The sequence below is a fragment of the Ceratotherium simum genome, chromosome 33 (genome assembly GCF_057802395.1).
Source record: "Ceratotherium simum simum isolate JZ-2026a chromosome 33, ASM5780239v1, whole genome shotgun sequence".
NCBI classification, from domain to species: domain Eukaryota; kingdom Metazoa; phylum Chordata; class Mammalia; order Perissodactyla; family Rhinocerotidae; genus Ceratotherium; species Ceratotherium simum.
The window spans coordinates 25,575,049-25,647,137 of record NC_141932.1 but is presented as its reverse complement, the minus strand read 5'-3'; the positions used below and the strand labels follow the sequence as shown (position 1 = coordinate 25,647,137).

Here is a 72,089-nt window from a genome sequence, read left to right as displayed (position 1 = left end):
GAGGAACACAGCCAGATGGATGAACGGGTAGGTGATAGCTGGTTGGGACGGGAGCAGGGTGGAGGACGGGGAGAAGCTTGCTTTAAAACGTTGCCTATGAAGAACAGTGCATTCACTGTCTTATCCTGGGCGTGTGGTATGCAATTTGGAGATGCCTCCTAGCTACCTACTCTTCCAAGGCAAACCCTGCACTATTCAGCCTGAGGCTTGCGACACATCACTGGAACACATGACAGAGAGAGGGCATGCTAGCCAAGGGTGGAAGAGAGGGTGGCAAAGGGCAGAGCCCAGAGGCCCTTCCCCAGTCCTTTTTGGATTCCCGCACCTGGTTGTGGGTGTTTGGCACCAGATGTTTCCCTGTGCTGTGTGGGCACTGCTCAGGACTGGAGATGCTCGTGCCAGCAGAACTGGGACCGCTGGGGCATGGGGTCTGCAGCTTCCTCAGCGCCTGGCCCAGGGGCGGTAGCTGTGGCAATCTGTGCCTCTGGGTCAGCTAGCCCCTTCTCCTGGAGTCACAGGGAGGCAGAGCCTGCTCAGAGCCAAGCCCTGGAGCAACCTAGATCTTGATGGCATGGAGGCCTGGCTTACTCGAGATCAGTGTAAGAGAGAGGGACAGAGAAGACGGGGTTGGGCTCTGTTTCCTGTGGATGCTGGAGGCCCAGGACAGAGAGGACGGGCTTGGGCTCTGTTTCCTGTGGATGCTGGTGCACCCAGGAGGCCCAGAATGGCTGCAGTGGGGCATGTGCTAAGGTGGCGAAGGAGTGGCCAGGCAGCTCAGGGCACAAAGTACCCCAGCCCCTTTCTTTCAGGCAGCCACCACAGACCACACCAGTTCACCCTCATAGCCTGCCCTGCCTCCACGCTGGTAGGTCAGGTTTGGGGACACCTTCTTTACAAGGGCACTGTCTATCACCTCTCCAAGTCCTGGAGCAAGACAAGCCTTCTTTGTGGCCAAGCATCACCAGCTGGGCTGTGAAGATTTCTGAGGTGGGGACAGAGTGCCCTGACCCGCCCAGATGTTGCACTCCACAATACCCTTTCTAGGCAGCAGGTTCTCTTCACTTCTTCTTACAAATTACGAACAGCATTTAACCCTTAGAACCTTCCTCAGGTCGCCCACATGGTGGTGGAGAGCCCAGGATTTGAACCCAGTCTGTCTAATTCCAGAGCTTATGCATTAACCACCTGACTCTGGCGCCCCATCATCATGCAGGCATCATGAATGACCATTTTAACGTTCCTTGGGGTACTTAGCACCATGGCACACCTACAATGAGCACATGCATTGCCTACTAGAAGGTCTGGATTGGTTCAACTCATAAGGCACCCACAGGCCACACTGGGCTCCAGTATCCTCAGAAGACATAGGACAGAGATCAGCACTGGCCAGCATCAGCATAACCCCATCAGGCATTTGTCTTTTAACTGAGCCTTGCAGCAAACCACACGGCTGTCTGTGAGCTGTTTTCTCCCAGGTGCAAGGACACAAGATGCACAGCAACTAGATGCAGAATCCACTCTGGTTTAAAAGCCCTATGTCCCAAGGCATAATCTCTTGTAATAACTCCATAGCCCTGCTTTGCCTTGGGACAAAGGAAATTCATTCCAATTCCTACTTTACTGAGAGATTTTTTTCAAAGGGATGTTAAATTTTGTCAATTATTTTCCCCACAGCTTTGAGATATTCATATGGCTTTTCTCCTTTATTTTCTTAATATGGTAAATTACATTGATTGATTTTAAATATTAAACCAACCTTGCATCCCTGCTACAAATGCAATTTGGTCATTTTAGATCGTCTTTTTATATTTGGTTGGATTTGATTTCCTAAAATGTTGTTAAAGATTTTCATATCTATGTTCATTAATCTGCATGTTTCTATATTATTATGTTTTAGTATTAGGGTAATGTTACTCTCGTAGAATGAATTAGGAAAAGCTGCCTCCTTCTCTATTTTCTGAGAGTTTGTGTAACACTGGTAAAGTATTTTCCTTATATGTTTGATGAAATTCACCAGGAAAATTGTTTGGACCTGTAATTTTCTTCCTGGAAAGCTGTTTATAATCAATTGTTATCCTTTTAAGTCTTCCAGATCTGTAGCAATGTCCCCCCTTTTCCCTGATATTGGTAATTTGGATTTTCTCTTTTTATTTCTTGGTCAAGCTTAGTAGACACTTATCAATTTTATTAGTCTTTTAGAAATCCATTTTTAGCTTTGTTAATTCTCTCTACTGCATATTTTCTATTTCTACTCATATTTGTTATTTCTTTATTTCTACTTTGGATTTAACTTGCTTTCTCTTCCTCTATGTTTAGGATGGAAAATTAAATAATTGTTTTTGGTTCTTTCTTATTTTTTAATGTAAACACTTAAAGCTGCAACATTCCTTTAAGCGCTGCTTTAACCATATACCACAAATTTTGCTTTGCTGTCTTTTAATTATCATTCAGTTCAAATTATTTTCTAATTTTTTCCTTGTTATTTCTTCTTTGACCTTTTGGTTATATAAAAGTATGTTTTGCTTTATTCCTAAATATTTGAGGACTTCCTAGATATCTTAGTTATTGATTTCTACTTTAATTCCATTGTGTTCAGAGAAAACACTCTGTATGTGTTCAATCTTTTGAAATTTGTTGAGCCCTATTTTTTGACCCCAGTATACACCTATCTTCATGACCATTCCATGTTCACTTGAAAAAGAATGTGTGTTCAGCTAATGTTAAATATAGTGTTTTACAAATACCATTAAGTCAAGATAAATCTTTTATTCTCTTGGTTTTGTTTTGTTTAGTTTTTTCAGGAAGATTAGCCCTGAGCTAACATCTGTTGCCAATCCTCCTCTTTTTTGCTGAGGAAGATTGGCCCTGGGCTAACATCCATGCCCATCTTCCTCTACTTTATATGGAATGCTGCCACAGCATGGCTTGATAAGCGGTGCATAGATCTGCACCCAGGATCCAAAGCCACGAACCCCAGGCCACCGAAGCAAAGCATGCGAACTCAACTGCTAAGCCACCGGGCTGGCCCCTCTTCTCTTGTTTTTTGTCTACTTGTTCTAACAATTAGTGAGAAAGATGTGTTAACATCTTTAATCATTATTGTAATTTATGTATTATCTTTTAGGTTGGTCAATTTTTGCCTTATGTATTTTGAAGTTCTGCTATTAAGTACATAAACATTTAAGATATTTATGTCTTCCCAATGAAGGGTCCTTAAGAAAAGTGTGTAAACTACTGCTGTAAAATAAATTCATTCTTATGTGCATCAGAATGCATGGACAAAAACTTTCATAGCAGCAACATTGTGATTACTGGTAACTGAAAGCAAAACAAAGATGTACTAGTAGTAGGATGGATAGATCAGTGGAAATGGATGATACGCAGCTACATGCAATAACATGGGAGAATCTTACAAACATTTATTTTGAAGATGGTATAAGACCAAAGAGAGCACATAATCTATGATTCCATTCATATAAATATAGTAACAGCCACAATCAAACTATATTTTTGGGACTCATACACAATAGGAAAAACAATATAAAAAGTCAGATAATACTGACTTTAAAAATCAGAATGTGAGATTCCTCTTGGTGTTGGGGGAGGAGCACATTGTGACTGGGATGGAGCACTCAGGACAACGGGCATCACTATTGTTCTTTGCATTGCCTTCAGTGGTAGTTACATAGGTATCAACTTTAGAAAGATTCAGTAAAATCTAAATAAATATTTCCAAATTTCCTATATTTATGCCATAATTCACAATGTTATGGGCTGAAATGTGTTTCCCCAAAATTCATACATTGAAGTCCTAACCCCTAGTACCTCAGAATGTGACTGTATTTGGAGATAGGGCTTTTAAAAAGATAATTAAGGTAAAATGAGGTCATTTGGGTGGACCTAATCCAAAATGACTGGTGTCCTTATAAGAAGAAGAGATTAAGACACAGACAACAGAGACTGAGGGACAACCATATGAGGACACAGTGACAAGGGGGCCACCTATAAGCCAAGGAGAGAGGCCTCAGAAAAAACCAAACCTGCCAACACCTTCATCTCGGACCTCTAGCCCCAAAAACCGTGAGAAAATAAATTTCTGTTGTTTAAACAGAATCTATCGGTACCAATCTATGGTACTTTGTTATGGCAGCCCTTTGTTATGGCAGACTAATACCCACACTAAGAGTTCTTTAAGGGAAAAATTAGGATAAATAAATATGTGTGTTCTTACATTAACTGCAACCACTGTATGAAAACAAACAAAACGTGTGAATTTTAACACAGCTAAAAAAATACCTGACTTATTGCCTGGAAAACAGGAAATAAGAAAAAGAATTATGTAAATGTAACACTTAAAAAAGAAAGACTGGATGTTAGGCTTAAGTCCCAGGTTTCTTCCAAATGAGATCTCTGTCATCAGGGACAGGAGTGAGATGTAAACACAAGTCAGTATTAATTTCTCACAGACCCAGCATGTGAGCCCCCAGTGAATATCAGGTGAAGCAGAAAGAAAGATAAATGTATAAAATTAAATGAAATAAAATAAAAACTATCCCCAAAACTATTCATTTCATTTCAAAAGCCAGGGATAATCAGTATTATTTGGAAGCAAACTATTATGATTAAGAACATCGTCTGGAACTCAGACAAACCATAATTTGAGTCAAATTGTGCTACATAATGGCGGCTGGCATCTAGAACCTGTAATAGTAAGTTTTCTCATGTTCTAAATTGACACCAGGATACTCACTTATTAGCTGAGTTGTGTGAATAAATTGTTATTAAATTCATATAAGTAAAATAATTCCAGACCTACTATTAAGAAAATATAAAATCTGCTATAGAACCTATAGATAGATATATAGATATAGATAGAAGAGAACTATAGTAAGCTAAATTTTGGAACCCATTATCATTTGCACTCTGGTGTTACTGTCATGAATATCTTACGTTATGTGGCAATTGAGACTTTGCATATGTAAGTAAAGTTACTAATCAGTTGACCTTCAAATAAAGAGATTATCCTGGATTATCGGAGTGGGCCTATTCTAATCTCATGAGCTCTTTTTTTTTTTTTAAAGATTTTATTTATTTTATTTTTTCCCCCCAAAGCCCCAGTGGATAGTTGTATGTCGTAGCTGCACATCCTTCTAGTTGCTGTATGCGGGACTCGGCCTCAGGATGAACGGAGAAGTGGTGCCTCGATGCACACCCGGGATCCGAACCCGGGCCGCCAGCATCGCAGTGCGCGCACTTAACCGCCAAGCCACAGGGCCGGCCCCTCATGAGCTCTTAAAAGCAGATAACTTTCTTTGGCTGGTAGTAAAAGAGGAAGTAAGAGTGATTCTAAGCCTGAGAGAAGCACTCAACCTGTGTTGCTGGCTTGAAGATCAAGGAGGTCATGTGGAAACCATGAGCAGCCAATGAATACCACAAAAAAAAAAAAAAAAAACAGTGATCCTAGAAAACAGCCCAGGGTCCCAGATGAAAACTACAGCCCTGACCACTACTATGATTTTGCCCTTGCAAGACCCTACGCAGAAGACACCGTTGAGCCCTCAAACTTCTGATCTACACAGACTGTGAGATAATAAATATGTGCTGTTTTAAGCCACTAAATTTGTGGTAATTTTTTTTTACAGCAGTGATAGAAAACAAATAGAGGGACAGACGTGCAAGAAAAGGAAAGAATTGAGACAGAAGAATTTAGAGCGAGTCAGCAAGTGCTCACCGCTCTATGAGGTAGTTCTGACTGTCTGAGATGAGGTGGGATCAGTGTGGATAAGGAAACTGCTTTGTTTTTTGTGGTTTCATTGATTGACTATATACAGTACGTGTAACCAGGTTAAGGTATAATTTATACATGATGCCTCATCATAAAGTTATTCAGGTGTTACTTGGGTCAGGTACAGCAACTACAGATAGCAGAGAATCTATACCATAGCTATTTGACATTAAAAACAGTTTTGCTTTCAGCCCATATTTTCTGGCTACTGTATGGGTTTTATACTTTGCTGCAAACTTCTGTACCTATCACTGAACACTGGGACCTTTGTCCTGGGAAGGGTATTCCCAGTACTTGGGACTTTCAGAGCTAAAACCAAGACAGTGGAGTCAAACCAGGGTGCTTGGTTACCCTAGACACCTTATTGCATCTACACAAGGGGAGCACGTGTCCAAATCTCCTCTCTTAAGTCACTGTCTTATTTTGGATTTTAGGCCAGTTATTTGCTCTGCACACTTAGCCCTCTGATGGGTTGAAAAAAAAGAGTCATGAATTTGATGTTAACCAAGCTCTTTTTGGAGGACATACGTTCCTTCCAACTCTCTACATTGTGGAGTAGAAGCCAGAATCTGCAGTCTTTTGTTGTCCGAAAGTTATATTCTCCTACAGATATACAATCAAATTCCTCTTCGATACAATAAAAGGACATATTTTTTCTGACTGGATAGGGAAAATGCTGATTGCCATGTTTCATTATTTTTAATTTTTGCTTCATATTATTATGAACCCATTTTTACTTTTATTGTAGGTTAATTTTGTTTTGCTAAATTATCCCAAGGCAAAAACTATGAAACAATGTTGATTCCAAAAAGTTTGTCTTCCAAATGTTCCCTTCATTATGTTCAATATGTTCCCTCTCTTCCTCACTGTATAAACTTTTAATTTTATTTGTTTTTGAAATGTTTTCTTTTTATGTAAGGACACACAAAAACATATAGTTCTCTGCTTCCTTAGAAAAGAAGTTCCAACATGGAGAAACTATGCTGGAGTGTATAAATGCCTCTCCCCACCCGCCAGGCCCCCTCCTCTTCTTTTCCTTTTACAATGGCTTGAATTTTTTTTTCTTTTATAATGGCTTGAAGTCATTGTACTGAGCAGTATATTGTGTGGGTGAGGCTCTGTTTATTCAGCAAATTCCCTATTGTTGAACATTTAGTTGTTTCTGGTTTATTTTACTTTAGAAAGATTACTTCAACGAATAAGCTTTTGCCTGTTTAGGGACAATGTTAATTTAAATTGGAAACGTAAGTTCAGTTAAGTGTTAAAGGAATCAGGAAGATGTTAGTATGTATATTTTGATTTTCCTCCAGGTTTCAATGAGTGTAATTAAAACCCATATTCCCTAGATATTGACATGATGGGTTTGACCGACTTGGAAATGTGGATTATATTCCTCACTTGGATGGAAGCTAGAATATTGAGAAAATCCACTCTCCTTGTTCTTTATGAGTTTGCTCACTAGACACAACCTCAGACCCACAGACCATATTCTTAACCAACTGGTCTTGGCTTTTCTCCAAAGGGATCCTTCAGACAATGACATCTTTGGGATTGTAATATTTCCTAGTTGATAATGGATATCAACTTGTCTTCTATTACAGAATGGGATGGGAGTTTTTCCTAAGAAGGGAGGAATATGGACCCATTCTCAAAGAATTGTAGTTGTGTATTTTGACTGATCTGGCAGCTTCTTGAGGGATTGGCACAGGAGTTTGCCTTTGTTTTGGCTGCCTTGGAATTTTCTCAGGGATGGAGTAGCCACCCAAGACAACATTTGCCAAAAACAATTAAAAGCATATACTAGCCACAGCTGTCAGGGACAAGAGATAATAGACATTGCAAGCAGTAGACAGACCAAAATGTCTAGGGAGGAAGAAGCTGGGGAAGGAGATATACGGAGGAATAAAGGCTTTGAAAAGCTCCCACATATACCAGGGAATCTAGAAGGCCATGTACATTCCCAGGGCAAATGCATACTTAGAAAAGACCTGAAAAGACCCCAAGCTTTCACCTTTGGATGATCTTTAGGCTCCATGCAAACAGGAGATGAAGGCTAAGGCAGAAATTTAAATGGCCTGGCTAAGCAGCAAAGAAGTGGCCCGATTCAGAGCAAATTGGTAAAGCATAGGAGAGTATATTTTTGTTTTTGGCTCCAGGCATTTAAGTAAATCCCTATCAAATAACTATCTTACCTTTAAGCTAATTAAACAGAGACTTCCATGACCACACATGATAAATAATACATTTTATTAAAAATAATTTAGAAAAGTCACTAAACAGCAACAACAAACCACAGGCAGGCAGAGAATCTGATTTCGAGAGGTACCACATTGTAACATTTAAAATGTCCCATTTATCAACAAAAAGATACAAGGAATGCAAAAATCAAACAAGTATGGCCCATTCCCAGGAAAAAAGAAATACACAGAAACTGTCCCCGAAGAAGACCAAACATTAGACTACTAAACAAAGATTTCAAATCAACTGTTTGAAATACGCTCAAAGTGCTAAAGGAAACCATGGGCTAGGAATGTAAGGAAACCAGGAGAAAGATGTCTTACCAAACATAAAACATCAATAAGTAGATAGAAATTATAAAAAGGAAACAAATAGAAATTCAAAAGTAAAAAAGTGCAATAACTGAAATGAAAACTTCACCACAGAGGTTCAACAGTAGATTTGATCAGACAGAAGAAATGATCAGTGAACTTGAAGATAGGTCGATTGACATTAAACAGTCTGAGAAGAAGAAAGTAGAAGGAATGAAGAAAAATGAACAGAGCCTAGAGGACTTGTGGGACAACATGAAGCATACCAACATACACATAATGGGAGTCCTAGGGGAAGAAAAGAGAGAGTGAGAAAGGGGCCAAATTTTATTTGAAGAAAAATGGCTAAAAATTCCCCAAACTTGATGAAAGACAGGAATATGTATATCAAGAAGCTCAACAAAATTTCAAGTAGGATAAACTCAAAAGGATCCATACCAAATAACATTATAATCAAATTGTCATAAACCCAAGCAAAGAGAGAATGTTGAGAGCACCAAGGGAGAAGTGATTCATCATGTAAAAGGGATCCTTAATAAGACTAACAGCCAATTCTCATCAGAAATCATGGATGCCATCAGGCAGTAGAATGACATGTTTACATTGTTGAAAGAAAAGAAATCAATCCGTAATCAGCCAATTGATTTTGACTGTTGATAACACTAGCAATTAACAACCCATAAAGGAAATTAAGAGAAAAATTCCATTTACAAAACCAACAAGAAGAATAAAATACTTGGAAATAAATTTAATCAAGAATGTGTAAGACTTGTCTACTGAAAGAAACCAAAGAAGACCTAAATAAATGGAAAGGCTTCTATGTTCTTGTGACAATATTGTCAAGATGGCAGTACTCCCTAAATTAATCTACAGATTCAACTATCAAAATCCCTGTCAAAATCCCAGCTGGCTTCTTTGCAGAATTGACAAGCTGATTTTCAAATCATATGGAAATTCAAGGGACCAAGAACAGCCGAAAAATCTTTTAAAAGAAGAACAAAGTTGGAGGACTCACACTTCCTGATTGTGAAACTTACTACAAATCTACAGTAATTGAAATAGTGTGGTAGTGGCATAAGGAGAGTCCAGGAATGAACCCATACATCAAGATCAACTGATTTTTGACAAGAGTACCAAGACCCTTCCATGGGGAAAGAATAATCTCTTCAACAAATGGTGCTAGGACAACTGGATATCTACATGAGAAATACAAAGTTGGAACCTTACCTCACTCCATATAAAATTTTTAACTCAAGGTGATGCAAAAACCTAATATATAAGGTAAAAATATAAAACTCTTAGAAGGAAACATAGAGGTAAATCTTCAACCTTGGACCTGGCAAATTAGTTATGGTTTTGACTTGCATTTCCCTAATACATTTTGTAAGCATTTTTAGTATGTTCTGGATACTGGACCCTTACAGATAAATTATTTTACAAATATTTTCTCCCATTCTTTTGGTTGTCTTTTCTATTTCTTGATAGTGCCCTTTGATGCACAAAAGTTTTTAATTTTGATAAAGCCAAATTTATTTTTTTTCTCTTGTTGCTTGTGTTTTTGGTGCCATATCTAAGAAAATAGATAAATTTGGCTTGTAAATCATATATCTAATAAGGGTCCAGTATCCAAAAAATGTAAAATATGCTTATAATTCAATAACAAAAGTACACACAACCAAATTTTTTAAAATGAGCAAAAGGTTTTACTAGGCCTTTCTCCAAAGAAGATATACAAGACACAAAAGGCCACATATTGTGTGATTCCATTCGTATGAAATATCTAGTATAGGAAAATCCATAGAGACAGACTGGAATATTCGTTGCCAGGGGCTGAAGGGGAAGTGAGGCTGGTGGTGGAGGGAGTGGTAGGAAGAAATGTAGAATGACTGCTTAATGGGTATTGGGTTTCCCTTTAGGATGATGAAAATATCTGAAGCTAGATGGTTGACTGATTGTGAACATATTAAATGCCACTTAGTTGTATACTTTAATAGAGTTAAAATGATTAATTTTGTTATGTCTATTTTACCACAAAAAAAATATATTCTATGTAATATATAAATTCTTAATATCAGGCTGACCTTCTAAAAATCAGCAGGCATAATTAGGGGAACATTACACAACCAGATGAGGCCTGTGACTCAGCTCCTGATCTGGGGTAAATTGAGTGAACGATAGGCTTGTGAATTTCACAACTTCTACACATCAAATTCCCACTCGTTCAAAAGATCCAAAGTAGAAAAATGATACATGAATGCAGATAAATTTTTATATTAGCATTGCTTGAGCATAAAATAATTGAAAGCTTTTTAAATATATGACTTAACTTTGGAAAATAACTAAAATATTATTTTATTAACAAAATGGAGTAATTCACTGGTATCAAAATCATAACTAAGGTAATAATCAAATTGGAGAGTGCTTAGTTTATTAGGTAAGGCAAAATTAAATTACAGATATTTGACCCTTTTTGACCTAAAGGAATGGCAATTTCATATGGTTCAATCTAAAATGTGAAAAAAGTGGTATGCTATACCATTATTTCAATTAAAAAGGTGATGTGTTTTTATGTGTTTGTGAAGAAAAGCAGGATGGGAATTAGCAAAATGCCTGATATTTGGTTCAGTTTTAGTTGGAATTTTTTCTTACAAAAAAAATATGTTTCTTTTGTATGTATCGTATCCATTTTAAAAGATATATTTATTACCTAACTGCTATTTAGAAAGGTTAACATTCCAATTTGAAATAAGGTCAGAGAGCAAAGTCCACAGCTGAGAGTGTTGAAAGCATAGGAGGAATAATAAAATGACTCTCTGATGACTAAATTGGTGGATTGTCCTATAAACTGGCAAAATGCTCCCCAATCCCATTTTCTCTCTGTGGACACTCAGGAGGACAGCACATCCCAGCCTCTCTTAACTGAACTTGGAACCATGTAGCGAGTTGTGACCAGTGGAATATGGACAGAAGTGATGATGCAACTTCATCTTCACTATGTTTTCTCTTTCATGCTCCTTCTGAGGTTGCCTCCTTGACCTCAGTGGTTTCTGTTTTCACACTTCCACATGATTTAGTGCTCCCTTGGGGTACGTAGTTTCAGGCACATGGACTGATGGTGTCTTGATGAGAATGGCACCTGGTGACCCCAAGCTGCTGAACTGTCTGGGCTGCATCATGGTCACACATTTGCACCTGTGTCTGACCTCCTAAAGGCCAGCGAGAAGGAAAGGGCAGGAGTGATGTCCTGGTTCCTGAGAATTAGAGATAAATAACGACGTCAGCTTATCTCACAAACTTGAAGCTATTTCAGCTCCCCTATCTACTCAGGCATGAGGGCACTTAGTCCTGATCTTCCCAAGTGTTGCATCATGTGTTCTGGTAAGAATGTGTCCTTTGAGTAATAAGTATACCTGCAGTTTATGAAACCCTCCTACTGAGCTGGTTAAAATAAATACGTAAATGAGCCAACTGGTCCAAAAGTGTATTTTTATGCAAAAATTTTAATCATTACCTATGAGGCTACTTGTTGACACAGTGAGTCGTCGTATTTTATGTTTCATCAAATATAGCCAATGACTGTGCAAAAAAGCATCTCTGACTTACCCTCCCACATCAGTATATTTGAAAGCCTTATGATCATGTTGTCAACAATAATAATAATAATGGCTCTACGTATTTAACACTATATGCCAGGTCCTATGTTAATCACTTTTTATGTCATTTCCCATGAGGTAGGTAGTACTATTTTCCCAGTTTAGTCACTGCACTTTTAATTACAGCCAGTTGAATACTTTGAGACAACATCAAAATACCCTTGAAGGCTTGTTAAAGCACACAGTGCTGGGCTTTAACTGACCCCACCCCACCCGACACCCCCCAACCCACTCCTGCCACTCCCTCCCCACCATGTTTCCAAATCACTAGGCCTGGGTGGGGCCCAGAAAACTTGCATTTCCAAATTTACAGGTAATCCTGATGCTGCTGGTCCTGAGATCACAATTTGGGAACCACTGAATTAGAGGACCATTTAGTGGTATTCTTACTGGATACATACCCAGGTCCTTTACCCGCCACACAAGAGGGGCCAAATAAAGACTGGAATGCCAGGCTTATGGCAAGGAAAGAGTTTTTATTTCCGGTGACGTCATCTGGGAGACGGGAGCTCTCAAATTTGTCCCGTCTCCCCGAAAGATGGGAGGCAAGGGGTTTTAAAGGTTGTGAGGAACATATCTGTTTGTAGGGAGGGGGAGCCCGAGGCCTTGGTGGTCAGCGCTTTCCCACCAGCCTGCACTTGGCCCTGTGAGGCTGCTTGGAGAGAGGAGGAGGGCAAGATAAGGGAATTGCAGGTGAGTGTCCTTCAACCTTCTCCATCTCCGTAGTGGGTGGTGGATTCTGGCACCACGAAGCCGAGGAGTTGAGGTCTGAGAAGCTTTAGCTTCTTGATATCAGTTTCCCTGTAACAAACCTGAAGAACTAGTAATTAGACAAAACTTCAGTGTGAGCCCAGCTTGAGCCCACCTGGGCTTCTAACAATTAGTAACTTCTCTCTGCCTTGTGAAGTTCAGGGAGACAAAAAAAAACAATAGTTAAGTATGAATGTAACTTAGAGAAGCAGGGAAAGAGGATGAGTGCTTTTGGTTTTAACCCCATATACTCTGGGTTTAATGTAGGGGAACTGAGATCAGGGCCAGTATCAATTCCCCCCCTATTTATGTTCATTCCTCAATCTGGAGGGATTCGGGGTGACAACAGATCTAGCTACTTCCTGCTGAATTGGGGGGTAGGTCCAGGTTAGAGAAATGAGACTGTTTGGCACTCATTTGGAAATATTTTTTTGTTCTCAGTTTCAGGTTGACATTTTGTATTATTAGAACTTTTGTACCTTGTTTAACAGTTTGGAATAACATCTAAAGCCATATTAAGTATTTGACCAAAAGGATAAGAAGTATAGACAACCCAAATTTTAACAGTCTCTTAAAAATAGACTTAATCCCTTGGGGTGGTATTACACAAAGGCCCTAGAGAGAAGTGTCACCTTTATTATTCATTTTATATCTTTTTTTCCCCAGGCCCAGAAAGCTCAATCAACTCGCCCAGGCCCACACTGCCTGGAAAGAGACGGTTCAGAAGAGACGACCACCCTAACCACATCAGGACTTGTGGACCCAAGTCACAGGGTCACCCAAACCATAGAAAAATCTTCCTTGAAGAGGAAGAGAAGCCCTGCCCTCTTCTGGGTAACCTGGAAGCTTCTAAAGCTTCTCCAGGTGCAGCTCATCTATTTCCATGGAAAACGAGACGGTCACCAGATGCAGCGCAAAAACTACATTACCCAGAAGGCCCCGTTCCGGGAAGGCGGACAGCGGAAGAGGCGGGACTTTCGGCGTCGCCTTCCTAGGGCGTCATGGAGGGGGGGGAGGTCTGTCAACTTCAGCCGTAGGATCCGCGTTGGGGGTGCGGGCTGCTTCCCAGTTGGCCCTTCGGAGAAGGATGTGAGGGGGCTGGGGCCCTCCTCCGCGCCTTTCTACAGGCCGTGAACTTCCTGTGACGGAGGTGTCCAGCAGGGCACGCTGGGGGCGCACTTTCCGGGGCCTGTGTCCCTGAATTCCGGTAAACGGAGCCCAGAGCCTCGTACGCATTGTATAGTGAGGAGTCTGAGGCTTGCTCGCAGTGAGATCCTCAGCCCGAGATCACATACCCTAGCCCCTCAACCCCAGGGCAGGCCGGGGGTGTGGGGTCGCCTGAGATTGGACCCTCCCTGGTCGCCGGCCTCCTCCGCGCTGCTCCACAGGGTTCCATGGCGGCGACGGCGCCGGTGGACACGGCTCGGATGCCCGGAGAGGCCCCCAACCTCTCACCCCCTCGGACTTCCAACCCCGACTTCCTGATATACAGGATGAAGGTGTCCCCGGACTCGGCTCCTTCCGCTCTCCCTACCTACCCTTGCTGGGGTCACTTGCGGCCTACGGTCCAGAATCCAGGCCAGAGCTTTTGTGGTTTGGTCACCAATGGGATGTGGTGTCTAAAGCGTTGCTGTCCCAGGAACCAGGATGTGCAATTACTTGGAAGTGAGACAGTTTAAAGTTCAAAGAAACAAGGCTCTCTTACATCTGTTGGAAATAGAGAACCGAAAGGCAGGCATCATCCCTAGAAAAGGAGACTGAGGAATTGCACCACTAATTCGAGGTAGTGGAAGCCATGGAAGGTTAGAACAGAAAACGGGCGTGATCTGAATCAGGTCTTAACAGGCTCCCTTAACTGACTGGCGGTCAAGGAGGAGACGAGGACACCAGGTCAGGGGCTTCTAAACTGTCTAGGAGTGTTGGTGGTGGCTGGACCCGACAGGGATGGCTGTGTAGGTGGGAGAAGTGGTTAGATTCTGGATCTATTGTAATATGACCCAACTAGATTTTGTAATATGAAAGCTGAGCAAGAGAAAGGGAGGAATTAGGGATGCCACTGAGAATTTTGGCTTTAGAAGATGAAAAGTGAAAGTGCCATCACATGAGACAGGGAACTCAGTTGCAGGAGTAAATTTCAGAGAAATATCAGGAGTTAGGTTTTGGCTATGTTGAGTCAGATGTTCTAGAGACACTTGAGTTGAAGTGACAAATGTTAGCGGGATACAAGGATCTGGAGCTTAGAGGAGGAGTTCTAGTTGGAGACAGGCACTAGTAGCAGATGATGTGCGGCTGGTGTGGATCTGTGGATCAGATTTACGAAGGAGACTTTACGAAGGTCATGGTGGCAGTGCTGCTAGCAAGCTGGGAAGGGAAGAGTGGGGCCAAGGACTGGGTTTCTTTCTTGGGCACCTTCATTGAGGATGGTGAAAGGCACAAAGACAGGTGAAGGAGAGGAGTGCCATGTGGGGGATGCTGGGGAGAGGAGGTGTATGTGGGGGGAGGATGGTCTGGCAGGGGCCAAGGCTTACAAGGGGGGTGGACACGAAATGGTTGCAAAGGCATAGTGTAGCAGTAATGGAGGTAAGATGACAGTGAGGCCAGGGCTGGTGCTTTCCACCCCTCTGAGGACTCAGCAGGTTTTTGTGGTGACCCTTGGTGGGAGCTGGGGAGTTTCATTCAGGCTGGGGGATTAGCAGAGGTGTGAATGGCATTAGTTGTGAGAGTCACTATGCCTGGGGTGGGATCCATAGGAGCTAGCCTTTGAAATGAAGCTTGAGTGGATAGAGGAAGGCTGTGGCTGGTGAGTCGACAGCATATGCAATGCAAAAGTGGGAGGCAGCTGAGGGTATCTGACATTTGCACATGGGTTTGGGTGGCTGAGATTGAAGTGAGGAACAAGGCCAGACAGGAGAGCCTTCAAAGCAAGCTCAGGGCTACCCTTGGCAATGACGGCCTTTGGAGGTCTGGGCAGTCCAAAATCCTGGTTGAATTTGCCAAGAACTCTTTAGATGCTGTGTGTGGAGTGGCCACGAAGATTGCTCTGATATGGGCCAGGGGTGTGGCAGTGGTGATGGGAGTGGAGCTGTAGGGTCCAGAGATAAGAGGGAAGTGTTGGCAAAAGACTCATGGGGAACTGATGTCCCCATGATTCTAGTACTGGGGGCTTAGGGGAGAATGCTGAGCCGATATTTGATTGTGTCTGGGTGGTATGGTCTGGGTTACCCCAAGGGAACTGACTGACAGAGAGAATAGGGCCTGTATGCCAGGCCCAGAGCTTAGATGGCATCCATCTTCCTAGCTGCCTGTTGTGGCCATGGGCTGAACACAGCAATCAATATCCCCATGCGGAGAGCAGGTACCAGTGGTGCATAGGCCTGGTATTCCTCTGAGTTGGGGATCTGGGGAGGAGCATGAGCAGGGGGTGGATGTGGAGGGTAGTATAGGAGAGAGGCTGACCATTTGGCTTGGCTGTCTCCAAGCCTCCTTGGCTATCCAGCCTCCATCACATGGCAGGACCATGTGATGTTTGAGGACGTGTCTGTGCACTTCTCTCTGGAGGAGTGGGGGCTCCTTGATGAGGCTCAGAGAATTCTCTACCACAATGTGATGCTGGAGAACTGGGCACTTATGGCCTCACTTGGTAAGGCCCTCACTGCTGTCCCATGCTTGCCTGGCTCTGCCCTTCCCCTTTAACCCAGGTACCGTTCTGTCCTTCACACAGGCAGACCATGGGCATGGGCTGCTTGCACTGTCCTCTCCTTTGCCCAGGCAGCCCCAACACCTGCTGCCTCGAAGCCCCACAGGGAGGGCGTCAGGAATCAGGACTCTTACAGTCTGCCCAATGATTCCCACCTGGCTTGTCCTCTCTCTAGTCAGATGAGTCTGTCCAGCTCTATGGCACCTCTCGACCCCAAGTTCTGCCCCCTTCCTCTACCTATTTCTCAGGCCTGCCTATGCCAGTAATCTGGGCACTGACCTGGTCAGTCCTGGCAGGGACCACTGGGCTACACCTACAAGATACTTCCTCAGAGGTTCTTTTTGTAATATTTAGTTTTAATTCCCATGTTGTGTGTGTGCTGGGTCACTCACCTTCCCAGTCTTTCCTTAGGACTTGCATCTTCCAGGTCCCATGTAGTTTCCTAACCTGAGCTAGGGGGAGAGCCCTGGGTGCCTGGCCAGGCAGACACGACTCCAGCTGCAGCTAGAGGAGCTTGTAGTGGGCGGGCCCTGGCAAGTGGGAACTGGGGAGGGCACGATGTTAGGGCTGAGTTCATGTGTCCTGGTAAACTGCCCCATGCTTACCATTTGTTTGGTGCCAAAGCCACTGGCCACACCAGAGTTCTACCTTTCCTTCCCCATTTGCCCACTTGTCATTTTTACTCTGACTTCGTCCCTGTTGAATCCCCCACTTCTCTGGCCTCTACATCTCACCTCCTTTTCTCCACTGCTCTCTCTGCGGTGCTCTCTAATATTGGCCTACACATGATATGACATATCCTTAAATAGTCCTTGCAAACCAACCACAGTCAATTCTCATTCTTTGTGGTAGTTATATCCCATAAAGTCACCCCCAAACACCGAATTAGTGAATACTGAATCATTGCTCCTAGGGGGAATACAGGGTTAGCTTCCTGCCAACCTCTGGTCACAACATTTTCATCAACAGATCAATGCTTAACCTTGTGTTATGTGTGTTTCTGTTTAAAGACACCTTATTTAGTATATTGTTGATTCATTAACATTGAACTCATGGGCAACAGCTCTATAACTCATGCTTGAACGAAGCTTATCTAACTCACATATTTTCTCCATAAGGCACATCACAGCCTTCTTGTGCTTAGGAGCACTAGACAGCACTTCAGCACCATGCCATTTTAAACAGCAAAATCACCAGCAAAAAGTACAAAAATCAGGGCTGGCCCCGTGGCCGAGGGGTTAAAAGTTACGCACACTCCACTTCAGATGCCCAGATTCACGGGTTTGGATCCCAGGCACAGACCTACACCACTTGTCAGACATGCTGTGGTGGTGACCCACATACAAAATGGAGGAAGATTGGCACAGATGTTAGCTCAAGGACAATCTTCCTCAAGTGAAAAGGGGAAGATTAGCGAGAGATGTTAGCTTGGGGCGAATCTTCCTCAGCCAAAACAAAAACACAAAAATGCTAAAAACATGACAGTAAATATATTACAAACAGGACACTTTTTTACAGTATAGCACTGAAACAAGAAGGCAGAGCATCATCTTGTTCGACCTCAGCTGGGAACATGCTTATTGGGCAACTCAAATTTTTTGCTTTTCTGCGCAAGCGCATGTACTTGAATGACTGTGAAAGTACTACAAGTATTGATTTGGGAGTTACAGATAAATTTTAGTGAGTAGGTGAATTTGCAAATACAGTTTCTGCTAATAATGAGGATTGACTGTATTTCACATTTTTCTGGGCCTGGGCACACCCTTCTGCACAGCACTTACCTATTACCAGCAGAAAATCCCCTGCTGAAAGCTGATGCAGAGGTGCACATCGGTGACCTCGCTTCTCTTCTCTGTACTCTACCTCATCGTTGGGTGTTTGTCCCTAGAGAGGCCTCCCCCATTCTCTGACCTTACCAGCAGTGCACCAAGGCCCTTCCTCACATTGACCTGGCTTCCATGTTCTGCCGTCAAGCCCATGGACTCCTTCCTGGGTGTGTCTGTAACACATTTGTGTTGGGACTACCACCTCCTACCAAAATACATTTCACCAACATTTCTTTGGTGAAAGCAACCAAATAAGCTTTCAGGTTATTTGTGTGGTGCGGAGGATGGAGAAACATCTTATGGGCAGAAAGTTTCTGTATAAAGAGTTTCTCAGGAGTTTCCACCAAGAAGGCCCACCCCAGTGAGATGTGTGGCCCCTCTTGAAAGATAATTTGCACCTGGCTGAGCATCTGGGAACACGACCCTCCCACCCCCAGAGAAACTGCATGTGGGAAACAATTCTCATTTAGCACAAACTCTCAGCACCTGAAGCAGCAGAGTGGCGAGAACCCTTCAGCAGGAATGAGGACAGGGCCTTGTTTGTGAAGAGCTGTGGAGTCTACACATTGGAGAAACCCTTCACAGGCAGGGATATTGGGAAGGACTTCTCAGCCAGCTAAGGCGTTTTCCAACAAGAGGCCCCTCACACCAAGAGCAAGCCACACAGGGGCTCTGAGTGTGGGGAGGCCTTTCAGACTAGGAATCACAAGTGCAGCGAATGTGGGAAAGCCTTCAGCCATAAAGACTGTTCAGCTCCACAATAGAGAAGGCCTTATGAGGTCAGTGAATGTGGAAAATTCTACAGAGGAAGCTTCCAGAGAAAGCACACTGGAGCAAAACCTCATGAGTGCAGGGAATGTGGGAAAGCCTTCAGCTGCACAGATACACTCATTCGGCACCAGAGAATCCACAGTGGGGAAGGGCCTTATGTGTGCTTTTAATGCGTGGAATTCTTTAGCTAAATCTCCATTCTTATTGCACACTAGAAAGTTCACTGGTGATAAGCCTTATGTGGATGACAAATATGGGAAGTCCATTAGCCAAAGCTCCAGCTTCATTCAGCACTGCAGAATTCACACAGGAGAAAGGCCTCAGGAGTGCAGCAACTGTGGGAAAGGCTTCACCAGGAGCTTCCTTGATCTGCACCAGAAAAAAAAAAAAAGGCTTTATCAGTGTAGCCAGTGTCATAGTACTTTTAGCTGCATCTGTAAGTTCCTTCACCAGAACATTCACATTAGAGAAAAGCCTTATAAAGGAATGATATCATTCAGCACCGGGAAGTTCACACTGGAGAAAGTTCTTAGGAGTGCAGTGGATGTGCTGTCTCCTTGTTCAATGTAACTCATACCGGAGGGCAGCTTTGAGATTACCATTTTTGAAAGTGCCATCATCCAGAAGTTAGAGCATCATACATCTGAACATCCACGCTGGAGAGATTCCTGATGGCTGCCAGCTATGTAGTCAGTTTTCAGAAGCTACACTTGTAGTTTCTAACCTGCTCAGAGCACTTGCCAGAGTTAGGTCATTGCCAGTGCCTGTGTCAGAAGCCATCTCACCTCTGCCAGCTTGCTGGGCCCCACAGTGTGCACCAGTCACCCCAGTGTGCTCGAGGAAGTCAAATCTGTGCTCTCTCCCCAATTCCTGCAAAGAATCATGAGCACACTGAGCCTATCGAGGAGACTTCCTACCTTTTCTCTGACTGGTGTGGGTGTGGATATAGCCCATCTTTGGCCACAAGGACCTGAGCTAGGTTTTGCTGACAGCTTACAGAGTCTTCCTGGGACTTCAAGGACATCACTGTCTTATGGATGTTTGTGATGGATTTATCCAGCCTCAAAGTCACCCAGCCCTGTGACTGACTACCGTGCATTGCTCTGGTTTGCTATGTGACTTTTGGGACAGCTACTTTTAATGTTATGGGTTTAATACATCTTTAAATTAGGGGAATTCTTTTCACTATATGGGGTGGGTTGAAAACAGAACTGGGCTCTACCAGCATGAAGAGGTAAGCAGCTTTTGGGGTGCTCCTAACTCTCTGTGCCTTGAAGTGGATAGCAAGATGGCAGAAAACAGTTCTCAGTCCACTTTGGCCTAAATTTCCTTGCTGACTAAGGTCTTCTGGGAAAGACTGTAAGACTGTGTGTGTCTAGTCTTATGGTCTGGATGCCAGGATTTTTTTCTGGGCCCTGCCTTCCCTGGTTCTCATCCCCAGGCAACTTGTTTACTTTCATTATAGAATAATTTTCTTTTTCATGAATTTTATATAAGTTGAATCATAAAGTGTTGACTCCCTTTTGTACAGTTCTTTTCATGCAGCATAATTATTGTGAGATCCTCCCATGTTCTGTGTATCAGCAGTTCATTTCTTTTATTGCTGAGTGATAGTCTATTGTATGACTGTGACGCAATTTGTGTATCCATTCACCTGTTAATTGACATTTGGGTTGTTTTCAGTTTGGGGCTATGACAAATTAAGCTGCTATAAAATTCATAGTCAAGTCTTTATGTGAAGCTATGTTCCTTTTCTCTTGAGTTAATAACCAGGAGTACAGTGCCTGGGTCAGTCGACAGGTGAGTATTTAAGTTGTTAAGAAATTTCCCATTCTAAACTGGTGGTACAACATTGTATTAGATTCCCAGATTCTCCACATCCTTTCCAATACTTGGTATAATCATTCTTTCAAATTTTATCCATTCTGATAGTTCTTCAATCTCCTTGCAAAAAAGAGTGAAGCACAATGCCTACCGGTCTTCTTTGGCTTCTGGAGGCCACATTTCCACTCCTAGGAATGCTGCTCATATTCCAGGCGGCATGGAAGTCCGCCAGCTTTGAGTAGGGCCGAGAGCAGGAAAGGGCCCTGTGGCAGGCCCAAGCCGTGGTACACGCAGTCCTGCCACTTGAACCATATAATTCAGCACTCTCTTTGGTGTTGAAGGTGTCAGTGTCAGGAAAATATGTAGTGTGGGGTTCTGGGCGAGTCTCAGAGAATCACAATGCGTGCTCCTGTGCTTCTGGAGAAAGTCTGTTCTCTGCAGGAAAATTCACACATCATTTTGAAAAATTCCTGATGGGTCACTGTGGCCGGGTAGAAATAGAACTCTTGACTATGGGGCATAAAATGCACCAAAAACTGAGTATGGATATTCCATTGGCTGGATGTTCTAAAGTCCATTCAACCATTCACCCACTAAAGACATTTGGGTTGTTTCCAGTATTTTTCTTTAATGAACAAACTCGCTACAAACATTTGTTTGTGAATAAAATCTCTTTATTTACCTGTGATACATGCCCAGGGGGTTGTTTTTATTCTTACAAACTATATTTTTAAATATTTTATCATATATATTTAAGAAAAATATTTAGATAATACTAAAACAAAAGCAACAAGAAAAGATACATTTAAAGGAGTCTAGATTTCATCTTATTTCCTTCACCCTGTTCCCTCCTCCTTCCTGATAAGTGCCACTTTTATAAGTTACTTATTAATTCTTAAATGTATTTATTTTTAAACATAAAAATATAAACATACATAAACAAATAATTTTCCTCCCAGTCTAAGAAAAAAAGCTAACTGTATATGATGTTCTAACCTTTCTTTTTCATGTAAGAGACCTGAAGGGGCAACAGTAGAGAGAATTTACTCCTCACATGTATGGTGTATATCATGAGGAGGAACATGTTCTATTCACTCAGTCTTCCCTTGATTGACACTGGGTTGATCCCACCCTTCGTTATTACAAACAATGCTACAAGCAATAGCTTTGTATTTATGAAAGACCTGCTCTTGGAACTCATATTAATTTGGGACAATGTGTTATATAAGCAAAGAAATTTCCTGGATGTAATGAAAATAATACAATTTTCTGTTCTAGTCTCCAGATTCCTCCGATTGTACTAGAACCAACCTCCTACATCCCCTCTAAATTAATGAAATTGTCTCTTTTCACTTAAATCTAGGTAATGTCTTCACTCAGATTGGAGCTGGGATCCTTGGAAATTCTTACTCATTTGTCTGTATAAACAACTTTGCTAAATAGGCACATATTGAGACCCACAGTTGATCTTAACTAAATACATGGTTCTTTTCTCTAAAGGGACCCCTTGGACAATGGCAGCTTTAGAATTCAAATGTTTCATGGATGATGCTGGATATAAATTTTGTCTTCTATTTACACTGAACAGACAGGGGCCTTTCCCTCAGCACTACCTGCCTCCTGAGTGGCTTCCAGGTCCTTAAGCTTTGCCTCAGTATCTCTAGGTGGATGGAAATGATAATTAGATCCCCTAAGTGCTCTGCGTTCTGCTCTTTCCTCTGCTGGATCCTGACTGTGTTGGTAAATGCCCACATTCCTGCATTCCTATGAGAGTGTCTGGCTCATTGAACAGCAGAAACATAAATATGAAAAAAAATGTATGCATCTTGTTCCTCAGGATATTCCAGACAGACTGAAAGGCTGGGGACGTATAGTCATCATCTCTGCTATTTATGTTATATATTTGGGCCACCTGGTCTGGGCTGGTGACTCCATGGCCTTTGTCCTACAGAGGCACAGCTTTTCCCCGAGACCTTCCCATGAACCAGGGCCACACACACCATCCTAATCCTGTTCAGCTTCTGTGTCTCGTTTTACTGTCTCTTCTATTTTGCCTTTTTGGATAGCCCTGATTATGAACCCAATTGGTTCAGTCTATTGGCTGAAAGACACCCCTACATTTGTGTCTTCAGGCTTTGACATTCAGACCCTTTGTGCTCACCAGCAGGGACAATCACAGCTCTCAGTTCTACTTTGCCTGCCGAGCAAGGAAAACATTTTCTCCAAGTATATAGCATCTAAGCTATACAATCCCACCAGCACATTCAATAATTTATTTAATAACTTTTTATATTTATAAGCTTCATATACTATGCCAGTTTTCTGCCAGAAATTTGAGATTCAGCATTGAAAAAAATGATAATAACCCTGCCCTAATAGTATTTATACTGTATACAAAGAGGACTATTGTATAAATGTTCAAAGATGATTTTTCAGTGTTATACAATGTTGTTCACTAGACACATTCAGGAAATTTCATGATACTGTATTACAGTATAGAGACTTTTCAGGATTTGTGAGTTTAGCAGCAGAAACCAACTGTAGATTTTACTTTAAGCTGACACCCAAAATATTTATTTGTATTTCCTGAGCATAGTGGATAAAGGATATGTCAAGTGGGGAGAAAACGTCCTGAGAATACCCTGAATTGGGAAGACTCATGTGGACTTAATGTATAGAAATATAAAGCCTGTAACTAATTCTATAAATAATATTTTAATCCAATCTACTTAGGTAATATGGGTGTTATAAATGATAGATCATGCAGAAATAAATTAAATTTCTTGCCTTTACTAAATCCAGTAGAACCACTATTTCTCATCGTAGGAGCTATTTTTGCTTTTGTTTTGTCTTCAGGGAGAGTTTATTACATAGTCAATTGAGAATCAGTTTTTTTAAGGGTTTTAATTTGATGTGTTAAAATTCTTTATGTGCTAAAGGTTCTTAATGCTTATAAGCATTCAGTGGCTTACCTAAACAGCCCCTTGACAGAGGCTCCATATCCTGAAAATGTAGAATCTTTTGTTTCTACAACAAAATTATGAGCTTTAAAATGTTTCCTAGTCAAGAGCCCCAAAATTATCCCTGGTGCACCTACTGCATTTTTAAAATTCACATATTTTGAGATTAATATTTCTGCTTATAATCATACAATGGTCTGTGTGGGGGCCTCACCCTTCCCAGGCCGCTGACCTTACATGGTATTTATGTGAGAACTTACAGCATCTTTCATACCAAATGATTTAAATACCTGCAAATTAGCAAATCAGTACCACAAAATAATTATTGCAGAGTAAATACAATCTTTGGCAACTCGATTCATAATTAAGTACTTCAAAATATCTTTAAGATTCTATATCTTCATCTGCTGAAACTCATTAAATAGATGATAAGTACATCTTTATAAAAGAAAGTTGTTCCTTTAACTCCTTTGATCTGCACACTCTCAGCTGGAACGCCCTCAATATAGGAATAAGCACACATTCACAGGGCTCTAAACCCTCTACTCTCTATCCCTCTCAATCTTTGCCTGATTTGCTCTTATACTGGCTTTTAGTGGGTTTTATATCAGCATAGAAAACATATCTACATCTGTCTGTCTATCTGGCTCAGCTTCAAAAGAGATACAAGCTAGTGGACATAATTGGTGTCACTGAATATCCCACATGACTATAAATCAGCTGATAAAAAACTTGGGACTTGGTTTGGAGCTTTATATTTTACCGAGAACCAGCTAGGATCCAAAACTTAGCTCTAATTTGTCAAAGTTGAAACAATGTTCCGTATTGAGAATTAGATTTTTTAAATTCTCAGAATCACTTTTTTTTTCAAGTGTGTGGTTTCAGGCTCTGGCTGTAAAGCAGCAGCAAGGTTGTGACTTATATTCCTGCCATAAATGATTGTAAAACTGGACAAAATTACACAAAGCAGAGCCAGCCCTGATGGCCTAGTGGTTAAAATTCAGTGCACTCTGCTTTGGTGGCCCAGGTTCAGTTCCCTTTGGAACCACACCACTGGTCTGTCAGTAGCCATGCTGTGGCCATGGCTCACACAGAAGAACTATAAGGACCTACAACTAGAATATATACAACTACATACTGGGGCTTTGGGGAGGAGAAACAAAAAAAAGAGACAGAGAGGAAGATTGGCAACAGATGTTAGCTCAGGGCGAATCTTTCCCAAGCAAAATAAATAAATAAATTACACAAAGCAACTGATTTCAGCACTTTAACCACAGAGAGAGCAGGGCTGTGACGTTGTGGGAAGGAATGCACAGACCTGCCTCCGCAATTCCTGCTCAGCTCCCTGGACACCTTCCAAAAGTGCTCAGGGGAGTGGAGCCCAGAAAGGATAGGGTGGAGACAACAGAGATCAGAGCTTCCGGCCGCTGAGGCACCTGGGATTTGTGTGTGGTCCTCCCATAAAATGCGAGATGCAGAGAAGCAGCCCTAGAAATCTGAATGGGGTCCCCTGGGTTTTGGGCGGAAAACTAAGCTGAGTGGGTTCTGGGCAAGATTCCATAGAGTCTGGTGAGAACAGCTGCTGGGGGCTGAGCGCTGAGTGGAGGCTGCAGGGCAAGATGCATTCGAATCCTGACCACGGTGGGGGGGGGGGCACCTCCCTGAACACCCTGGGTGGTCAGCGGCGACCCCAGAGAGACCAACGTTAGAAGTAACCCCGGGCTCTAGCATACATGCCCCATTCCCAGAGGGGCAGCTGTTGCCGGCTGCTGGTAGAGGGTTCAGAGGAACGAGGGGTTCAGAGGAACTGGCGCAGGCACAACCAACGGCAGCGAATAGAATCTCCCAGGAACTGCTTGGACCCCGCTCTTTTACTCTGTAAGGGTTTATCACCCTCTTGAACTCTCTTCAAAATTCTTTTCCCCTTTCCCTTTCCATTCTTGTAGATACAGGTCTCCTGCTAGTAGGGGGAGCCGTCAGGCCCCGCGGAGGGTGCCGAGCCTCCCATTGGTGCCCTCCTGGTAGGACCCTCTCGGCGTCACAGGCTGTCGTCCAGCGCTGGTCCCAGAAGCTGAGTCCCCACCGCTCGCTCAGGAGTTGCGTCCTGGCTTTCCGCCCAGCGGGCCAAGTCTTGACCTTTCGCTCCGAGGTCGAGTCCCCGCTTCTCCCTTCGCTGGCCAAGTGCTCCGCCGGGCCGAGTCCCGACCTTCACGAGCTGTCCGCCCGCCGCGGGGGCGATCCTGACCCGTGGCTTCTCGGCTGGGCGGTCGGAGAGCCGCGGACGCCGCTCCAAGGCTGAGAGGAAAACCCAAGGTTCTGTAGGAAGGAACGTCCGGCGCCCAGGCCCCACGCAGGATGCGGTCCGCGCCCGGACGGGCTTCCCCGGTCGGCCCCCCAGCGGAGGGCGCCTCCGTGTGGGGGTCGAGCGGCCCCAGCTCCCCCACAACTGCCAGCACTGTCTCAGGAAACCTGGCCAGCGACGGCAGGGCGTAACCCACATGATGCGACATCGCCGCCCGACTCCTGTACTCCACGGCGAGGGGCGCGACCGAACGTGAAACCCACCGGCCAGGACTGAGACCTGGGAGACGTCCGAACTGGCCTCCGCCACGTTCTCGGACCAAGTTCCTCACCCCTTGAAGGTCAGAGAGCACCGGACCCTCACAGGAAGACCATGGGGCCCTGCCCGGAACGGTGCGTGGCCTTGGAGGAGCGGTCCTGCGGCCATTAAGGGGCGATCGGACGCACTTTGGGTCTCAGTGACACTATGGAATAATTCCATTTGGATCTGTAGCCTTTGGGAGCATCAGAAATAATATGCTTAGCCTCTGGGAGCATGCTGAGCTTGATGGAGTCTGAAACGGTATGTATCAACACTTTGGTGACACATAGTTGCTGACAACACTGCCCAGAAACCTGCGTACCTTCCCTTTGAGAGGAAGCAAAGCGCCTTCCCCCGGCTCAGAGCCGGAGAACGCCTTCACCCGGACTTGGAAGGAAGAGGGGATGCCCCCCACGCCGCGCGCAGAGAGCCAGATTGCCCTTACCCAGAGCGCTCTGCGCAGAGCGGCGGCAGCGCTGATCCAATGAAGGCTCAGGAGAGGGGCAGTTCCGTGTTTGGCGCGAAAGATAGGGGCGGGACTTCCGGTCTCACTTTGCGGGGGCGTCATTTTGGCTGGGTTGGGGGTCGTTCGCCAGATCAGAAACTCCGGAGAGTTAGGTCGGGTCTGAGGCAACTGGAGGCGGAAAGCTCGAGAGGAAGCTTTGTCCTCACTGCACAGAGGTAAATCTGAGGCTTGGAGGGGTGCCACCTGGGGTGATCCTGCGTCAGAGCTGGGGTGGAGTCTATGGTGCCCCCTTCTCCACCCTGGTCGCCCGCCGCTCCTGTCACTGTCTGCCCACAGGCTCAGATCTCAGTGGCCTCACTGATGGAGCCAACACAAGTTGGTTCTGAGTCCTTCCGGGCCCTCACCCGCCCCATCCCCACTTTTGAATCCTAAAGCCCGAAATTGGGGGATCGGATCCCCTGTTCGGATCCCTGCAGCCTAGGCCCAAGTGTCCAGCACGGTGGAGACGCTCATGGGTGATGTCCCTGTTTCTGAAAGGCAGAGTGTTATAAGCAGAGGGATCGGCATGTGCAAAGGCTTGGCGGGGTACTGGTCCTGGAGTATTTGGGAAACGTGAGGTCCGTGTTGCCTCTGTACAGAGCGAAGTGTGAAGAGGAGTCCTGCCTGCCATGGAGAAGGTGTACCTAAGGTCTGACAGCGCTTGGAACCATGGAGGCTTGCGAACAGAGGAGGGACACGGTTTGAGTTAGGGTTTTTTTGTTGTTGTTTTTTGTGAGGAAGATCGGCCCTGAGCTAACATCTGCCAATCCTCCTCTTTTTGCTGAGGAAGACTGGGCCTGGGCTAACATCCATGCCCATCTTCCTCTACTTTATATGGGATGCCGCCACACCATGGCTTGACAAGTGGTGCATCTGTGCGCGCCCAGGATCCGAACCTGCGAACCCCGGGCCGCTGCAGCAGAACACACGCACTTAACCGCTTGCGCCACCGGGACCAGCCCCGAGTTGGGGTTTTTAAAGTTTCCCAAAAGCTTCTCAGAGGAAGAACAACCTGGAAAAGAAGTGATGAGGACAGTGAGGCACAGGGCAGTTGAGTCCTTGTTCAGTGACACAGTTGGTAAGAGGCATTACTGAGGACTGAGGTACAGAGGTTATACAGTCAGCCCAAGGTCGTCTGGTTCCAGAGCTAGGCAGGGATACAAGGGAGGCCTGGGCCCATGAAGCCCTTCCATGGTTACCTGTTTCTCACAGCCTCCCTCTTCCTGCAGGTTCCATGGATACAGAAGGGCTTAAGGACCCTGCACAGGTCAGTGGATCCTCACCAGTCCCCCAACGCCCACCCACACACATGGTCTCTGGGATTGTGATGCTCTGGGACTCAGTCTGCCACTCTCCTAGCCCGTTGGCCTGGGGACTCTTGAGAAACCCCAAGTCCATGGTCCTGAGTCTAGGCCAAGGTTTATATGGACTAATTTCTATGTCTGGCAGCCAATGGAAAGAGGTGTGGAAGGTTATCCTAGGCAGAGGTACCAGCGTGTCCAAATGCTTGAAGGTGAGGCTGAGCTGGGAGTGTCCAGAGAACCACATGTCTCTTTCCTTTCTGGTGATCAGGAGAGTAAGGGTTGGGCCTGAAATGGCAGCCTGAGAAATTGGATGTTTTCCTGGAGGTGACGGGAACAATGAGGTTATGTGACCCAGGTCTTAACAGCCTCTCTCTGGCTGCAGAGTGCAGAACAGATTTTGGGAGAGAGGAGGAGGCAGGAAGACCAGGGATGAGGCTACTGCAGTAGTCCAGGTGGGCATTGGCGGTGACTGGACCAGTGTGGGGGCCATGGAAGTGGAAGAAGTGGTTGGATTCTGGATCTGCTTTTTAAGTATAGCTGACTGGATTTTCTAATGTTGAGGGTGAGAGTGAAAAAGGTAGGAGTCAGGGATTACCCTGAGGTCTTGGAAGGAAGAAAAGAAAGTTGGCAGTAATTTCCAGTGGGAATATCGGGCATTTTGTTTGGGCCGTGTTAAGAATGTGAGATGTTTCAGAGAACACTGAGTGAAGGCATCAAGTTGCAGCTGGACATAAAGGTCGGGAACTGTGGGGAGTGGTTCAGGAGAGACATCCAGAAGGTGGTGGCTAGTCTGTGTATCCAAAAGAAGGTGGAGCTGTGGGTCACCTTAGGAGGAGGAATCTTCAGGCCATGGTGGTAATGCTATTGGCAGGCCAGGAAGGGGAGCATGGGGGCCCAGAACTGAGTCTCTTGCTTCGGCATCTGGTTAGGGGTGGTGGGCATCGCAAGCACAATTGAGGAACAGAACTGACCATGAAGGGGGGTGTGGGGAGAGGATGGTCTGGCAGGTGGCCAAGGCTTCCAAGGGAAAAGTAGACATTGAGACAGACGCAGAGGCCTATGTGTAATCGAGGAAATAGTGACACAGAGGCTGGGGCGGGTTCCTATTCGCATCTCTGTGGAATTCCCAGGACTTTTTGGCACCCCTGGAGTGTTTCAGTGAGGCTGGTGGATTAGCTCAGGGGAAAATGTGGTTCTCTGGTAGAGTCACTAGGCTGGGGGCGGGGAGCTCTGGGGCAAGGCTTTTTTTGAGGGTTAGGTTGAGAGAGGGAGGTTGTGACTAGTGAGGGGACAGCCAGTGTAACACAAGTGGAAGAGGACCGGTGGGATCTGAAGTCTGCGTATGGTTCTGAGTGGCTGAGGTTGACACAAGCAGCTGAGCGAAGAAGTGAGGCTTTCATAGCAGGATTCAAGGCTGCCCCTGGCAGTGGGAGCATTGGAGGTCTGGAGTCGTACTGAATCCTGTTTGAATTTGCGAAACACAATCTTGATGCCGTGTGGTGAGTAACACACGAGGAGGCCACAGAGAGATTTATGGCATGGGGCAGGAAGGTGGTGGGGGCTGTGGGGTCTGGAGATATGAGAGGGGTACAGTCTGAACAATGATGTGCCCATGGAGGGGGAGTATGAACTGACGTCGCCATGGCCCTGGTATTGGGGACTTTGGAATGAAGGGTGGACCCAAGTTTGGTTGTGTTCAGGAGGCACCATCTGAGAGACTTCCTGGGAATTGCCTGGCAGGATGGGTGGAGCTCTGCATGGCAGGCCTGGAGCTTAAATGGCATCTATATACCCCCCTGCCTGATGTTGCTGAGGGCCAGACACAGTAATTAATGGGGCCAGGATCAGGGAGCGGGCACAAATGGCACCAGGGTCCAATACCTCATCTGAGTTGTGGAGCTTGGGACAAGTATGAGCATGGGGTGGATTTGTGGGGAGATGGTTGGGGGTCCTCGGGAAGGAGGCTGTTCATGGTTTTATCTCTCCTCATCATGGCAGGGCAGTGTAACCTTTGAGGATGTGGCCGTGTGCTTCTCCTTGGAGGAGTGGGCTCTCCTTGATGAGGCCCAGAAACTCCTATACTGCGATGTGATGCTGGAGAACTTTGCACTTGTAGCCTCTCTGGGTAAGACCATCACACTTGCCCCAGTACCTTGGGCTGGGCTCTGCCTTTCCACTTTTCCCCAGGGACAGAGCTGGCCTTCTCACCTCAGGACCTTGGGCACTGCTTCCTTCCCCACTTCCCTGGGTTCCTAGGGCTGAGCTGTTTGCACTGTCCTGTGCTCTTCCCATGCAGCCCCAGTACCTGCTGCCCAGAGCCTTGCAGGGAAGGGGTCAGAAGTCTTGCAGCCAGCCTTTTGGAGCCCACCTTGCTTTCCTCTTCTCGGCCAGGTGACCTCTTTGCCCCAGCTTCTGCTGCCTTCCTCTAGCTGACGTGTTCCCATATCTGCCTATGCTAGGAATTGCAGTCACTGATGTGTCACTACTTATGTGGCCTTGGGCTGTTCTTGCACGTTCTTCTTCTGAGGTTCTTTTTGTACTATTTAATTTTCTTTCCTATGGTCTGTCACTCTGAGTTGCTCTGGGCCAGTGCTGGCCACTCACCTGTCCAGTCTTTCCCTTAGAACTTGCATCATCCAGGTACTGTGTTCAGCTGGGGGTAGGAGGGAGAGCAGTGGGTGCTTCTCAGAGTCGACATGATTCCAGCTACACAAAATAGGCTCAGAGGGCCCTACCCTTATTGAGTAGCAGGTGAGAGGGCATGACATCAGGGCTGTGCTCAAATCATACCATGAATCTGTCCTGTTTCCACTACTGTTTTGGTGCCAATGCCAGTGGCTACACTTCATTTCTACTTTCCCTTCCCCATTCTCAACACTTTGCCGACTTGTCATTTCTACTCTGACTTTCAGCCCAGGGCTGATCCTCGACTCTCTGGATTCCACATCTCATCCAGTCTTCTCCACTCTCCCTCTCGCGGTGTTCTCTACCATTGGCCTATGCGTATTGTGTTGTGAGGTGTGCACATGTCCTCACATAGTCTTTGATCATGAGCTACTCTGTCGCAATTGGGTTTTCTTGGGCCTGGACACACCTTTCTGCACAGCAGTCATGTGTCATCAGCAGACAAGACAGCTGCTCAAAACCATTCAGAGTGAGTGGTAGACCCATCTCTCCTCTTTGTGCTGCACCCCGTCCTTTTGTCCTTCACTTGGTCCTTCATTGTGTCCTGCATTCCCCCCATGCTGTGACCTTGGACTTTGTGAGTTCTGTGGACTCACATAGACTCACTCACTGGTATATCAGATGCACGTTTGTGATGGAGTTACCTTCCCACCAAAGTTAATTGCATTTCACCTGCATTTCTTTTGTTTTCAGGTCACCGTGAATTGAGAGATGAGGAGACACTTCCTGAGCAGAAAGTTTTTATGGAAGAATTGTCGCAGGTCAGGACTCCCAAAGCAGGTCCCTTTCCCCAGAACGCCCACCCCTGTGAGACATGTGTCTCAGTCTTGACAGACATTTTACACTTGGCTTAGGATAGGGGCACACGTCCCTGGCAGAAATCATACACTTACAGGGCATGTGGGAAACAATTCTTTCAGTATAAACCTTCATCAGAAGCAGCACAGTAGAGAGAAACCTTTCAGAAGGGATGTGGCAGGGCCTTGTTTGTGAAGAGCTGCAATGACCATATACTGAGGAATTCCTTTACCTGTGACGAACTTGGGAAGTGCTTGTTGGTCAGTTTGGACCTCCTCCAGCACCAGGCCACTTACAACAGGAGAAGCCACACAGCGGCACGGAGTGCAGAGCAGCCATTCACAGTAGGAACAGTCATTAGAAGTGTGACAAATGCAAGAAAGCATTCAACCCCAAACACACACCTTTTCAGCACTAGAGAGTCTACACTGGAGAAAGAACTTATGAGTTCCACAAAAGTAGGGAAGTGTTCAGCTGCACATACAGACCTGTTCTCACTGCTGAATTCACACTGGAGAAAGGCCTTATTAATGCAGTGAATATGGGAAATTCTTTAGCCAAAACTCCAACCTTATTGAACACCAGAAAATTCATACCAGAGAAAGATCTTATGAATGCAGCTAATGTGGAAAATTCTCTAACCACAACTCCAGCCTCATTCAACACCAGAGAGTTCACAGTAGGGCAAGGCCTTGAAAGTTCAGAAAATGTAGGAAATTCTTTATTCAAAACTTCAGCCTTATTGTACAAAAGAGAAATCACACTGGAGAAAGGCGAGAGTGGGAAAGCTACAGCCTTATTAAATATCGGAAAGTTCATGTTGGAGTAAGACCTTATGAGTGTAAGAAATGTGGGGGATTCTTTAGCCAAAGTATCTACATTATTCACTTCTTCAGCACTGAAGATTTCATGCTAGGAAACGGCCTCATGAAGTGCAGCAAATCTGCAGAAGCATTCAGTTCAGGGTCTACTTTGATTTATCACTGAAAGCTTGTCTGAAACGAATATGGGAAAACCTTTAGCCGAAGGTCTGTCCTTGTTCTACGTGAGAAAGTCCACGGTGGAGAGAGGTGTTACAAGTGCCATGAATGTGGGAAAGCCTTCAGTCAGAGGTCTTCTCAGATTCAGCACCAAATATTCACCCAGATAGGCTGAGTGTAGTGAATTAAGAAAGTCTTCCGAAGGTCTAACCTCATTTGGCACCAGAAAAGCCCACGCTGTAGAAAGACCTTCTGAGTGTACTGAATGTAGGAAGGCCGTCAGCTGATAGTCTTACCTAATTGGGCACCAGAAGATTCACATGGGCCAGTCACCTTAGATATATAAGGAATGTGTAATCTCCTTGTTCAGTATGACAACGCTGGAGGAGAGCCTTTGTGAGGAACACATCTGCCTGAAGTTGAATCTTATATATCTGAACATCCACAGTGAGGAAATTCTCCCTAAGTCCCAAGTTTGTGGGAAGCTTTCAGGCGCAGTTTCTAGTCTACCCAGGGCCCTTGCCAGATTTATGTCACTACAAGGTTTTGTTATAGAAGCCATATCACCTTTACTACCTAGCAGGTCCCCACAGTGGCCAGTTTCAAGCTGCCAGCATCATGTCACTGAATATGCAATGAGAAAAGATGCATGGTAGCACATCATTATACTCTTTTTCAACCATACTGATAAAGTTTCTGTAAATAAACCCAAGAACATAGATAAATATAAAATGATTAGGAAGGACAAAGTTTGAGTATTAGTACCTTTGGTTTTTTAACAGCTTTATTGAGGTATAATTGACTTAAAATAAACTGCACATAGAGCATAAAGTTTGATATTTTCTTATTGAGGTAACATAGGTTTACAACATTATATAAATTTCAAGTATAAAATCATTATATTTCAACTTCTGTGTACACTAATCATGTTCCCCACAAATATCCCCCTTTACCCTTTCATCCTCCTCCCACTGCCCTTCCCCTCTGGTAACCGCCCATCTGTTCTCTGTATCCATGTGTTTGTTTGTTACTGTTTTTTTAATCTTCCACATATGAGTAAAATCATATAGTATTTGTCTTTCTCCCTCTGACTTATTTCACTTAGCGTAATACCCTTAAGGTCCATCCATGTTATCACAGATGGCAAGATTTCATCTTTTTTATGGCTGAGTAGTATTCCATTGTGTATATATATCACATTTTCTTTATCCAGTCATTCACTGATGGACACTTACATTGTTTCCAAGTCTTGGCTATTGTAGATAATGCTGCAATGAACATAAGGGTGCATATATCTTTTCAAATTAGTGTTTTCATGTTCTTTGGATAAATACCCAGAAGTGGAATAGCTGAATCATATGATAGTTCTATTTTTAATTTTTTGAGGAATCTCCATACTGTTTTCCATAGTGGCTGCACCAGTTTACCTTCCCACCACATCCTTTTTCTCCACATCCTCTCCAACACTTGTTATTTCTTGTCTTTTTGATAATAGCTATTCTGATGGGTGTGAGGTGATATCTCATTGTGGTTTTGATTTGAATTTCCCTAATAACTAGTAATGTTGAACATCTTTTCATGTACCTGTTGGCCATCTGTATATCTTCTTTGGAAAAATGTCTATTCAGATCCTCTGCCCATTTTTTAATGGGATTATTTGTTTTTTTGTTGTTGAGTTGTATGAGTTCCTTATATATTTTGAATATTAACCTCTTGGTGGGTATATGATTTGCAAACGTCTTCTCGCAATTGGTAGGTTGTCTTTTTGTTTTTTGATGGTTTCCTTTTCCATGCAGAAGCTTTTTAGTTTGATGTAGTCCCATTTGTTTGTTTTTTCTTTTGTTTCCCTTGTGTGAGGAGACATATCAAAAATATATTGCTAAGACTAATGTCATAGAGTGTACTCCTTATGGTTTCTTTTAGGAGTTTTTTGGTTTCAGTTGTTGTATTCAAGTCTTCAATCCATTTTGAGTTAATTTTTGTGTATGGTGTACAATAGTGGTCTGCTTTCGTTCTTTAGCATGCGGCTGTCCAGTCTTCCCAGCACCATTTATTGAAGAGATTTTCCTTTCTCCATTGTATGTGGTTGGCTCCTTTGTTCAAAATTAGCTGTCCATAGATGTGTGGGTTTATTTCTGGGCTCTCAGTTCCGTTCCATTGATCTATGGGTCTGTTTTTGTGACAGTACCATGCTGTTTTGATTACTATAGCTTTGTAGTATATTTGAAATCAGGGAGTGTGATACCTTCAGTTTTGTTCTTTTTCATCAGGATTGCTTTGGCTATTTGGGGTCTTTTGTTGTTCCATATAAATTTTAGGATTCTTTGTTCTAATTTCCATGAAAAATGTCATTGAGATTTTGATAGGGATTGCGTTGAATCTGTAGATTGCTTTAGGTAATATGGACATTTTAACTATGTTAATTCTTCCAATCCATGAACATGGAATATCTTTCCATTTCTTTGTGTCTTCTTTGATTTCTTTCAAAAATGTCTTACAGTTTTCAGTGTACAGGTCTTTCAACTTCTTGATTAAATTTATTCCTAGGTATTTTATTCTTTTTGTTGCAATCATAAATGGGGTTGTATTCTTGATTTCTCTTTCTGCTATTTCTTTGTTAGTGTGTAGAAACACAACTGACTTTTGTGTGTTGATTTTGTATCCTGCAACTTTAATGTATTTGTTTATTACTTCTAATAGGTTTTTGGTGGAATCTTTAAAAGGTTTTTCTACATATAAAATCATATCAGGGCCGGCCCTGTGGCTTGGTGGTTAAGTGCGCGCGCTGCGACGCTGGTGGCCCGGGTTCGGATCCCGGGTGCGCATCGAGGCACCACTTCTCCGTTCATCCTGAGGCCGAGTCCCGCATACAGCAACTAGAAGGATGTGCAGCTACGACATACAACTATCCACTGGGGCTTTGGGGGGAAAAAATAAAATAAATAAAATCATATCATCTGCAAATAGTGACAGTTTTACTTCTTCCTTTCCAATTTGGATCTGTTCTATTTCTTTTTCTTGCCTAATTGCACTGGCTAGGAGTTCCACTACTATTTGAAGAAGAGTGGTAAGAATGGGCATCCTTGTCTTGTTCCTGTTCTCAGGGGGTTAGCTTTCAGTTTTTTACCATTGAGTATGATGTTAATTATGGGTTTGTCATATATGGCTTTTATTATGTTGAGGTATTTTCCTTCTACACCCATTTTATTGAGAGTTTTGTCATAAATCTATGCTGAATCTCGGCAAATGCTTCCTCTGCATCTATTGAGATGATCATGTGATTTTTATTCTTCATTTTGTTAATGTGGTGTATCACATTGATTGATTTGCATATGTTGATCTTGCATCCCTGGAATAAATCCCACTTGATTGTGGTGTATGATCCTTTAATGTATTGTTGTATTTGATTTGATAGTATTGTGTTGAGGAGTTTTGCATCTATGTTCATCAGTGATATTGGCCTGTAATTTTCCTTTTTTGCATTGTCCTTGTCTGGTTTTGGTATCAGGGTAATGTTGGCCTCATAAGATGAGTTAAGAAGTGTTCCCTCCTCTTTAATGTTTTGGAATAGTTTGAGAAGGATAGGTATTAAATCTTCTTTGGTTGTTTTGTAGAATTCACCAGAGAAGCTGTCTGTCCACTTTTGTTTTGGGGGAGGTTTTTGATTACTGTTTCAGTCTCTTTACCAGTGATCAGTCTATTCATATTCACATTGCTTGTAAGGCAGGTCTAGTGGTGATGAAGTCCTTCAGCTTTTGTTTGTCTGGGAAAGCCTTTATTTCTCCTTCATATGTGAAGGTTAACTTTTCTGGAGAGAGTATTCTTGGCTGACAGTTTTTCTTTCAATATTTTGAATATATCTTTCCACTCTCTTCTGGTGTGTAGTGTTTCTGCTGAGAAATCTGCTGATAGCCTAATTAGAGTCCCCTTATAGGTTTTTGTCTTTTTTCCTGTGGCTAAATTGGTTTTTGACAGTTTTATTATCATGTGTCTTGGAGAAGGTCTTTTTGCATCGAGGTAATTGGGTGTTCTATTAGCTTCATGGATTTGTATATCCAGTTCCTTCCCCAGGTTTGGGAAGTTCTCAGCTATTATTTCTTTAAATAAGCTCTCTGCTCCCTTCTCTTCTCCTTCTGGGACACCTGTTATCCTTCTGTTCCCCTTTCTAATGGAGTCAAATAATTCTTGTAGAATTTCTACATTTTTTTTTTGTCTTAGTTCTCTCTCCTCTTCTACCTGCATTATTCTAGGTTTCTCTCTTTGAGCTCACTAATTCTCACTTCCATATCATCTGCTCTGTTTCCAGTGCTTTCTAATGCATTCTTCATCTCATTTATTGTGTTCTTCAGCTCCAGAATTTCTGTTTGATTCTTTTTTAGAGTTTTGATCTCTTTGATAAAGTATTTCTTCTCTTCCTTGATTTTATTCCTGAGCTAATTGAACTGTCTTTCTGAGTTTTCTTGTAGCTCACTGAGTTTCTTCATGACAGCTATTTTGAATTCCTTATTAGATCACAGTCTTCCAGGACTTTATGTTTGGTTTCTGAAGAACTGTTATTTTCTTTTTGTGATGCTATGTTACCATGCTTGCTGAGTTATTACTCTATCAGAGCATTAGTTGTAGGAAACATGTTTCTTATTTAGGTGTAGCTTTGTTTTGATTCAAACTTTTCAACCGCTTAGAGATTAGAAGCCTTTCTCTTGTTTTCAGTAGGTGGTGCTATAGTGCTAGTTTTTGGTTTCTTTTACCTGAGCTGCTTCTGAGTATATTTGAGGGTCTGCACATTGTACCCTCCACGGCCTCTATTCTGGGTATCACTAGTACTTTCATCATCGCCACCTGCACTTCTGGGGGTCACTAGTGCCTTGCTGTTGTCATTGTGGTTGCTGGCTTTGCCATGGAGGGCACAGGGATGGCTGATGCCTCAGCCACTCTGGAGATCACCTGAATCGGAAACTGCCACCATGGCAGGGGGAGAGGGAGGGTGAGGAGGGAGCTGGGTTCTCAGGTCACCATCTCAGCTGTTGCCTGTTACCTTGTGACTGCAGATGCCACTGCAATTGGGATGTAGGAGTCCTCTGCGCACCTCTGCCGCTGCTACCAGGCTTTGAGCCGTGGCAGGGGGCTCGGGATCATGGGGTTTTGCCTCCGCTGCTGCTCTGCTTCCCATGGCTCCAAGTGCCACCACAGCTGGCTGACTAGAATCACACATGTGCCTCCACTGCTGTCCACTGAGTTGTCTGGGGTTGGAGACAGCTGGCTCAGCCACCTCTGCCAGCGATCCAGGATCCCGGGTTCTGCCTGTGCTATTCCCTCGTTTAGCCTCCTCTGTGTGCTCTAATCCACCCACCTTCATAGGTACCAATTTGTGGATCTCTCTGGTGTCCTGGTGTGTTGGGCAATGTAGTCCTTGTCGGGTTATGGATGTTTTACTAGCTGTAGATTGAAGAGGAGAAACAGGGCTGGCCCTGTGGCTTAGCAGTTAAGTGTGCGTGCTCCGCTACTGGCGGCCTGGGTTCGGATCCCGGGCGCGCACCGACGCGCCGCTTCTCCGGCCATGCTGAGGCCACGTCCCACATACAGCAACTAGAAGGATGTGCAGCTATGACAGACAACTATCTACTGGGGCTTTGGGGGAGAAAATAAATAAATGAATAAATAAAATTATATCAAGAGGAGAGACAAAGGGATCCTTTCTCACTGCCATGATGATGACGTCTCCCAGTTTGATATTTTTGATACATGCTCACACTCCTGAAACCAAAATATTTCTTCCAACTCATTTTAATCCATCCTTATTAACAGAAAATTATTACTACAGGGATATATTTTCCCTTTTGTAATGGATATTTTCAAATATATATATATATATATATATGAAACTGGAAAGGACTGTGTTTATGAAGCCCCAGTCTTCCATTATTTATCATTTCATGGCCATTCTTGATTCATCTATCCCCATGCTCATTACTGGGTTACTTATAATCATACACATATCATTTAATTCATAACCTCTTCATAATGCATTTCCAAATTGTAAGGGCTCTTTATCACACAAAATAAAAATACTTTAAAATATCATAAAATATTTTACCAGTGCTCAGTTTTCTCACTTGTTTCCAAAATATATTTGTTCTTTAAGGTGGATTCATTGCATTCAGTACCAAAATGACTTTGGTATCCACGTGACTTTTAGTAGGCATGTCTCATAGGTCTCTTAACCTATAGCTACTATCTACTTCCTTCTTATTCTTATTTATTTGTTGAAGTTGCTAGGTTTCTTGTCCACTATAATTGCTCTCATTCTAGATTTGGCTTCTTGCACTTTTCCAATTTAACATGCTTACCCTTCTCCCATCTTTCCTGTAAACTAAATATTGATGAGATGGATAATTGGGGCCAGCTCCTGGCAGACAGGTGTGTAATGGTAGCACTTGGAGATATAAGGATATGACAGATGTGTGATGGTGACACACCTGGAAACATGTAATGTAACAGTGTGTTTTGCTAGCACACTGTAGCACAGTCTAAACACACACAAATATTTCAGGTACTAAGGGTACCAGGTGTGTGATGGTGACACTGCTGCACAACCTAGAGTAATTCACGTATATTTGGGGGACTTGGTGTGACAGGTTTGTGATAAACCTAAGTACAGCCTTGGGATCCTCCCACATATGCCCTTGGGACACTGTGTGACAGGTGTTAGGATGCTAACGCTCTTCAACACAGCCTGGACCTGCACACACATATACCACATCCATAAGAGAAAAAGTGTGTGACAGACATGAGACACATACAGCTGACATGCAGGACACATCAGAGACCTCTGAGACAGAATGGAAGTACTGACACACCACAGCAAGTGGTGAGAGAAATACTCCATGGAGACTTGTAAGACAGGCATGTGATGGGGTGCCCCAATGCCTGGTGTATAGGCCACATGCATACAAACACACAGTTCCCGTGGTTGAGTGTGATGAGGCAGAAACCCTCTGGCTTGCAGAGAAGGACAGTCCCTCCATCCTTGCAGGTTTGCTGATGCACTGAAGGAAGTCAGAACACGGAGCTGGGGTGCACATCTTGGTACAACCTAAAGACTCACTCATATTTGATGATTGAATGTGAGCACAAGAGGATACATGGTAGGAAGAGACCAGCTTGAACCAGGTAGCAGAAGCCTTTACTTTGCAATGCCAGCTGAGAAGGCCTAGAAGTAGCAATCTGACCAGGGCAGGAGGACAAGGGCTTTCAGAGTTTCACAGGAGGGGTCAGCTCATGTTCAGCAGTTTAGAAATGATTGGTCAAAGGTGGTAATGGGGTTAGCAGCCATATTGGGCATTTTGCATTTTACTCATAGGGATAAGCTATCAGGTCACATGCATAAGGTTACGTGGAAGAACAGCCACAGGTACCAAGACATATGAGGGCCACATCAGAAATTCTCAGTCCTTCAGAGTCTCTCCCAGAATCCACAATATGAACAGTCATGGCGAAGTGACAGCTGAGTATTGAGATATGGAGAGTAGGAGGCACCCCACAGCAGTATTTGGGGGATGACAAAAAGGACCTTGGGGGGCCGGCCCCGTGGCTTACCGGTTAAGTGCATGCACTCCGCTACTGGCTGCCTGGGTTCGGATCCTGGATGTGCACCGACACACCGCTTCTCCAGCCATGCTGAGGCCGCGTCCCATGTACAGCAACTAGAAGGATGTGCAACTATGACATACAACTATCTACTGGGGCTTTGGGGGGTAAAAAAAGGAGGATGATTGGCAATAGACGTTAGCTCAGAGCCGGTCTTACTCAGCAAAAAGAGGAGGATTGGCACGGATGTTAGCTCAGGGCTGATCTTCCTCACAAAAAAAAAAAAAAGGACCTTGGGGATGAATCATTGCATGTGGCAGTAAGAGCTAGGGGTGCACCTGGGTGATGCCAGTGACCTAGTTAGGGATTCCCCGGAGGTGGTGATGCCATCCATGGAAACAGCTTTCAAGTGAAGGTAGAAAGTTTTCAGGGAAGGCACTGAACACTCGTAGAAGTGGGGCTGGGGAGGCCCAGGTGGAGATGTCAGGCCCCCAGGTAGAGATGTTGGGATGTGGTTAGCTAATGGTGTGAGGCTCAGCAGATAGTCTGGGCAGGAGAGGAGTCTGGGAGTTGCAGCCTAGATGGGGGAGCAAACAGGGTCCTAGGGAGGAGAGGTGAAGATATTTACAGTTCAGAGGCCCTCAGGCGGCTGCAGGTTTCCTGCCCCCTCCCCACCGTGCTCTTCCCTCCACTCTAACCCAAGCTGGACCACCCCAGCCTGGTGGGCAGTGGGCATGCAGTTGGCACTGTCAACCTTTGCATCCCGGGGAAGGGGCAGCCTCATCTAATCCCCAAGATTAGGTCTATTTGCTGCAGCATTGCTGCAACCATGTCTTCTGTCCTCCATGCCCCTGGCCTTCTCTGTTTCCTGTGCCTCCCCCATTCCCCTGTCCTCTGCTGCCCCAGCCCCATCACTTTGCTGGACCCCTCCATCCCCAGAGTGCCAGTGAGAGAGAAATGGAGCTGCTCAGAATCCTCTGACCACACACAGCCTGCAGGGAATGAGCTGAAGGGAAGAGCACAAGCTGTAGAGTCTGAAAAGCTCAGTGTAGATTCTGGGTGTGCCCCTTTCCTGGGCTATGACCTTGAGAAATTCCCCTATCTGCAAAGGCCTCCATTTCCTCAGGTCTAAATGGGAGTATTAACAATTCCTCTCCTGGGTTGAGGAAACTGTAAAGGTCATGTGTGATGTGTGTTCCCCAATGCCCAGGCAAGTGTCAGGCCCCCTCAGATGCCTTTTCTGTGAGGAGTATGATGACAGCTCTGCTCCTTCGCCAGTGTCCACAGAAACATGTTCAAGAGTGGCTGAAATGAATATAAGAGCAACAGATAATGGAACTGTTTTACATCCTTGTTACTGAATTGATGGAGGAGTATGGGGTTTACACATATAGACCATGGACTACAGAGACCTGGGTTCAAATCCTGCCTCTGGTCATTAGACCAAGGACACTCTGGACAACTTGCTAAGGTCACTGACTGTGAAATGGAGAAGATGTTGGTGTTTGCCTCACAGCTGTGGAAAGATTGATAAAAGTAGCAAAAACACATTGGGTTAAAATAACTGATTAATATGGTAAGGGCTCTATTGGAAAAAGGAGACAACATATAAAAACAGATGGGTAATATAAGCAGAGAGATGGAAATACTAAAAATCAAAAGGAAATGCTAGAAGTCAAAAACATTGTAACACAAGTGAAGAATGCCTTTGATGGCTCATCAGTAAACTGGACATGGCTGAAGAAAAAATCAGTAAGCTTGAAGATATGTCAACAGAAATGCAAAGAGAATAAAGAATGAAAAACATGAAAGGAATATCCAAGAACAGTGGGACAATTACAGAAGGCATAACAGACACAAAATGGGAATACCAGAAGGAGAAGAAAGAGGGAGGAGCAGAAGAAATATTTAAAGTAAAAATGGCTGAGAATTTCCCAAAATTAATGACATACACCAAATCACAGATCCTGGAAGCTCAGAGAATACCAAACAGTATAAATATCAAAAAATCTACACCTGGGCATGTTATATTCCAACTGCAGAAAGCCAAGGAAAAAAGAAAATCTTGAAAGAAACCAGAGGAGGGGTAAGAAAAATAACTTATCTGTAGAGGAACAAGGATAAGAACTATATCAGAGACCATTCAAATAGGAAGAGTGTGAAGTGAAATATTTAGTGTTGAAAGAAATAAAACACCAACCTAAAATTCTGTGTCCAATAAAATTATCCTTCAAAAGTGAAGGAGAAATAAAGACTTTCTCAGATAAATAAAATCTGAGATAACCTGCCTTGAAAGAAATGTTAAAAGATATTCTCCAGAGAAAAGTAAAATGATGTAGGTCACAAACTAAGATCTCCATAAAGAAAGGAAGAGTGTCAGAGAAGGAATACATGAAGGTAAAATAAAATCTCTTATTTTTTCTTATTTTAATTGATCTAAAAAATAAGTTTATTCAAAGTAATAATAACAATATATCGAGTATTTATAGCATATGGCTAGGTGGAACAAATATTAGCAGTGTTATAAGGGCCTGGATGGAGGAACTGAGAATGCTCTGTTCTAAGGTACCTGCACTACCCGTGAAGTGGTATAGTATAATTTGAAAGTGGGAATTGCAAATTAAGACATTAATGAGACACCCCACACACCTACTAGACTGACTAAAATTTTTTAAATCTGATAATGCCAAATTCTGGCAAGTATGTTTAGAGCAAAAGGAACTCTCTCATTCATTGCTGCAGGGAATGCAAAATGGTATAGCTACTGTTATAGCTTTAAGGGTTTAAGAAGCTAATTAAAGTTAAATGAGGACAGAAGAGTGGGGCCCTAATCTGCTAGGACTGCTGTCCTTATAAGAAGAGGAAGAGACACCAGAGATATCTCTCTCTCTCTCTCTCTCTCTCTCTCTCTCTCTCACTCACTCTCAGTCTCTCTCTCTCTCTGTGAAGGCCATGTGAGCACACAGCAAGCCAGGCCAAGAAGAGAGCTGTTACCAAAACCTGAGTTTTCTGGCATCTTGATCTTGGATTTCTAGCTTCCAGAACTGTGGGAAAATAAATTTCTGTTGTTTAAGCCACCCAGTCTGTGGTATTTTATTATGGCAGCCCAAGCAGACTAATGCAGCCACTTTGCAAGACAGTTTGGCAATTTCTTAAAAAGTTAAACAGTCTTGGGCCTGGCCCCATGGCCGAGTGGTTAAAGTTCCACGTGCTCCACTTCAGCAGCCCAGGTTCCTGGGTTTGGATCCCAGGCACAGACCTACTCCACTCACCAGCCATGCTGTGGCAGTGTCCCACATATGAAGTAGAGGAAGATTGGCACAGGTGTTAGCTCAGGGATAATCTTCCTCAAGCAAAAAGAAAAAAAAAAAGAGAAAGATTAGCAATAGATGTTAGCTGAGGGCAAATCTTCCTCAGCAAGAAAAAAAATAAACCAACACAGTCTTCTTCCTATTTGAGAGGTGGCATCAGCATCATGGCGGAGTGAGCTTTCCCCCTTAGACTCTCCCCACCTAAGATACAACAAAAAGGACATTCAAATACCAATGGAAGACATTCACACAACACAAAAGATGCCTGAGAGACCCACGTAGCCTTACATCTGAAGGTGGAGGTGCAGATACCCCCAGAGGAAGTGGAAGGAGGTAAGGAGAACTCCTCTCCTTCCCCAGTGACAGTGGCCCTGGGACTGGGACTGCATGGCTCTCTCAGAGAGAGGGAGGAGGGGCGGCCTTCTGCAGGAAAACCGTCGCTCTCTAGGTTCTCTCACAGCTTGCAGGAAATTGCCATATGGAGGGAACCAAATTGTTGTGGGGGTGTCTTCATCGAGCTAGCACCCCAAGGAGCAGACAGCAAGGGAAGAATGAGAAAGCCCCCCTTTCTAGGTGAAAGAAAGAACCCTCCCCCCGCCCAGGGCACCAGCACAGCCAGTTGGCCAGAGCACCTGCAGATCTCGGTGGGCTCAAATACACTGTGCTTGACCCCCGCCCAGTGGCAGCAGGTGGAAGCTGCAACCAGATAGCTTTAAAATGAGGAAAAATAAGCCCATGGCTTCAAGCACTATGCAAAAATATATTAAATCTCCAGACCAGAAGGAAAATGACAAGCACCCAGAAGTCAACCCTGAAGGCACAGAAATTTATAACCTAAAAGACAGAGAATTCAAAATAGCTATCATAAAAAAGCTCAATGAACTACCAGAAAACACAGACAATTCAATGAAATTGGGAACTTTTTCACAAAAGAGATTGAAACTATAAAGAAAAACCAATCAGATGTGTTGGAGATGAAAAACACAATGGAGGAGATAAAGAAAAATCTGGAATCTTTAAAGGACAGAGCTGACAATACAGAGGAAAGAACTAGTGTTATTGAGGATAGGAATGCAGAAATGCTTCAAATGGAGGAGGAGAGAGAACTGAGACTAAAAAGAAATCAAGAAATTCTCCAAGAAATATCCAACTCGACTAGGAAATGGAATGTAAGGACTATAGGTATTCCTGAGGGAGAAGAGAGGTAAAAAAGAACAGAGAGCTTGTTCAAAGAAATAATAGCTGAGAACTTCCCAAACCTGAGGAAAGAGCTGGAAATATACGTGAATGAAATCAATAGATCTCCTAAATATATCAACATGAGAAGACCCTCTCCAAGGCACACAGTAGTAAAGCTGGCTAAAGTCAATGATAAAGAAAAAATATTAAGGGCAGCAAGACACACACAAAAAAAATAACGTACAAAGGAATTCCTATCAGGCTCTCAGCCGATTTCTCAGCAGAAACTTTACAGACTAGGAGAGAATGGAATAATATATTCAAAATTCTGAAAGACAAAAACTTTCAGCCAAGAATACTCTATCCAGTAAAAATATCCTTCAGATATGATGGAGAAATAATAACTATCCCAGATAAACGAAAGGGAGTTCCATGCCACAAGACCCTCACTACAAGAAATGCTCAAGAAGGCCCTCCTGCCTTAAAAAAAAAAAGAGGGATACAAAGCTTTGAGCAAGGAGAAAAATAGGTAGACAAAATCAGAAAAATTGAAGCTCTGTATCAGAATAGGTTAGCAAACAATTATAACACCAAAGATTAAGAGAAGGAAAACACCAAAAATGAATATAACCTCATCACTTTAAACACAAACTCACCACACAAGATGGAATAAGTAGTGACAATAATAACTTAGAAAGGGAAGAGGAAAAGAGATGGAATCGACTTAGTCTGAGGAAGTAAGAGGCCATCAGAAAAGGGACTGTCTCACCTATGAGATTTTTTTATACAAACCTCGTGGTAACCACTAAACAAATAATCAGAATAGAGACACATATGATAAATCAAGAGAAAACTAAGAAAACCATCATACAGAACTACCAAACTGAATTGGTAGTCCAAAACACATGGGGCAAGAAACAAAGGAAATGGAAAAGAACCAGAAAATGAGCAATAAAATAGCAACATTAAGCCCTCATATATCAATAATCACTCTAAATATAAATGAATTGAACTCTCCAATCAAAAGACACAGAGTGGCTGGATGGATTAAAAAACAAGATCCAACAACATGCTGCCTCCAGGAAACACATCTTAGCTCTAAAGACAAACACAGGTTCAGAGTGAAAAGATGCAAGACAATACTCCAAGCTAATGGCAAACAAAGGAAAGCAGGTGTTGCCATATTTATATCAGACAAAGTAGACATCAAGATAAGACAGGTAATGAGAGACAAAGAGGGGCAATATATAATGGTAAAAGGGACACTCCACCAAGAAGACATGTCACTTATAAATATATATGCACCCAACATAGGTGCACCAAAGTACATAAAGCAACTATTAACAAACCTAAAAGGAGATATTAACAAGACAATAATAGTAGGGGATCTTAACATCCCACTTACATCAATGGATAGATCATCCAGACAGAAAGTCAATAAGGAAATAATGGACTTAAACAAAAAACTAGACGAGATAGACTTAATATATAGAGAGCACTCTACCCAAACACAGCAAATTACACATTCTTCTCAAACGCACGTGGAACATTCTCAAGGATAGACCATATGTTAAGAAACAAGGCAAGCCTCTATAAATTTAAGATTGAAATCATAACAGGCATCTTCTCTGACCATAATGAAACTAGAAATCAACTACAAGAAAAAAACTGGGAAAATGACAAAGATGTGGAGACTAAACATGCTACTGAACAACCAATAGATCATTGAAGAAATTAAAGGAGAAATCAGAAAATATCTGAAGACAAATGAAAATACACCATATCAACTCATATGGGATGCAGCAAAAGGGGTCCTGAGAGGGAAACTCATAGCAATATAGGCCCACCTTAACAAATGAGAAAAATCCCAAATAAGCAAACTTAAACTACACCTAAAAGAACTAGAAAAAGAAGAACAAACAAAGCCCCAAGTCAGCAGAAAGAGGGAAATAATAAAAATTAGAGCAGAAATAAATGAAATTGAAACCAAAAAAAAACAATAGAAAGGATCAGTGAAACAAAGAGCTGGTTCTTTGAGAAGATAAACAAAATTGACAAACCCTTAGCCAGACTCACTAAGAAAAAAAGAGAATGCTCAAATAAATAAAATTAGAAATGAAAGAGGAGAAATTACAAGTTACCACAGAAATACAAAGGATTATGAAAGAATACTATGAAAAACTATATGCCAACAAATTGGACAATCTAGAAGAAATGGATAAATTCTTAGACTCATACAACCCCCCAAAACTGAACCAAGAAGAAATAGAGAATCTGAATAGACCAATCACAAGTAAAGAGATTGAAACAGCAATCAAAAACCTGCCAAAAAATAAAAGTCCAGGACCAGATGGCTTCTCTAGAGAATTTTACCAAACATTCAAAGAAGATTTAATGCCTATCCTTCTCAAACTATTCCAAAAAATAGAGGAAGGTGGAACACTTCCTAACACATTCCATGATGCCGACATCACCCTGATACCAAAACCAGATGAGGACAATAAAAAGAAGGAAATTTACATGCCAATATTGCTGATGAATATAGATGCAAAAATCCTCAACAAAATATTGGCAAACTGAATACAGCAATACATTAAAAAGATCATACACCATGATCAAATGGAATTTATACCAGGGACACAGAATGGTTCAACATCCACAAATCAATCAATGTGTGATACACCACATTAACAAAATGAGGAATAAAAACCACATGATCATCTCAATAGATGCAGAGAAAGCATTTGACAAGATCCAACATCCATTTATGATAAAAACTCTCAACAAAATGAGTATGGAAGGAAAGTACCTCAACATAATAAAGGCCATATATGACAAACCCATAGCCAACATCATCCTCAACGGGGAAACACTGAAACCCCTTCCTCTGAGAACAGGAATAAGACAAGGGTGCCCATTCTTGCTACTCTTATTCAACATGGTACTGGAGATTTTGGCCAGAGCAATTAGGCAAGAAAAAGGAATCCAAATAGGCAACGAAGAAGTGAAACTCTTACTGTTTGAAGACAACATGATTTTATATATAGAAAACTCTAAAGAATCTATTGGAAAACTGTTAGAAATAATCAACAACTACAGCAAAGTTGCAGGGTACAAAATCAACTTACAAAAATCAGTTGCATTTCTATACTCTAACGATGAACTAACAGAAAGAGAACTCAAGAAGACAATCCCATTTACAATTGCAACAAAAAGAATAAAATATCTAGGAATAAATTTAATGAAGGAGATGAAAGACCTATACAATGAAAACCATAAAAGTTTATTGGAAATCTATGATGACATAAAGAAATGGAAAGATATCCCATGCACATGGATTGGAAGAATAAACATAGTTAAAATGTCCACACTACCTAAAGCAATCTACAGATTCAGTGCAATCCCAATCAGAATCTCAAGGACATTCTTCACAGAAATAGAATAAAGAATACTAAAATTCATATGGGGCAACAAAAGACCCTGAATAGCTAAAGCAATCCTGAGAAAAAAGAACAAAGCTGGAGGCATCACAATCCCTGACTTCAAAATATACTACAAAGCTGTAATAATTAATACAGCATGGTACTGGTACAGAAACAGACACATAGATCAATGGAACAGAACTGAAAGCCCAGAAATAAAACCACACATCTACGGACAGCTAATCTTCGACAAAGGAGCTAAGAACATACAATGGAGAAAGGAAAGTCTCTTCAATAAATGGTGCTTGGAAAACTGGACAGCCACATGCAAAAGAATGAAAGTAGACTATTTTCTTTCACCATACACAAAAATTAACTCAAAATGGATCAAAGACTTGAAGATAAGACCTGAAACTATAAAACTCCTAGAAGAAAACATAGGCAGTACACTCTTTGACATCCGTCATAGAGGGATCTTTTCGAATTCCATATCTGCTCAGGCAAGGGAAACAAAAGAATAAATAAACAAGTGGGACTTCATCAACCTAAAGAGCTTCTGCAAGGCAAATGAAACCAGAATCAAAATGAAAAGACAACCCACCAGCTAGGAGAAAATATTTGCAAATCATATATCCAACAAGGAGTTAATCTCCATAATATATAAATAACTCACACAACTGAACAACAAAAAAACAAACAACCCGATTAAAAAATGGGCAGAGGATATGAACAGACATTTTTCCAAGGAAGATATACAGAAGGCCAATAGGCACATGAAAAGATGTTCAACATCACCAATCATCGGGAAATGCAAATCAAAACTACACTAAGATATCACCTTACACCTGTTAGAATGGCTATAATCACCAAGACAAAAATAACAAATGTTGAAGAGGTTGTGGAGAACAAGGAACCCTAATTCACTGCTGGTGGGAATGCAAACTGGTGCAGCCTCTATGGAAAACAGACTGGAGATTCCTCAAAAAATTAAAAGTAGAAATACCTTATGATCCAGCTATCCCACTACTGGGTATTTATCCAAAGATCCTGAAATCAACAATCCAAAGAGGCTTATGCACCCCTATGTTCATTGCAGCATTATTTACCATAGCCAAGAAGTGCAAGCAACCCAAGTGTCCCTCAACTGATGATTGGCTAAAGATGTGGTATATATATACAACAGAATACTACTCAGCCATAAAAAAGACAAAATCGTCCCACTTGCAACAACATGGATGGACCTGGAGGGTATCATGTTAAGCAAAATGAACCAGACAGAGAAAGACATACACCACATGATTTCACTCATATGTGGAAGATAAACTAACACATGGACAGAGAGAACAGTTTGGTGGTTAACAGGGGCAAGGTGGGTGGGGGGTGGGCACAAGGGGTGAAGGGAGGCATTTATATGGTGACTGACAAACAATGTACAACTAAAATTTCACAATGTTACAAACTATTATGACGTCAATGAAAAAAAAAAAACAGTTTTACTGTATGAGCCAGCATTCATACTCCTATGTATTTACCTTATTGAGTTGAAAACTTATGTCCACACAAAAACTCGCACATGAATGCTTATTGCAGCTTTGTGCATAATTACCCGAAACTGAAAGCAACCAAGATGTCATTCTGTCTGTCAATGGGCCAAAACACACAAACAAACCTGTGGTACATACATATAATGGAATTCAGTGATAAAAGGAAATGAGCTGTCAAAGCACAAAAGTCATGGAGGATTCTGACATGCAAATTGCTAGGTGAAAGAAACCAGTCTGAAAGGCAACTGTATGCTTCCAATTATGTGGCATTCAGTAAAAGGCAAAACTGTAGATAAAGTAAGATCAGTGGTTGCCAGAGGGTTAGGGGAAGGTTAGAGGGATGAATGTGTAAAGCACAGGGCATCTTGATGTCTGTGAAACTATTCTCTGTGATACTGTTATGCATTTGTCAAAACCCACAGAACATACAACACAAAGAGTGAACCTTAATGTATGAAAATTAGAAGAACAATTTAGGAGGTTGAAGGATCCTAGAAAATAATGCAGACTGTGACAAGAGAATCTGACTATATTATGAACATGTGAAACAGGCTCACATAGGGGGTGGGGAAAGGTGCTGACCTGAGGAACTTTGGAAATGAATGCAGTCTTTAAGACTAAAGGCAAAATGAACTGCAGATATGCACTTTAATTGATAAAGTTGTTCCCACGGGGGTACAGGTTAACAATGCTGATACTGCTTTACACGTACAGTCGTGCACCACATAATGACGTTTTGGTCAATGATGGACCACATATAGGATGGTGGCCTCATAAGATTAGTACCATATAGCCTAGGTGTGTAGTAGGCTATACAATCTAGGTTTGTGTAAGTACACTCTGTGATGTTTACACAATGGTGAAATTGCCTAACGACGCATTTTTCAGAACATATCCCATAGTTAAGCAACGCATGACCATATAATGGAATTGAACTCTTAAGTAAACGGCTGATGGATGGTAGGAGCCAGGTTTCTCACTCTTGGAGTAGGAATTTACAGGTAAGCGAGAGAAGGAGACTAGAATGATCTGTGTGGTAGTGCATTAGAGTTGGAGACATCAATAAGAACTCATGTTTAATTTAAGATAGATACAGATGGTATATACCCAGGTTAGTATATACACATATATTTCTTTGTTTTGTCAGCTGGGAAGTCCTAAAAGCAGCAACAGTTGTGGCCCAGAGGACCCAGTAGCAATGAGCACACCTACTGCCCTAATAAAGTGAACCAAGGCTCCTTGGAGAAATGGCTGAGTCTAGGACTGGGGTAGGAAATATACAGCATGAGCATGGAGCATCTTGTAGCGCCAGAAAGTAAGGAAATGCTCAAAAAAGCCACACAATAGGGGCACATCAAAGGGACACAGGAACCAACTGAAAGAGCTCCCAGTGGCCAAAGATGGAACAATTTGAACACCACCAAATATATATATATATGTGTGTGTGTGTGTATACACACATATACATATATATATACATATACACATATATATACACATATACATATATATACACACATATATATATTTCATTATAACTCAAAGTATAAAAGTATATGAGTACATAGATTGTTGAATGAGTTAATAAATGGGGAAGGAGAGCCAAATCTCCTGTGCTGAAGAATTCCAAATAAATTAGATACTCCCTTCTACAGGAGAGAGAGCATAACTCCCCACTCCTTAAGTGTAGGCTATGCATAGGGACTTACTTTCAAAGAGTACAGTATGGGGGACCGGCCCTGTGGCATAGCGGTTAAGTGCGGGCGCTCCGCTGTTGGCAGCAGGGGGTTCGGATCCTGAGTGCACACCGACGCACCGCTTGGCAAGCCATGCTGTGGCGGCATCCCATATAAAGTGGAGGAAGATGGGCACAGATGTTAGCCCAGGGCCAGTCTTCCTCAGCACAAAGAGGAGGATTGGCGACAGATGTTAGCTCAGCGCTGATCTTCCTCACACACACAAAAAAAAGAGTGCAGCATGGACAGTGGGGAAAAAGAGTAGCTTTATAGTGGAGAATCCTGATAAACACTACTTTAGCCAAGTGATCAAAGTAAACATCAACAGTCAGGCATAAATCATGTTGATAGTATGTACCTTTAACATGATGTGATAAAAATAGCATTCTACTTCTGTGATCTTCCTCCCCCAAACCCATAACCCCGTGAGAAAGACCCATAATCATGATAAAAACAGCTAACAATTTCCAGGAAAGGGAAATCCTACAATATACCCAACCAGTTCTCCTCAAAACTGTCAAGATCATTAAAAAAAAAAGCAGTCTGAGAAACTGTCACAGCCAAGAGAAGCCTAAGGGGAGATAACTAATACACTGTGGTATCCTGGATAGGGTCCTGGAACAGAAAAATGACACTAGATAAATACTAAGGCAATCTGAATAAACTGTGGACTTTAGTTAATAATAATGTATCAATATTGGTTCATTAATTGTAACAAATGTACCATACTAATGTGAGGTATTAACTGGGGAGACTTGGGGGGGAGGGCGGGGAGGTAGGGGATAATATGGGAACTCTATTATAATCTGTTGACGTTCTCTGTAAATCTGAAACTGTTCTAAAAAATAAAGTCTACTAATTACAGAAAAAAGAGACTTCCAAGCTCTTAAACATACACACACATTGAGTCCTCACATAACCCAGCCACTCCAGTGTTTACTTTTGAAATATTTTCTCTTTAATTCTCAAAACAACATGGTGAAGTGGGAACTGTTATTGTATCTATGGGGGAGTTGAGGCTCAAAGAAATGAAGTGATTTCTCCACGGTCATGCACATAGCAAGGCTTGGTTTCTAGAGGCTGGAGTGAAACCTGGGAATCTGGGTGCAGAGCTGGGCCTTCAGACACTTTGACACAGCATATGAAGCCCTCAGCAGGTGCCCACACACAGTGAGGACCAGTGAGGCTCAGCTGCTGCTGCTGTCGTTGGAATTTGTATCATTACATCCCCATCCTCTGACACACCAGAGCACTTACTGTCTGTACCTTATAGTCCCGTAGGCTTGTCCTAACCTTATGACATTCAATGGTTTACTCCATTGATGGCTTTTCTCTCTGGCACAATCGCATTATGTCCAAAGGCAGCATCTGCCTCCACATTGAGCACAACGCAGAGCTCGGCTCATTAGATGTGCTCGGTGGTTCTGGCCTTGGGTCTCTCTGCACCGTCAGCAGTGACCGAGCAACAGGCTCTAATCTCATCCAGCAGCCCCAAAGCCAATGTGGATGTCTCCTTTCGACTTTCCAGGTATCGATGACCTTCAAGTACTTCATCGTGACCTTCACTTGGGAGGAGTGGGGGCAACTGGACGAAGCCCAGAGGACCCTATATCGGGAGGTAATGCTGGAGACCTGCGGGATCCTGATCTCACTGGGTAAGGCTCACCTCCCTCCCATGTGGGGAACCCACAGCCACCTTCTTCATTTCACCCTCTCACTCTAGGCCTGACTAGTAGACAAGGCCTCTAGAGCCCACCCTTTCTCTTACCCATAACTCCTGCAGTGTTCCTGTCTCCCCTCCTCTTTCCTGGTCTTCCTGTATCCAGCCAGGTACTGTGAGGGGCCAGAAAATAGGAAGTGAAATCAAGAACTACACCAAGAATTAAACCAAGCCCACATTATCACTGCAATACTTAGCACAGGCTGGCCTCGGCCTGAGGTCCTTATTCCAGATTGTCACCAGGGGGAAACTGAATGGTCAAGCTTTGTTGGGTTAGGTGTCCCCATAACCCAGTGAGCAGGGGCTGGAGATGAGGGGCCATTCTCCAAAAAGCCCATGAATCAAGCAGGCCACCAGCAACATTGAAACTACACAATCTCAGTTGAAAGGCGCCTTTTTTTCCCTGATGTCTACATGATCATCCCTTGCTTCCTAAGGCCTGGGCCACGGTTCTCTGCTGGTACAGGAGATGATTTAGAGGGTGTGCAGACATACCATCAACTGGCATTGATGGACACCCTGAGAAAGCCGTTCCTTTTTCCTTTCTCTTTCCTGCCTTCTAATTGTTGTCAGCAGAGTCTTACTTGAGTGATAAATCTTTGATGCCTCCCCTGACTTTGGCTAATTTTCCTTTTCAACAGAAGGAGCCGCCCTGGACTCATAGTGCAGGGCAGGCCACATAAGCTTGCTGGAACGTCTAGCATTATTTTGATTCCGTTGTTGTTGTGTTTTGATGGTAACTTATTTGTGAAAAGTGAAACTAGTTTTATCATTTACAGGTGATGCAAGATTCCCTTTCTGAAGAAATCAATTTAAGTAAACAAAATGTGGATCAACTTTAAAAAAGCAATTTATAATGATGGTGACAGCTAATGTCCCCTGAGCACTCACCCCACGTCGGACCCTGTTCCTGACATGACTCTCACTGCTCCACTAATTTAATTTTCACAGAATCCCTTGTAAAGTGCAGATTTTTCTCCAGAACTGCTCACTCTGAACCCAATTGTCTCCCCTTTAGGAAGCTGCAGCCCAAAGACAATGACATTTTTGAGCATGAGTTACTATTTTTTTGAGTTATTATTTTAATATTCTTGTTTATTTGAGGTATAACTTATTTTCAGTAAAAAGTACAGTCCTCAGTGTCCAGCTCAGTGCACAGTTTTCAGTGTACCCATTCATGTGACTTCCACCTGGATCAAGCTGTGGAGCGTTCTCCCCACATGGCAGGTTCTCCCCACTGTCTCCCGTTCAGTTCCCCCAAAAAGCACCCGTCTGCTGACTTCCATCTCCAGAGATTGGATTGGCCCATTCTCGAACGTTCCATGAATGGAATCACACAGTGTGCACTGCTTTGTGTCTGGAGCCTTTTGCTCAGCATCCTGTTTGTGAGATTCATAGCCCAAGGAGTAATTTCTGTCCTGAGACTGTTGATGCAGATGTCCCCTGATTCACACAGGTTCCTTTTGCCTCCCTTTGCACCCTCACATGTCATAGCTTCAGAATAACAGAACACCCAACACCTCCCAAATAAAACAGAAAAAGGTCAGACGGGCATCCGTTGATGTAGACTAGCACCTGGGTTTTCAGTCCTCCCTGGGATCCTGAATACCTTGGAGAGCTTTTAAAGTGTTCATGACCAGGCCTCCTCCTCAGAGATTTGGTTCCATTTGGTTCGTGATCAAAACCAGGCATCCCCAGGTGGTTCTGATGCCCAGGGAGACTGAGATGCTGACTTAGGTTAATTAGAAAATAGCTTCTGGAATGAGGGTGTCATCTTCCGGGGGTTGTGTGTAAAGGGAGGGGTGCCCCTGAACAGTGTTGGATTCTGTAGGATGGAGATCAAGGGGAATAGGTGTTAGGTGGACAGCCATCACGACCCTCTACAGACATTTGGTCCAAGCATGGTGTTTGTGCTCTTGGTTAAGTCACAGTTCAGCATTTGCTTTGCGTAGGTGGGAGCAGCCTCAGTCAGACGTTTCATCTTTGTCTTGCCTACCATATTGAATGGAGAGGTTCATTTTTGCCTTTACTCAAACACTACTGTCCTATTTCTCCATGATCAGGGTATCCTGTTCCCACACCAGAACTGATCCACATGCTGGAGAATTAGCAAGATCTATAGATGGTGAAGAGAGGCCTCTCCTAAAGTTCCTGTCCAGGTGGGTGGCCAAGAACCAGGTGGGAGGGGGTCACTGCAGACCAGTAGAGGACCGCTGGGAAGCCTCTTGTTGTGACCTCTTTGGGGGCCTGGGCACCCGTGGAGCCCTTTGACCTGTCCTCTCACCCAGTTACACTCTTCCCTGCTACTCGGGGAGGAGTAGGTTGTATTAGGTAAATTGCAGGCTGTTGGCTCCATATCTTTGGGCTTAACACCTGGCTTTGTCCCTCTCTAGCCTTGTGACCCTGGGGATGTTGCACGATCTCATCAGTGTTAAAAACAGCCTAAGTTAACGCAAGCTACTGTAGCAGAGAAACTTGATAACCTCAGCAGCTCAGCACAGGGAGTTTTTTGGTTTTTTCTTTTCTTCATTCATGCCAAGATCCACGTAGGTCAGTGGAGAGCTCTGTACCACACAGGTATTCAGGGAGCAAGGTACCTTCTATTGTCAACATGTGGCTTAATTTAAGCCTATCCTGGCATCATGTGTTGAGGAGAGGGGAAATGGGAAGAATGAAAGAAGTCATACCCACCTGCATACGTACATTGCCGTTGCCACTCCATTGACATTCCATTGCAAAAACGGCATTTGGCCACACTTGGATTCTCAGGGCTAGGAATTGTTTTAGCTGTGTGTCCAAGGAGAAGAACAAGTGAGTTTGGTAAACATCTACTCAGCCTACATTTAGAAAATGATAGTAATAATAGTTTTTATCTCATTGGATTGAGGATGTAATAGAAAATATATAGAACTGCATGGGATAGTGCCTAACACATAGTCAGTGACTCAAATAAAGTTAGATAGGGCCGGCCCCGTGGCTTAGCGGTTAAGTGCATGCACTCCACTACTGGCGGCCCGGGTTCGGATCCCAGGCGCACACCAATGCACCGCTTCTCCGGCCATGCTGAGGCTGCGTCCCACATACAGCAACTAGAAGGATGTGCAACTATGACATACAACTATCTACTGGGGCTTTGGGGGTGGGGGGGAAGGAGGAGGATTGGCAATAGATGTTAGCTCAGAGCCGGTCCTCCTCAGCAAAAAAGAGGAAGATTAGCATGGATGTTAGCCCACAGGGCTGATCTTCCTCAAAAAAAAAAAAGTTAGATTTTCGTATTGGTATTATGTTTGAAATAACATTAATCATAATGAATAATGAGTAATAGTAATATCATACATTTCCTTCAGGGCTCAGACGAAAAGAGCCTTTCTTCCTCTACCATTAATATCTCCAGCTATACTCTGCACCCTACCATTTCCCACCTTCTTTATCCGTTTATCTGTCCGTATATGCTTACATTGTTCTTTTTGTCAGTCAGACACTCAGAAGCAGTCCTTTCCCCATGTCTTCCTGCCCCTCTCGTCCTGTAAAATTTTTAGGTGTCTTTAGCCTTGTCTGTCCCACATCTGGGCTGCTGAGGGCACCTGAAGCCATCGCTGTGTGGATTGGCACCACCAGAGAGTGATGGTCTCTTTTTCTCTGGTACTCCCTCAGGCTGCACAGTCAGCTACATGTTTCTGGCCAACCCCTCCTCAGTTCCTTGGAGTTTGTTCCAAAATTTCACCCCTCTCTTCAATCCCACGTCTCCATGTGAATGTCTCAAAGGCACTTCAGATTCATCATGCCTAAGAAAGAACTCATGATCTTGCCCACTCCTCCCACGTCCCCCTGTGTAGTGAATGGCCATCCAGGAAGTTGAGAAGGCAGGAAACAATCAGCTCAGACAACAGCTCAACACCTCTATCACCATCAAACCCAACATCTAGCCATCCCGAGACCCGTCCTTTCTACATCATACACATCTCCTGAATCCATCAGCTCAACCAGCTACACCGCTAACACCCTGCCATAACAGATGCTATCGTTATCTCTCACCTACATGATGCTAACAGACGTCTACCTGATCTCTGCATGTCTGCTCTGTGTCTCTGGTCACCTCTGTCTGCTGCGTCAGCTCCCCCAGCCACTCAGACGTTATTCCAAATCTTCACCACGCTCACAGTTTCTCATGTCTCAGTATATGATACATCAAGTTCATATTGAAAATATAATTGCTTCCTTCTTCAACATCAGTGGATTCACCCTGGAGTGAAGCGCTACGAATGAGATTAGTACGGGAAACCTTTCTCAAGAGGGCAAGCCTCACTCAACACTACAGCATCCACCTTGAGGAGAAGCCATATGAGTGCATTGAGCGAGGAGGACTTCAAGCGCAGGTCACACCTCACAGGGAACCAGCATATTCACACTCGACAGAAAGCTTGTGAGTGCAGTGAATGTGGAAATAACTTCACAGACCACTCTGATTGTATCCAGTGGGGAAAAACTCTTGGAGTGCAAAGAATGAGGAAAGCCTTTTGTGACAGCTCTTCCTTAACTGGACACATATGGGTTCATGCTGGAAAGAAGTCCTACAGATGCAATGAACATGGAAAGACTTTCACCCGCCACTCTGATTTTGTCTTGTATCGTAGGACCCACACTAGAGGAAAGCCCTTTGAGTGTAAAGAATGTGGGAAAGCCTTTCATGACAAGCTATGCTTAATTTGACCCACAAGGTATCACACTGAGGAGAAGCCCCATGAGTGCAGTGAACGTGGAAAAGTTGTAAGCCTTAGCTCATCCCTCACTAGCCATCGAGGCATTCATAGTGGAGAGAAACCCTGTGGGTGTGGGAAATGTGGGTAGGTCTTCCACACATGGGCAACCTCAGTCTACTTCAGAGAACTCATACTGGGGAAAGACCTTTTGAATATAACCCCTGTGGCAAATTGCTTGGCCAGAGGAATGATCTTACCGGACATCTGAGAATCCATACTCATCCTGAAGAGAAATCCCATCCTCCCTTAGGTACACCATCTCTGCTGTAGCCATGGCTTTACCTGCAGCTGGACCGCTGTATCACAGAGATTGGAGGCCCTCTCTCTCCCAGATCACACCTGGGTTCTCAGTGGGTGTCCTCCAGTCCACACCAGGGAGTTCTGTGCTGTAACGTGGCCCACACAGAACCCTGAGCCTCAGTTTATTCCAAAGCAGGAATGTGGTGCAGTCCAGTGGATAAAGGACATCCTGGGGTTGTTCAGTTCTCTCATGCAGTCTTCCCTTCTGTGTTCAAAGTGGTCTGGTATGCTCTGCCTGGTATGAGGAGCAAGAGTCACGTGTCATCCTTCTTCCACATTACCACACTGTCGCCAACACATCATGGGTAGTGAAGACACATCAGTGACTAAGACATGGGCTTTTGAGCAAGAAGACAACTCACCGTATAGTGTGTGAAACACACATGAAAACAGCTGCAGTAAAACAACTCTGCTGCTATGATAGAAACCTGTCCAGGGCATATTGGACAGGTTTATATCCTGTCCAAGGGTTATATCCCCATATACAGGACAGACATATACCCTGTCCAAGGGTATAAAGAACAGCAGGGTCAAAACTTGACCCTTGGAGGAAAGACGTAAAGGAGGAAGAGTAGTCTAGTTGCTGGTTGCCAAGAGCTTGGACACTGAGTATAGATTAGGATTCCAGCACCTCTGAGCTATTTCCATCACCAGGCTTGGAGACCTCTCATCTCCCCAGGCCTCAGCATTCTTGTCTGTAAAGGTGGAAAGATGGTCATTAAATTGTAAAGCACAGTAAGGAGAGCAGACACTAAAGAATAGGTTTCACACAAACTCCTGAAGGATGTAGGCACTGAAGCTAGGTTCAATGGTAGGGAATAGTATTCCTGCAGAAGTGAATAGCATGTGCCAAGATCTTGAGACTGGCAGGAGCGGGGCCAGTGCAGCTAGTGGAGAAGAGTGACAGGCAGTGAAAACGAGGGGTGTGCAGAGGTTGATGCACAGGTTTCTGTAGGCCACTGTCAGAAATTTAGATCTTATCCTAATTGCTCTGGGAGGCTTTGGGAGGGTTTTAGTAGGACAACGACATGATCTGATTTATATGAAAATCTCCCTCTAACGGATGTGTGGGGAACGTACCCAGTAGAGCCAAGAACTGATGTGGAGGACGTGGTAGAGGCCGCTGTATATGCCAGGAGGGGGTTCATGGTGGACTGGCCCAGTGTGAATATGCTGGTTGTCTGTGAGGTGTGACCTGTGCTTGAAGGCCTCCTCACTCAGTGCACTCATATGGCTTCTCCCCAAGGTGGACGCTGCAGTGTTGAATGAGTCTCGCTCTCTCGAGAAAGGTTTCCCCATACTAATCTCATTCACAGGGCTTCACTCCAGGGTGAATCCACTGATGTTAAAGAAGAAAGTGGATTGTATTTTCAAGCTGTTGGGAAGAGTATGACTGGGGACATGTTAGAAAGAGGGCTAGGGCCGGCCCCATGGCTTAGCGGTTAAGTGCACGCGCTCCGCTGCTGGCGGCCCGGGTTCGGATCCCGGGCGCGCACCGATGCACCACTTCTCCGGCCATGCTGAGGCCGCGTCCCACATACAGCAATTAGAAGGATGTGCAGCTATGACATACAACTATCTACTGGGGCTTTGGGGGGAAAATAAATAAATAAATAAAATCTTTAAAAAAAAAAAAAAGAAAGCTAACAGGATGTATGGATGATTGGGATAATGGGGTGAGCCCCAGGGAATGACTTTTCCCATCTCAGTATTTAAAAAGTAGTAGATAATAACAACAACAAACAAACACATAGAGACAGAGATTGGATTGGTGTTTACCAGAGGGGAGCTGAGGAGTGGGGAGGGCGAGGGGGATAATTAGGCACATGTGTGTGGTCATGAATTGTAATTAGTATTTGCGTGGTGAACACGAGAACATGATGTAGTACATGTAGAAATACAAGTATAATGATGTACACCTGAAATTTATACAATGTTATAAACCAATGTTACCACAATAAACAAACAAAAAAGAATAAAAATTAAAAATTAAAGAAAAAAAAGATAGGCCACTACATCCATGAGACTGTGGGGCATAACCTATTCTGGTGTTTAGATTTCTCGGTCAGTACCCAGTAACATGTTGAGTGACTGAGTGAAGCCAAAGGCTGCCATTTCTGGGACACAGAAAAGGCAGGATTCTTCCCTGTCCCCACGAGGGTTTCATTTTTCCGTGGCCATGTTACTCACACAGAGGGGTCCTGGCCCTGCGGGTGGTGGCGGGAACTGCAGCTCTATGGGGCACCATTCCCAGCTACTTACCAGGCATTACTGTGGGCAACTGAGGGATCTCTGGGCCTCGGTTTCCTCCTCTGTAACCTGGGCAGACTCACCTCTCAGGCTGCTGTGCAGGTTAAAGGGTACAGTGTCTGTACACGGTGCTCGATCCATGTGCTTAAAAAACGTCAGCTCCTTTTGTAATTATCGCATACAGTTTTCCTCCTTTGTACTGTTCTTTCCCCACCCGCCTCTCCCTCACCAGAGGATGCTGCTGACCTAGGAATTTTCCGAGTAAAAACATATATACTACAGTTTCCTCATGACATCTCAGCTGATTTTAGGCCCTAAATGCCTGGGTCACGACCCTGATGACCTTCAACCTAAGATCTTGACACCCCACCAGCCAAACCTAGGACATCCCTGCCCACCCCCGGCTCCTTTTGCACTGGCGGTGGCTGAGGATGCCGTGGAATTAGTTTCTGCTTTGAATGAAAATTTTAATTCACTGATTAAAAAAATGCCTTGTAAAGGGTATTTTGAGCCAATAAAGATCACTGATAATTTGAACTTTTCTCTCATACTCATTTAATGTAATAGTTGATACATCTGGATTTAAATATACCCTTTTATTTTGTGGGGGGGTTTTGCCTCACTTGTTCTTTAGGGTGGTAATTTTTTTTTAAGTTTCTGTCAGTGACTTATTTACAATCCATATTTTCTTTCTTCTAGTTGGCAACTTTATACTCTGATTCTTAGTATTGCTTAAGCTAAAAATTACACTTATTTAACATAATAGAATACAGAGTTTTAAATACTTTACCTTTCTCCTGGACAATATTAAGAGACTTAGAACATTAATCAATTTGTCCCATCTCAATATATGCACACATATATATATATATAATTGAGGCTATACATGGTAATTCCATCATTCTAACTTAACAATGGAATATTATTCATGTTTTATACAGATAATGAGCTTCTTTTTTAATCCACAGATGCACCTCTCTCTCAGATCCTCATTTCTCCTGTCGTTGAAGATCTTTCAACTGGGATCACTTCCATCATCCTTAAATAGAATATCCTTAGATAAGAATTTCGTTTTATGCAGGTTGATTTTACATTAAACTTCTCATTTTTGACCTGAAGTAGTTTTATTTCGTACTCTTTTTCCAAAGCCACTATTGCTGTGTATAAAACTTAGGTTAGCAGTTATTTCTTCTGTGGTTTGAACAGGTCCCTTCACTGTGTCCCTGAACCACAGCTACATGTTGGGAATGAGTGGTGACAAACAACTTATCATTTTGTTCACAGCCTCCAGGTCTGAGGTTAGGTTAGGAACAGAGATTCTGACACTGAGATAGAGGCAATGATTGGATTGGACTTGGGATTGTCACATAGAGGGTGAGAGTGTTGAGTGTGTAGAAGTAATGTAATGGGTTTCTGGTCACCAAATTGATGGGTTGTGCTAGAAACTGGCTAGGTGGTCAGCAATTTCTTTTTGTCTTCCTGCACACCCAGCTTCCCTCACACCCAGTTTGTGCTCACTTGTGTACTACATGTTCAGGTGATGGGCTGATTAAGTCTTGATGAGGACAGTACCTGGTGACTCAGAGTTAGTGGACATCAGGTTGTGCCATCTCATGGTCAGACATTTGAACCTGCATGTCACTGCCCTGAGGTCCAGTGGGGAGGCAGGGGGGAGGTGAAGTTCCTGAGAATTAGAGATGAACAGTGACTTGTCATCTGCTGTCACATACTTCAAATCATGTCAACTTCACTTCCACTTTGTCCTAAGGACAGTTAGATGTGATGTTCTCAAGTATTGAATCACGTGGCCTATAAGAATTCGTCCATTAGGCAATAGGCTTACCTATGGTTAGGAAACCCCCGTGTGATTTAGTTTTAAAAAGGAGCCAAATAATTCAAGTTAGGTTCTGGCCATGTTGAGTCTGATGTTCCAGAGACCCCTGAGTGGAATTACAAATGGGCAGAACTAGATGCACAGTTCTGGTGTGCTGGGAGGCATTCAGGTTATAAGCATCCAGAATGTGGCATCTGGTGTGTGGATGGTGTGGACTTGTGGGTTGGATTTAGGAGGAAGAATCTTCTGGTCATGTTGGCAATGCCACTGCAAGGAAAGAAAGGGGAGGGTGGGCCCTGGGGACTGGTTATCTTGCCTGGGCAAATGGGTGAGGATGGTAGGTCACAAGGACAGAGGGAAGATAGGGGCCATGAGGGGTGCATGTGGGGAAGATCAGGGTCTGACAGGTGGCCAGATTTTCCAAGGGGGAGTGGATTTGAGATGGATGCTGAGGCTTAGCAGGAATGGAGGTAAACTTAACAGTATGGCCTGGGCTGGTGCTTGTTCACCCTTCTATGGACATACTGGGCCTTTGACCAGGTGACCGTTGGTGATGAAGGGACAGAATGTGACACAAACGAGAAAGAGGATTGAGGGTATCAGACATCTGTGTGTGGTTATGACTGAGGTTGAAGCCAGGAAAAGGGCCCAGTGGGAGGCCTTCAAAGCAGGATCGGGTGCTGCCCTTGCCAGTGGGAGCCATCAAAGGTGTTTTGGGTTCAATTATGTCCCCCTAAAAGATATGTTCAAGTGCTAACACTCCGAACCTCATGATGTGACCTTAAATGGAAATAGGGTCTTTACAAAGGTAATCAAGTTAAAATGAGATCATTAGAGTGGGCCTTAATGCAGTATGACTGATGTCCTTATAAAAAGGGGAAATGTGGACACAGACACACACAGAGGGAGATGATGTGAAGACACTCATGTGACTGGAGAGGGAGATGATGTGAAGACACTCATGTGACTGGAGTGATGCATCTGCAAGCCAAGGAGCATCAGGGATTGCCAGCAAACGCAGAAGCCACATGAGGGAAGGAAGGATTCTCCCCTAGAGCCATCAGAGAGCACAGTCCTGCCAACACCTTGATTTCAGACTTCTAGCCTCCAAAACTTTGAGATAGTAAATTCCTGTTGTTTTTAAGCCACCCAGTTTGTGGCTCTAGGAAACTAATACAGAAAGTCGGGAAAGGTGAGATCTGGTTGTATTTGCCAGACACTCTGAATGCTGTGTGCAGAGTGACTTGTGGGGAGTCTGTGGACATGGCTCTGGTGTGGCCAGGGTCGGGTAGCAGCGGTGATGGGGTTCGTGGGTGGGGTCTAGAGTTGTGAGGGAAGCACAGTCTAAAGAGTGATATGGGGGCCGGCCCCGTGGCTTAGCGGTTAAGTGCATGCACTCCGCTACTGGTGGCCCCGGTTCAGATCCTAGGCGCGCGCTGACGCACCGCTTGTCTGGCCATGCTGAGGCGGCGTCCCACATACAGCAACTAGAAGGATGTGCAACTACAACATACAACTATCTACTGGGGGGTTGGGGAGAAAAGGGGGAAAAAAAAAGGAGGAAGATTGACAATAGATGTTAGCTCAGGGCCTGTCTTCCTCAGCAAAAAGAGGAAGATTGGCATGGATGTTAGCTGATCTTCCTCAAACAAAAAGAAAAAAGAAAAAGAAAAAGTGATATGCATGTGGGAAGGGGGTGGGAACTGTTGGCTCCAGGGCCCTGGTATTGGGGCTTAAGGAAGAAGACTGAGCCCACATTTGTTTGTATCTGGGAGGTATGATCTTGGTGACACCAGGAGATGAGGTTGGGCCCTGTGTATTAATCATGTCTTTTTATTTTCTGTATTTATGATGCTTCAACATCTTGGGGCCTTGCTGATCCTGGAGAGACTGCCCCTCCCAGGGTGAGCTAATTCCTAGAGGTAGTCAATAGCTTACTGTGAGCAAGTCTTTTATATGCAAACCAACCAGTCTGAGTCCATACCCCACCCATCACCTTTTATCAGGCTCCTTCAGTCAGACACTATCCCCTTGCCCTAAATCATCCCAGGGCCAGGTACTGGACAATGAGGGACCACCCCCATAGCCCAGGGCTTGCCGAAATTATTCCATCTATCCAGTCCTAAGCCTGCTCAGCCTGCCTACCCTGTTTTGCCCATTCCTGTCTCTGGCCCCTTCTTTCCCCTCACTCCTGCCTCCTGACCCACCCTGGTAATTCCCCAGTGGCCCTGCATGGCTTGTCATGCCCCGTCCTCTTGGGAACTGTAAATAATAACCTCTTCTTTCAAAGGCAGTTGTCTCTGTGTCTGTCATCTTACCATACCTGATTAAAACAAATCCCAGGAACATTTTAAAATACCCCACATACCAGGCCTGAGCTGAGTTGGTGTCTCTCTGCCTGCCTGTCTGTTATTGCTGTGGGTTGACACAGTGGCCAACGGATATGAGTTGAGAGGGAGCCCCAATGGCACCAGTGTCTGGTATCGCCTCTGAATTAGGAAGTTGGGGAAGAGGGCGAGCATGGGATGGATGTATGGGAGGATGGACTGGGGCCCTGTGGAGAGAAACTGAACACGGAATCAACTGTCTCCCTCATGGCGGGGCCATGTGAGCTTTGAGGATATCGCCATTTAATTTTCCCTGGATGCATTGGGGGAGTCTTGATGAGGCTCAGAGAATCCTGTACTGTGAAGTCATGCTGGACGACTTTGCACTTACAGCCTCACTGGGTAAAGCCTTCACATCTACCCCAGTGACCTGAGCTGGTTTCTCCCTGTCCGTCTTCCCCAGAGGCAGCTCTGTCCTTCCCACGGCAGAGCATGGGTGCTTCTTCCTTCCCCACTTTCCTGGCATGTAAGCTGTGGGTTCCAGGGCCGAACTGTAGGCACTACTCCGAGCAGTGCATTCCCCATAAGCCCCAATAACTGCACCCTGAAGCCTTGCAGGAAAGGGGCCGAGAGTCAGGAGTGTGGATGTCAGCCCCGTGGATCCCATCTGGCTTGGCCACTCCTTGCTCTGAGGCTCATCCAGTTGCAGAAGGGTCCTGTGATTCAGCTTCTGTCCCCCTTTTTAGCTGACATTTCCTGGGGTCTGGCTGTGTCAGGAATTACAGGCCCTGACATGGTCACTACTTGGCTGGGACCACTGGATTGTTTCCATAAGACATTCCTCGTAGGTTTTCTCCTTTGTTTGTTGTATTTTGTTTCATTTGAGTTTTCTTTCCTGTAATCTGTGGTGGAGTGGTTCACTGGGCAATATCTTTCCCTTAGGACTTGCATCTTCTAGGTCCCCAACTGCAGATAGGGGAAGAGCCTTGTGTGCCTGAACAGGCAGGCATTACCAAAACCACGGCAAGAGGTGCTCAGAGAGGGTCTAGCCTTGCTAAATGGGAGCTGGAGGAGGGCATGACATCAGGACTAGGTTCAGATTATACCAGAAACCTGTCCCCTGTTCACCATTGTTTGGGTTCCAAGGCTAAGGCCATACCTCCTCCACATCATCCCTTCCCCATTCTTGAAACTGTACCACTTGTCATTTCGACTCTGACATTGGGTCCCTGGCTGTCCAACCCCTCTCTGGTCTCCATGTCTCACCCTCTCCACTGCTCACTCTGCAGTGCTCTCCAACATTGGCCTACAATTAATGTGTTGTGAAGTGTGCACATTTATTTTTTATTTTTTTATTGAGGTCTAATTGACATATAACATTATACTAGTTTCAGGTGTACAACGTGATTCGATTTGTATGTATTGTGAAATGATCGCTACAATAAGTCTAGTTAACATCCATCACTATAAATACACATATATATATATAGCTAAAAAAATTTTTTCTTGTGATGAAAACTTTTAAGATCTACTCGCTTAGCAGCTTTGAAATATATATTACAGTATTGTTAACTATAGTTGCCATGCTGTACATTACATCCCCATGACTTATTTATGTTATAACTGGAAGTTTGTACCATTTGACCCTCTTCACCCATTTCCTCCACCCCCTGCCTCTGGTAAGCACCAGTCTGTTCTCGGTATCTATGAGCTTGGTTTTTTGTTTTTTGGTTTTTTTCAGATTCCTCGTATAAGTGAGATCATAAGGTATTTATCTTTCTCTGATTTATTCCACTTAACATAATTCCCTCAAAGTCCATCCACGTTGTTGCAAATAGCAAGATTTCATTCTTTTTTATGGCTGAATAATATTCTATTATATATATATACCACATCTTCTTTATCCATTCATCACTTGATGGACACTTGGGTTGCTTCCATGTCTTGGTTATTGTGAACAATGCTGCAGTGAAGATAGGGGTGCATATATCTTTTCAAATTAATATTTTCATGTTCTTTGGATAATACCCAGAGGTGGAATAGCTGAATCATATGGTGGTTCTATTTTTAATTTTTTGCAAAACATCCATACTGTTTTCCGTACTGGCTGCACCAGCTTGTGTTCCCACCAGCAGTGTACGAGGGTTCCTTTTTCTCCACATCCTCTCCAACACTTGTTATTTCTTGTTTTTTTTTGTTTTTTTGTGAAGAGGACTAGCCCTGAGCTAACATCCGATGCCAATCCTCCCCTTTTTTCTTGAGAAAGATTGGCCCTGGGCTAACATCCGTGCCCATCCTCCTCTACTTTATATGGGATGCCGCCACAGTATGGCTTAGCAAGTGGTGCTTCGGTGTATGCCCGGGATCCAAACCTGTGAACCCCGGGCGGCCACAGCAGAATGTGCGCACTTAACCACTGCACCACCCGGCCAGCCCCTCTTGTTTTTTTAATAATAGCCATTCTGACGGGCATGAGGAGATATCTCATGGTGGTTTTGATTTATGTTTCCCTAATAATTAGCGATTTTGAACATCTTTTCTTGTGCCTCTTGGCCGTCTGTATATCTTCTTTGGAAAAATGTCTGTTCATATCCTTTGCTGATTTTTTAATTGGGTTGTTGTTTTTTTTTGTTATTGAGTTGTATGAGTTCTTTATATATTTTGGATATTAACCCCTTATCAGATATAAAACTTGCAAATATTTTCTCCCATTTAGTCAGTTGTCTTTTCATTTTGCTGATGGTTTCCTTTTCCATACAGAAGCTTTTTAGTTTGATATAGTCCCATTTGTTTATTTTTTCTTTTGTTTCCCTTGCTTGATGAGACATGATATTCAAAAAGATACTGCTAAGACCAATGTCAAAAAGCATACTGCCTATGTTTTCTTCTAGGAGTTTTATGGTTTCAGGTCTTACATTCAAGTCTTTAATCCATTTTGAGTTAATTTTTGTGTATGGTGTAAGACAATGGTCTACTTTCAATCTTTGCTCGTGGCTGTCCAGTTTTCCCAACGCCATTTATTAAAGAGACTTTCCTTTCTCCATTGTATGTTCTTGGCTCCTTTGTCAAAGATTAGCTGTCTAAGGATGTGTGGGTTTACTTCTGGGCTCTCAATTCTGTCCCATTGATCTGTGTGTCTGTTTTTCTGCCAGTACCATCCCATTTTGATTATGGTAGCTTTGAGTACATTTTGAAATCAGGAAGTGTGATACTTCCAGATTAGTTCTTTTTTCTCAGGATTCCTTTGGCTATTGGGGGCCTTTTGTTGTTCCATATAAATTTTAGGATTCTTTGTTCTATTTCTGTGAAAAATGTTGTTGGGTTTTTAATTGGGATTTCATTGAATCTGTAGATTGCTTTAGGTAATATGGACATTTTAACTATGTTAATTCTTCCAATCCATGAGCATGGAATGTCTTTTCATTTCTTTGTATCTTCTTCAATTTCTTGCAACAAAGTCTCATAGTTTTCAGTGTACAGGTCTTTCACCTCCTTAGTTAAGTTTATTCCCAGGTATTTTATTCTTTTTGTTGCAATTGTAAATGGGATTGTATTCTTCATTTCTCTTTATGCTTGTTTGTTTTTAGTGTATTTAAATGCAACTGATTTTTGTATGTTGATTTTGTATCCTGCAACTTTACTGTATTGATTTATTATTTCTAATAGTTTTTTGGTGGATTCTTTAGGATTTTCTATAAATAGAATAATATCACCTGCAAATAGTGACAGTTTTACTTCTTCCTTTCCAATTTGGACACCTTTTATTTCTTTTTCTTTCTATATTGCTGTGGCTAGGACTTCAAGTACAACATTGAATAAGGGTGGTGTGAGTGAGCATCCTGTCCTTGTTCCTGTTCTTACAGGAATAGCTTTCAGGTTTTCACCATTGACCATGATGTTGGCTGTGAGTTTGCCATTTATGGCCTTTGTTTTGTTGGGTTACTTTCCTTCTATATCCACTTTATTGGGAGGGTTTTTTTTTTATCATAAATGGATGTTGAATCTTATCAAATGCTTTTTCTGCATCTATTGAGATGATCATGTGATTTTTATTCCTCATTTTGTTAATGTGGTACATCACATTGATTGATTTGCAAATGTTGGACCATCTCTGCATCCCTCTAATAAATCCCACCTGATCATGGTGTATAGTCTTTTTAATGTATTGTTGTATTCAATTTGCTAATATTTTGTTGAGGATTTTTGCATCTATGTTCATCAGTGATATTGGCCTGTAATTTTCTTTTTTCTGTGTTGTCCTTGTCTGGATTTGGTATCAGGGTAATGTTGGCCTCACAGAAAGAGTTAGGAAGCATTCCCTCCATTTAATTTTTTGGAAGAGTTTGAGAAGGATGGGTATTAAAATCTTCTTTAAATGTTTGGTAGAATTCACCAGGGAAGCCATCTCGTACTGGACTTCTGTGTTGGGGAGGTTTTTGATTACTGTTTTTATCTCCTTACTAGCGATTGGTTTATTTATATTCACTATTTCTTCTTGGTTCAGTTTTGGAAGGTTGTATAATTCTAAGAATTTATCCGTTTCTTCTAGATTATCCAATTGGTGTATAGCTTTTATAATATTCTCTTATAGTCCTTTGTATATATGTGTTATCCTTTGTAATTTCTCTTCTTTAGTTTCTGATTTTATTTATTTGAGCTTTCATTTTTTCTTAGTGAGTCTCACTAAAGGTTTGTCAATTTTGTTTATTTTTTCAAAGAACCAGCTCTTAGTTTTATTGATATTTTCTATTGTCTTTTTAATCTCTATTTCATTTATTTCTGCTCTTATTTTTATTATTTCCTTCCTTCTACTGATTTTGGACTTGGTTCTGCCTTTTTGTACTTCCCTTAGGTGTAATGGTAGATTGATTATTTGAGATTTCTTTTGTTTCTTGAGGTAGGCCTATATTGCTATAAATTTCCCTCTGAGTACCACTTTTGCTGTATCCCATAGATTTTGATATGTCATATTTTCATTTTCATTTATCTCCAGGTGTTTTTTTATTTCTCCTTTGATTTCTTCCTTGCCGCAGTAGTAGTTAGTAGCATTTTGTTTAATCTCCACTTATTTGTGACTTTTCCAGTTTTCTTGTAGTTGATTTCTAGTTTCATACTATTGTGGTCAGAAAAGATGCTTAAGGGGCCGGCCCAGTAGCTCCAGCAGTTAAGTGCATGTGCTCTGCTGCGGTGGCCCGAGGTTTTCCGGTTTGGATCCCGGGCGTGCACCGGCGCACTGCTTGGCAAGTCATGCTGTGGTGGCCTCCCATATAAAGTGGAGGAAGATGGGCACGGATGTTAGCCCAGGGCCAGTCTTCCTCAGCAAAGCAAGAGGAGGATTGGCAGACATTAGCACAGGGCTGATCTCCTCACAAAAAAAGAAAAAAGAAAAAAAGAAAAGACGCTTCATATTATTTCAATCTTCTAAAATTTATTGAGACTTATTTTGTTGCCTAATATGTGATCTATCCTGGAGAATGTTCCATGTGCATTCAAAAACAATGTGTATTCTGTAGTTTTTGGATGGAATGTTCTGTATATATCTTTTAAGTCCATCTGGTCTAATCTGTCATGAGGCTAATGTTTCCTTAGAGATCTTCCGTCTGGATGATCTATCCATTGATGTAAGTGGAGTGTTAAAGTCTCCTACTATTATTGTATTACTGTCAATTTCTCCTTTTATGTCTGTAAATATTTGCTTTATGTATTTAGGTGCTCCTATGTTGGGCTCACAGCTATTTACACGTGTTATATCCTCTTGTTGGATTGTTCCCTTTGTCATTATGTAGTGCCTTTCTTTGTCTCTTGTTACAGTTTTTGTTTTAAAATCTATTTGTGTGATATAAATATTGCTACCTCAGCTTTCTTTTCATTTCCATTTGCTTGGGATCTTTTTCCATCCTTTCACTTTCAGTTTGTGAGTGTCTTTAGGTCTGAAGTGTGTCTCTTTTATGCAGCATATATGTGGGTCTTGTTTTTTACATCCATTCAGCTACTCTGTGTCTTTTGATTGAACTATTTAGTTCATTTACATTTAAAGCAACTCTTGATAAGTATGTACTTATTGCCATTTTGTTACTTTTTTTCTGGATGTTTTTGTAGTTCTTCTCTGTTCCTTTCTTCTTCTCTTGCTCTCCTCCCTTGTGATTTGATGGTTTTCTTTAGTGTCATGTTTGGGTTCCTTTTTCTTTATTTTTTGTGTATTTATTATAGGTTTTTGGTTCATGGTCATATATAATAACATATGTAAATAGAAATCTATATTAAATTGATGGTCTCTTAGGTTCAACCTCTTACTAAAAGCCCTACACTTTTACTCTCCCACACACACATTTTATGTTTTTTATATCATATTTTACCTCTTTTATTTTTGTGTATCCATTAACTTCTTATCACAGATATAGATTATTTTAGTACTTTTGTCTTTAGACTTTCATACTAGCTTTATAGGTGTTTGATCCACTACCTTTACTGTATATTTGCCTTTACCAGTGATATTTTTTTCTTTGATAATTTTCTTATTCCTACTTGTGGCCTTTCCTTTTCCATTTAAATAAGTCCCTTTAACATTTCTTTTCAGGCTGGTTTAGTGGTGATGAACTCCTTTAGTTTTTGCTCATCTGAAAAACTCTCTTCTCTCCTTCTATTTTGATATGATAACCTTGTGGGGTAGAGTGTTCTTGGTTATAGGTTTTTTTCCTTTCAGCACTTTGAATATATCATTCCACTTCCTTCTGGCCTTTAGAGTTTCTGCTGAAAAGTGAGCTGATAGCCTTATGGGGTTTCCTTTGTAGGTAACTTGTTACTTTTCTCTTGTAGCTTTTAGGATTCTCTCTTTATCTTTGATTCTTGACATTTTAATTATAATGTGACTTGGTTTGGTATTCATCATGTTTGGTGCTCTCTACACTTCCTGTACCTGGATGTCTGTTTCCTTCTCCAGGTTAGGGAAGTCTTCAGCTATTATTTCTTCAAATAAGTTCTCTGCCCCTTTGCCTCTTTTCTCCTTCTGGGACACCTATAATGCGAATGTTAATGTGCTTGATATTGTCCCAGAGGTCCCTTAGACTGTCCTTGTTCTCTTTAATTCTTTTTTCTGTTCAGCTTGGATGATTTCCTCTACTCTTTCATCCAGATTACTGACCTGTTCTTCTGTGTCATCTGCTCTGCTGTTGATTCCCTCTAGTGAATTTTTCATTTCCATTATTGTATTCCTCAGCTCTGATTTGTTTTTTTAATACCTTCTAATTATTTTGAAGTTCTCGCTGTGTTTATTTATTCTTCTCCCTAGTTCAGTGTGCATTCTTATTACTGTTAGTTCATACTCTTTTTCAGATAGATTGTTTATCTCTGTTTCATTTAGTTCTTTTTCTGACGATTTGTCCTGTTCTTTTATTTGGAACATATTCCTTTGTCTCTTCATTTTGCCTTCT

The 72,089-nt window shown here is 43.1% G+C and overlaps 1 protein-coding gene across 1 annotated transcript; it reads left to right on the top strand.

Annotated features, from left to right (window-relative positions):
• The first annotated feature begins 27,029 nt into the window (after positions 1-27,029).
• Positions 27,030-61,608, top strand: LOC106803433 (zinc finger protein 211-like). Its single transcript, XM_087422139.1, has 7 exons — positions 27,030-27,098; positions 28,152-28,189; positions 30,225-30,351; positions 31,605-31,672; positions 52,997-53,123; positions 55,252-55,347; positions 61,467-61,608. The coding sequence occupies exons 2-6, from the start codon at positions 28,157-28,159 to the stop codon at positions 55,296-55,298; spliced, it is 402 nt and encodes a 133-aa protein (XP_087278265.1). The 5' UTR covers positions 27,030-27,098; positions 28,152-28,156; the 3' UTR covers positions 55,299-55,347; positions 61,467-61,608.
• Positions 61,609-72,089: the final 10,481 nt, after the last annotated feature.

Coding starts and splice junctions, on each gene's coding strand:
- LOC106803433 (XM_087422139.1), top strand. CDS start 28,157: ATGGATACAGAAGGGCTTAAGGACCCTGCACAG. Junction 28,190..30,224: donor GGCTTAAGGACCCTGCACAG/GTCAGTGGATCC, acceptor TCATCATGGCAG/GGCAGTGTAACCTTTGAGGA. Junction 30,352..31,604: donor TGCACTTGTAGCCTCTCTGG/GTAAGACCATCA, acceptor TTTTGTTTTCAG/GTCACCGTGAATTGAGAGAT.